The sequence below is a fragment of the Olea europaea genome, chromosome 10, assembly GCF_002742605.1.
Source record: "Olea europaea var. sylvestris chromosome 10, O_europaea_v1, whole genome shotgun sequence".
Classification (NCBI taxonomy): domain Eukaryota; kingdom Viridiplantae; phylum Streptophyta; class Magnoliopsida; order Lamiales; family Oleaceae; genus Olea; species Olea europaea.
Window position 1 is genome coordinate 35379441 of NC_036246.1, and position 71116 is coordinate 35450556.

Sequence of the window (71116 nt, forward strand, 5' to 3'; positions counted from 1 at the left end):
CTGTAATTAGTTTGCATGACCGTTGAAGAAAATAGCACTTAAGTTACTAAAAATAATTAGAAGGGCAAAACGATTATTTATTTTCATACATAATTATCGAATCTCGAATAGAGATAAAACACATGTATCGTAGGTCAAAGGAAATTATTACAAATTTATTAACTTTTATGATCTTATATATTCCAAAAGTTCAATTTTTTGCTTTTTATAAAAAAAGCAAAGACTAATAATTAAATTAGATGCTTTGGGATCGACTAGACAGGATCTAATTATTTGAGCTCCAATAATATATGTCCGATCAGGTTCTCATTGTAGATCTATAAAGTATTGAAGCTTAATTAAAGTAATTATAATAGTTTTGAGCTTAATTGTATTTAGTTGTAACTGCTATAAAAGTTATAAACTTAATTGTAATTGTAATTGAAATTTTAGAATTACACATGCAATTAAGTGTAAATTAATTGGATGTAGACCTTACGAGGGTGTTCTCAACTAAAATTTTAATAAATTTTAAAGGATTATAAATTCTAATGAATTTTATGGATTCCAATAGATTCTTACAAAATTCACAAGAATCTTATCAAATATGGTAAAATTTCAAAAGATTTGTTTCTATGTATTTTTAAGCTAGAAATTCATTCAAATCTTTTAAAATTCTCCTATTAGTGAAATATTTATAAATTCATTTCATTAAATTCTCAATTGGGGACACTTAAATTTTAAAGAATTTCATTAAAATCTCAATTAAAGACATTTAAATTTAGATTGGCTTTTAAAATCCATCACAATTTCAATTGAGAACGCCTTTATTAATTAAAACTTCTATTTGAATATGGAATTATTATTGTACATTGATTGAAATCAATATATCTCTATAAATAGAAACTATATAGAACCTAAAATTCGTACAACAATCATAATACATAATTTAATAGCATTCAAATTTGAAGAGAGAAAAATAAATTATTTTCTTGCTCTATTCAATTGTCTAGTTCAAGAATTAGTTTTTTATATTTAATTAAAAAAAGGCATTCACGCACCGATGTAATCTCGACTTTCAAGAATACCATGGATGATTTAGAGATTTGAAGTATCAAATTCATGGAATTAAAAAGTTGGAAATTCGAGATCCAATAGACTAGAAGTTCGTAATTAATAATTTACTCAAGAATTAACAATCATATTTAGGTTAAAATTTGAATCTTTTATCCGTGATATAATATATACGTGAATATTTATACAATCTTATTATTGAATTAAAGAATTTTTTTAATCTTTAGATAATTCGGTTTCCGCATTCCGATAATATAACAGTAGAATGTTCCTTAAAGCATGCATATATTGGGATTGGGACACAAGGCTGTCCAACACTTTTTACTGCGTTCACTACCCTACGCGGATGGCCTAATATATTCTGCAACATCAGCGGCCCAATCGAATACCCCCACGCAGATAATACACGTCGGTGACGGTCCGTCTACGACTTGCGGTTGACTGTCATCTTTTTTAAACTACCTTTTCACTACATATTTCGTACAAATTACGACAGGAATTCCTCTTAAAATTCTGTCTTTAATTGAAAATTTTAGAATCAAGAACTGGGATTGGTGGTGTTTTTCGGTTTTCAGAGACTTCTGGAAACTGAAATTTTCAAGGTTTGTCTTTATTTTTATTTTTTTTCCCTTTTTTTTTTTTACTGAATTTAACCGTTTGTCTTATTTCAAGTTTTTTTCTTGACTTTTACACCGTATCTCTTTGCGGGTTAATTCAATAAACAAATGAGGAATTCTTTTCAAATTCAATAAAAACAAGAAAAAGCCGCAGATTCGGTGGAGGCCAGCACAGAAACCCGTTACAATAGCGCATAGAGACAGGGCGGGTGGGGGCGGGGGGGTTAGACTCTTCTTTTATTATTTTATATGTATATATGCTTACGTTTATATATTGACAAAGAAGAAATAGATTAATATGAGTGTATAGGAATTATAAAATAGAAGTCGACTCGGCAAAGAAATAGCGGATGATCTGCTGAAAGTTAGGCTTTCCCAGTTTTAAGTTTTCCAGAACATTCAAAGACGTGTTTCTTGATACAAAATTTAGGTGATCTTTTTTGTTCTAGATTCAGATCGTCCTTCTTTCAGTTGAATTCTTTATAAGAATTCCGGGTTTATATAGATCTCGGCGTTGAACAGTCTTTTGGTCAATCGAATTTGATTTTCTTGATTCTGCTCTAGATTTTTCAGGTTAGTTTCTTGAAATTCGTAAAATTGACCTCGAATGATTGATTTTTGGTTGAAAATTGAATGGATTTGTGGTTTTTTGAATTGTGATGTATCGAAACATCTGTATCAGGTTTTATAGTAATACCATTTCTTATGTGTAAACTGTTCCTATTGTTCTTTACTTCCCTGCCAAAATAAATTTGCAAGTTTTTGCTTGTATATTGCCAATTATCTTAAAGTATAGAAGTGTTCTTTTTCTTGTTTTTTGGTTTAGGCTATTCCTGTCGTTTCCTCTCATTAGAGCTGTAGTCCTAGCATTGGATTGGATTGATGTGAAATGCAGAGATCACGCAGGGCTCTTCTGCAAAGAAGATCTTTGGAGAAGGCAATAGGTGGAAGGACTCACTTGTATAAAGTTTCTCTTTCTCTTGTTGTTGCTCTTTGGGGCCTTGTGTTTCTCTTGAATATATGGTTTGGCCATGGTGATCGTCACAAAGGTTAGATCATATTTATCTTGCAGTCTTAAATTTGTGTCGTATCAATTTTCATGAACCGCGATCCCGTGAGGGTGAGCTAACCCCGAAAACCCGTCCTCAGTTCGGATTGCAGGCTACAATTCGCCTACATGAAGCCGGAATCACGAGTAACCAAGCAATGTTATTTGATAGTAGTCACACTATTGGATCTATGGTGGCTAGCTCTTTGTTCAATTAGTTCTTTAATGAAATGCTTAGGTGTATAATGAGCCAGTGTGGGCTAAGAATTAGGGTGCTCAAGCTGGACTTGTTCTTGTATAAAGGTCCCAGAAATGTTCAAGCTTGGCTAGCTTAAAATATTGAAGCGTAGCTTGCATCAGCTTCTGATGTGTCAAATTCAAGCCAAGCTTGTGCAGTCCTCTTGGCCGAGCTTGCAAAGTTATGATTTTAAATAAGTTTCTAGTTTGCTTTGTTCTTGAGCTGACCTTGAACACGCTCTACACGAGCTTAATCACTATTTGCTTGAGCATGTATACATACCTAATAGGATGCTGGATCACAAGGTTGGACAATTGCTTTAACATTGGTGAGATTGCATCTGCATTTTTAGTCTTGTGGCTATTCTTAAAATTGTTCTTATCCAACATAATCTGCTCTTCATTGTTGAAATCACCTTCTGTATTGATTTTTTTTTTCACCCACCTGCTAAATTTTGAATGCTTTGATGGATGCAGATGAATCTCGTGAGTTCCCTTTTGGTACAAGAACGGGGGATGAAGATCAAATGGGGTCCGATAGGAGTCCCATATTAAAGGTGGATGAAAATCGTGTCGTGGGAATTCATCCAGAAGACTCTATTGTTAATTTGGGTGCAGAGGGTGAATCAAAAATCATGTCAGCAAGTGTGAAGTCTGAACCGGTCATTGCAGACCAGACTGAGGCCAACAGATTGGACTCGCTGGAGAATCCTAAGGACACTTCTAAAAGTGACAAGTTATCTCGTGCAGCCCTTCCAGGTCTCGATGAATTCAAGAACAAGGCATTAAATTCTAGAACTAGACATTTAAGTGGTGAGGCTGGAAACATTATTCACAGAGTGGAGCCTGGAGGGACAGAATATAACTATGCTTCTGCCTCAAAAGGAGCAAAGGTCTTGGCGTACAACAAGGAAGCAAAGGGTGCTTCTAATATCTTAAGTCGAGATAAGGACAAGTACCTTCGAAATCCTTGCTCTGCCGAGGAAAAGTTTGTTGTCATAGAACTTTCTGAAGAAACATTAGTGGATACAATTGAAATTGCAAATTTAGAACACTACTCATCTAATCCGAAAGATTTTGAGCTACTCGGAAGTCCTGTTTATCCAACTGATTCTTGGGTTAAACTTGGAAATTTCACTGCCGGTAATGTGAAACAAGCTAAAAGATTTGTTCTTACAGAGCCAAAATGGATGAGATATCTTAAACTGAATTTATTGAGTCATTATGGTTCAGAGTTCTACTGTACACTGAGTGTTCTAGAAGTGTATGGAGTGGATGCCATTGAGAAAATGCTTGAGGATCTGATCTCAGTTCAGGATAAGATAGCAGTATCCGAGGAACTGGTTAACGAACAGAAAACTACATCCAACCAGCACATGACTACTGAGAGTGATCATTGTCAAGATGCATTTGATGAACCTGTTAATGAACTTGGAAACTCTAATGGTAAACATGGAGCCACTGGAACCGATGTGCCGGACCCAGTTGAAGAAATTCGTCGTCAGCAGGTTAACAGGATGCCCGGGGATAGTGTTCTAAAAATTCTAATGAAAAAAGTTAGATCCTTGGATTTGAATTTGTTGGTTCTGGAGCGATACTTAGAGGAGTTAAATTCCAGATATGGTAACATTTTCAAAGAATTTGATAAAGAAATTGGAGAAAAAGATGTCATTTTGGAGAATATCAAGTCAGACATAAGGAGTTTCTCTGACAGCAAGGAGGTCATGGTATGCAAATATTTCACTGTGATTCTCGTTATATAGTTATTTTTCACTCGTCAATTGTTGGACTGTATTCTAATATTATTATTTTTGCAGAGTAAGGAGATCAGCGACCTTCTATCTTGGAAATCTCTTGTTTCCACACAACTAAATGATATATTCAGAGACAATGCTGTTCTCAGGTTTGTTCTTATTTCGTTAGTAATATGTGTTTTCTCACTTACGTCGTGGCAGTTCTTCTGCTGAACTTTGCTGGGTGCATTATTTCTTTTTGAGTAAATTTTTTTATTAACCGGTAACCTAAAATCCAGATAATTCTAAGATTAAGCTCTTCCCATTTGTCTGGCTGTCAGCTGGCCTACTACCTGCTGTCCTAATACTGAAAAGAGTCTGTTTAGGAATCGATTTATTATCAGGAGGTTTTATTGGGTGCGACTGAGGACATGTAGGTTGGGAAAGAATGGTTACATTTATGTAGATGAGATCATAAATCATTTTTGTTGTTGGCCTTCATTTGTCTGTATTTATAATCCAACAGTCAAGTAGACCACCATCCCCTTACGCCATATAGTGATTCCATAAGATTAGAAAACAAACTTAAGACTTGAATATAATAACAGACCTAAACAACACAATTTTCTGGTGTTCGGTTTTCTCATTTATCCAAATGGGTTTTGTCCTAGTCCTTATTGAAGAAAAACCCCACAAAATTTTGTTTCCTAAATGAAGTGGGATGAGCAATCCAAAAGAACAAAATTTTGGGTTCATTTACAAAATTATATGGTACAAATGGAATATGAATACAAATTTGTTGTTTCAATTCATTGCTTCTACTCGTTTATCTGATTATGCTGACAATCCGTTTGCTTTCCTACTTTGAATAGCTATAATGACAATGTTGTGTTTAATTTCAGATTGGAGGTCGAAAGGGTTCGGAAGAATCAGTTGCACATTGAGAATAAAGGAATTTTTATATTTCTGTTATGTATAGCTTTTGCATTCTTAGCTCTTTTAAGGATGCTGACAGAGTTGATTTTCAGTGTTTATGGGTCCCAAAAGTCCAGGAAATTTTGTTCAAATGGGTCTTCCTGGTTTTACCTATTACTGAGCAGTAGCATTACTTTGATCATCTTATCTTTGTAAACCTTCCAATTAATTAATTCTTTTACACATTATATAATATACTCTTTTTTTCATTACTTTATTGTTATCAACTTTCTACCGCGTTGCTTCACATTATTTTCGAGTGGCATTTGTAAATATCCCAGCAGAACACGGATTGTATTCATTCATTGTGTGCAATTTTCAACATCAAAACAAATTAGCAGTTTTAGCAACAATTCTTCTTCATTGCAAATTTACTCTGTAATCACCTGTTGAACCATTGTACCCACATTTCCTATTTGATTTCCGTGTTTATTGCCTCCTTAATTGTCATGCACAAAGATCCAATTTTACTCTGTATTCCTCTCCACAGCAACATTTAACAACATGCAAAATTTCCTGTAAAAACAGGAGCAATGAGCATTCCTTGTATTGAAGTGATGATAAAATTGTATGGTCAGGTAGCTTATCTGACTTTTTCATTAGTCACAACTTTTCTGTCTGTGATTGCCAAGAATACAGGAAATCAAATAGAGGTTATCAGAAAGTTTCTCAAGCTTACTCTTATGCTTAGCACATTCGTGATTTCATGCATGGATATGATATACTTTCAAACATCATGCTCGACCAATTATTTAACTTAAAAGAGTAAATATGATATACTTGTCAGCACAACAATCATGCTCTAAGTAACAACATGAGGCAAGAGTTTGAAAGATTTACCTTCAGTTTCATAATTTTGAGTTGCAGAGACTGCGTATACTCAGTTTCTCCAGCTTTGTCTGATAAGAGCGCTTGAAGCTCCTCTTCCAAGCTTTTCACATCCAACTCCCTAAGTTCTGGCTGAAACCATTCTCCACCCGTGGTGGAAGAACGTGAGAGGATAACTTCAACATTATTATTTTCATTTCTAAGAGATCAACAATTTAAAATCTGACTAATTTAAGTCAAAACAGTTTGCATTCAAGGAATATAATCAGCTTTTCATCATGTGTGTAGTAAATCCATTTTCTATAGAGCCAAAGACAGTGTATACAAATATCCAAAAGCAAGAGAATTCAATGGCCGCCTCATGCAGCGCCGTTGTTCAGCATATACTTTGTAGGAATTCGGATCAACAAAAAAATTTCTATGCACGCTTATACAAATAAAATAAAGAAGAGAAATAATGATGAATAGATAGCAATGTACCTGAAAGTCATTTACTTTACTCTTCACTAGCTCAACAGACTCCCTCAGCTGTGGCAGCAAAATAGCTAATTAATAATATCTTAAAGGTCAAATTTCAGAATGAAATTCACCAATTTCTGTCAAGACACTTCAGGGAAGAAAAGAAGGGTATGTTTTCTGCAATAATTCCACCGAGAAACAATAGCTTAAGATTTAAAGATCACAGATTCCATTGCTTTAAAGGTTTAAAATCAAAACCTAGAAGGGAACATAAAGGGCAAAGAGTATAGCAGATCTCTTCATTACATATATGCAAATCTGAACTTAAAACAGAATAGGTGCGCTGACAAGGAAAAAAATGTCCCACTAACCAGTGCTAGTGATGCACATTTATCTTTGCATGTGTGCATGCCTAGGGGAGGGGGAGGATAAGATTTTAACATGGTATTTGTTTCTTATGTATTTTAGTTCAACAAAATATGACGAAAATTTTAATTGCCGCATGCAGTTAGAGCATCCAGGTTGCAAATGGACCTTTCTATTCTCCCCAGCAAGATTGAATTTTAGTTGTGTAAGCTGGTCAAACTTAGCTTTAGCAGCATCCAAATTCACCATTATGCTTTCAGCCACATCATCCCGAGACTCTGAAGATTAGCAACAATTTGTTACTTACATCTGACATTTAATAACAAACAAAGATGTTAAAAGAACAGCTGTTACTAGTATTATCTTACTAAAGAGTACAAGTACCGTAAATTAGAATCATTAGTCTCCAATAAGATAAAATTTGGAAACAACACCCTTGCCCTGCTTATATGCATCAAAACTCCTTATTTTGTCATAGTTCTTCAAAATTCATCATTACTGTAGTGGCCACATCTTCCCTAAACTTCTCAGGATTAGAGATTGATTTCTATTTTACATTGAAATGTTTAATAACAAACAGTGAGCTGAAAAAAAAAAATAGTTATTACTAATGTTGCTCACTGAAAGCATATGAGAACCATAAATTAGGGACAGGGATCCTCTGATAAGTAAAATTTGGAAACTATATCCTGGCCTGCAAAATCATACTTTTGTGCCATTTTCCAAGAAGCTATATTTCTTGTGCTAAAGTAGTAAAATTATATGCCTCGGACAGAGGCACTTTAATACTTGCCGGTTATATACCACTTTATAAACGTATAAATGCTAATATTGTGACTTTCTAAGGCTTTGTTCAGTGTCCAAAAGATTGGAAATTGTATTCGCTATGGTGAAATTGCATGACTTAAAGCTGATGAAAGTCAATGGTTCTTCCAGATCTATATATATCATCCAGCAGGCAAATCTGGCCACAGGCTTTTTGAGTCCTCTATGTCTGGAAAATTTAATTCCAGCATTGCCACATTATCAGACTCAATTCCTACTTTTAGCTTGTAGCAAGTTGGCAGTTTGCTATTTGGTAATATGTTTCTCATAATTTATTGAGGGTATTTACTAACTATTCTCTTGTCGAATTAGATGGTCATTTCAGTGAAGGCAATATTCTGCTCATGACACACTCATCCATGAAATAGGACATTAAAAAGGTGAATGGAAAATATCATTTTTATTGCATAGCAGAATGTCAGGAATCTATTAGTTGTACCATTGGCGCCACCTGCTTTTTCCTTTACCTGCATCTGTCAGAAATTAGCAATCAAAATATCTCATCAAGAAATAGCACGATGTAAAAATAACAAGAGTGCTAAAAAAGTAGAAGTAGCTCAGATTTAGCATTTTACTCAGCAAACAATCAGCTTAAAAATTCGATGCAAGTGTAACTTGAGTCAACAAAATGCTTCAAAGAAAATTTTCATATGCATAATATATGTAGCTAGATGAGAATTATGCACCACAAACATTAAACACTATATTCCCTGTCAAATTATATTTGTCAGAGAAGAACCATTCAGGTAAGGATGCTAAGAATAAAAATGGACATATATCAGTGAAGGATCAAACAGGCAAATCAAATACCCAATTCCACATTATAAAGCTACTGGCGGAAAGAACAGTGTAGAGACCTTATAACTGGATTATGATTTAGTGCCAATGGATTTGAACCATCAAGCTTGAAGAAGATCAGGGGAACATAAAACAAGTAATGCATTTAACATTTAAGAACAGTCAATTTAGGTAATACTTGGACTATATTATGTGCCATCAAAGTCAAAATATGTAAAGGATAACAAGCTCGGGGAATTTACCATGTTTAACACATCTAAATTTTTGCCAGATTCTTCTGTCACTTCAATACAATTTTGATTTATTTAAAACCTGTTACACTCCTAGCTCGGTAAAATTATTTGGTTGATATCATTGTAAAACTCATACATGTGAATATGCAGTGTATTTTCCATAAATATGCATGTAAGTCATTAGTTAATAGTACATGATTTCACTGAAACAACGAAGTATTTCGAAAATTACCGAGCCACTCTCTCCAGTCGGTGAGCTAAATTTTTGAGCATTTGCCCACTCCTACGCAGTAAAATTATGACAAGATATCAGAATAACAAAGTGCGCTTGCATAATCTAGATAATGAGATAATGCAGCAGAAGAATTCAAACCTTCTGTTGTTTTAATTGCATAGCAATGTCCTCTTCAACCTTGATATAGTATGCGCTGTAATGATAATCAAATATGTCTACTGTTACATGATATTTCACAGCATCTTGTGATATGTGCTCTTCAAATTACCTTCTTTCAACATTTTTTGCTGCCAAGCTTAGTCTTTCTTGTTGCATAAGGTCCAATGTCTGCATGCCAAAGAAGCAAGATGAAAGTAATTCTAATTGGTTTGTGAGTTGGAGAAAGTTCTTTGTGGCCTACAACTAGGCTTAATCCTGTCTCAGCTGTGAAGTGTATCGGCAAGTCAGTTAAGTTGCATAAAATAATATGCACAGCAATGTGTCTTGACAAGAACTGCGACAAGATTTACTTCTAGAATTTCAGGTATAAGCACTTCCCCAGTTGTGTAAGAAAACAATGCCTGAGCACATAAAATTTGATTTTTTTTTCTATATCATGTTCCCCATTTTTCACTAGTCTATACTCCCTCATAAGTTTCAAGTATCAACTGGTTCTTTCTTCAAAAACCTACAGATAAATTGCTGTTCAACTTGATTAGCATGCAACCTAATACTTGTAATTAATGGCTTGATTTTTGAAAGGTGAATTATCTCAAGGACAAGTGAGGATGAAAAGTAATATGAGTGACTTCTGAACATACATTTAATGGATGAAATACTGTAAAACACTAGTTGTAAAGGTTCTCATTAATTTGCACTAGCAGGAAATACCCCCACTAAAAGAACAAAGCAATACGTAATATGATTAACCAACTGAAGTGACAACATAAGCAGGAATCAGAAGATGGCTAAAATTAGCGCAAATTTAATTTAAAGTTAAAAATGTGAAACCATAAATGTATATAAAATGTGTCTTTTTATGGAAGAAAGAGCCTAAAATCTGCACCCAACTTCATCCACTCAATTGATAGAACGAGGGGAAAGCACGAATACAATAGATGTACACCAAGGGATTCTACTTTTCGCATCATTATAACACCGGTAATTCTTGTTCTTTACAAATCATATAACATCCAACATATATGTTAGGCCCAAGGATGCGAATGAGAAATTGTGGCATGCAGATGTCTATGACAGCTTTGGCCAACCACTTTCTTTTATATTGATATCGTTTAGCAAGGTGAACAAGCCACCATCCAATGAACAAATGTTTTTTAATTCAAGTTTCTGTTGTGCGGTGGGGGGAGATGAAGAGGGAGAATATAGGTTTTGAAATACTTGACAATAAGTGTATCTCCATTGAAAGCTAAAAACTTGTACATATGTGAAAAAAAATAAATAAATAAATAATAAGAAACGGTACCTGAACAAGGGTGGAAGAATCACATTCCAAAGAAGCAATTTTCTTCTGCTTTTCCAGAATCTGCAAACAGATCTGTCCTTTAGCTTTTGCCATCTGGTCGTTTTCCTCTTTCCATAGCCTCTTTTCATTCTTTGCTGAATCATTTTAATGTCAATAACTTTACAACTTCAAACAACAGAAGCAATGCTTTTGGACTTAATAGACTAATGCATAACTATATTAAATGAAAAGGAATAACGTTAAGCTCAATTTAAAAAAAGTAAAGCTAATTCATTAACCTAAGTTATCTAAAGGGAAGAATCTAAGTAAATTCGAAAGGATAAATTTAAACGCCCATGACTTGAATCAAAATTGCAAAAACACTTCCGATAAACACACAGCTAGTCTTAAAGCTAAGTGAATCTCACTTGGATATTTGATCCATGGATTCACATTTCTATCAATAATGAGTAATTATTTTCCAAAACAGTCTCAAATTCAATATATAAAAAAATCAAAAGAAAAAAATAAGGAAAACTAGACGAAATAACCAGCAATTACATCATCATAAAAAAGTCTCTTTCATAATATTATTATTCGTTGATACTGCGAATTTTCTTTGATTAAAAAAGGTTAGATAATGTAAAATTAGATATTACATGGCACAACCTAACTCGAGATCTTTTTCCAGAGTTTGAATAGTGGTGCTGAACATTTGCTCTTCGACTGTAATTTTGGCCGCTTGATCCTCAACGTCTGCAATTCCTCGTATAATTATTAATCATTTCTATTTGATTTCGCATAAGAACACAATTAAACACGCTTAGCTTCGTGTCATTTAAATGTAACGTAAAATTAACCACAAAATATCAAACAAATTGAACAAATTAAACAACCGATAAGGAAGTCTTCTTACCGTTCATTTGGAAGCGGAGAGTCTTCATGTAGTGCAGGTACTCCTCCATTTTCACCGTGTTCGACAGATATTTGCACGCAATATCACACGTTATATAACTTTCGGATCAATTACTGGTAAAAGAAACTCGAAAAAATATCTATATGCACGTGTTCGAAATTTTACCGAATTTTGAAAAAGAAAAAATAAAGTGAGAAGAATGATGGATCAAATTAATGGAATCTGTATATGGTGCGGGAAAAACGAAGGTTTTAGTGGGAACGGAGATTTTGGAGTGTGATTTTGAGGGAAAATACAACTAAACCGCCTAAATAATAGGAAGGTTTTTGAAATTAATCTAAGAAATGAAAACATTTGAAAAATAGTATTCAAACAACTATCCTTCCAAAAATATCAAAGTCACTACAATGTATAAAAACCTTCAAATAGATCCTCAAGAAAATATAGATCATAAATCTTTAATAAATTTAAATTCAAATATAATACAAAATTTTATTGATCTAAAAAATACAACAGAAAGTGAATTAAACTATTTAGAAGAAGATCTGAAAGGATTTTTTACAGAATATTTAGATCCAAAATTAAAAAATAAAAACGTTTTTATAGATAATAATACAATCAAAACAGAAAATGATATATATAAACTAATTTTTAATCTGAGAAGAAGAATTAAAGAACTAAATAAAATTATTAAAGAAGGAATATTAATAAAAAATAGTGAATTTTATAAATTTTATTGTGATATTTTAAATACTTATGAAGATTTTAACCCCTCCGCTGCACACTCCGAAAAGATGGTATCAGAGCCAGATTACGAAGATGAATATAGTAGATGAAGAAAATATAATTGAATAATTCTTGAAAAAAATCGAAAAACATAAAAAACCTAGTTATCCTTATTTACCTAAAAATACCACAAATGAAAATTTTGGGGATATACATAAAAGATTAGAGAATCTAGAACATAATCTACAAATAGGAAATGCCCTATTAGATAAAAACCTTAGAGGAAAATATAGGATTATAATTAATCCACCTCAAGATTTTAGGATAACACAAAAAGAAAATAATAAAGAGAAAAAACATGAAAAAAACAATACATGATTACAGATGTAGAAGAAATAGAACAAAAATTCTTAGAATTTACAGGAGAAGAGTATGAAGAATATAAAAAACAGTTAGAAGAATTAACTGAGAAAATGGAAAATATAAAGATGAATACTAATCCATCTTCAAGTCATGATATAAAGGTAGAATTTAGTAATGATGAAGAACAAGATTATCCTTATGGTACCCCAATACCTGATAAGGCTGATATTAATCAATATAGAAAAACACAGAAAAAATACACTGGAAATGCAAGAAAACAATCCATAAAAGAAATAAATCCAATGAAATCTTATAATGAACCAATCCACACAACAGGAGTATGGTTAGATCTAGATTGTGTGGACAAAGATAAAGCCATTGAAACATGGATAAAAAGTACAGATTTAGCTATACAATTTAACAAATGGGAGACATATACAATTTTTGGATTTATAGAACATACATTCAGAGGAATTATTTTTGAATGGTGGAGAAAGTTACCAGAAATTATTAAAGAAAGAATAAAATATGGAACAAACAGAACTGAAGTATTAGATAATAGAAATACTTTAAATGAACAAAACATACAGGAAATATTAAAAAAATTTGAAAAGATCTTAAGAACAGAATTTCTAGGAGATAGGTATGCTTCTAATGAAGAAGAAAGAAAACAAGATGAATATAACCAAGGAATGATTTTAATGGAAAATTTAAAGATATGTGATATGTGTGAGTTAGAAAGATATACATGTAAATTTGAAGAATTATACTATATACTTAATCAAGGAGACTATCAGGAAAATAAACCTATTTTAAGGTCTTATTTTACCAAGTTACCATTTCCATGGGGAATCAATTTACTAAAAGAATATGAGAAATTACTACCTCTAGGAAAAGAGGAAGGAGTTGAAATAGATAGTCTTGGAAGTAGAATTGAATTTACAAGAAGAATGATAGGAATGTGGTGCAGAGAAGCACTAGAAAATAAGAAAGCTTATAAAATAAGAAAGAATTCATTATGTTGTTATAAAGATAATGGCCAAGTTGAACAATTTGGATGCCATAAAAAGAAATATAAATCATATAAGAAATATAAAAGGAAATTCAAAAAATATAAAAAATTCAATAAAAGGAATTTTAAACCATATAAAAAATATTTTAAGAAAAGAAATTGGAATAAGAAATTTAAACCAAGAAACATTAAAAAATGTAGATGTTTTATTTGTAATGAAGAAGGACACATCGCTCCTCAATGTTCTAAAAAGAAAGATAAACAAAACATAAAAACTCTTAAAATTTATGAAAAATTCCAAGAAGATAGTAATATAGAACCAATCGAATATTTTGAAAATTTAAATAGTGAATGCAGTAGTATTTATGAATTAGATACATCTTCATCAGAAGAAGATTATGAGGAGATAGTATATATGAATCAAGAGATACAACAATCAGAAATAGAAATAGAAACAACTGAAGAAGTTGAAGATTCTATAGAAGGTATTAATCAGGAAATAATTTTTGATATTAAAAAATATGCAGGAATCACTAAAAAGATATTAGACCTACAAGAAAAAGATGTATTCCATCAAAGATTCTTAGGAATATTACCAAGGGTAAATAAAACAATTGTAAGTATGAATTATAAAGAAATGTCTATCAACATAGAAGATACTATAGGAAAGGCAAGAATTCCTATAATCACAAAAGAATGGGTAAAACAAAAACTATCCAAAATCCCAGAAAATGTAAGAAACAAATTAAAATGTATTGAATTAGGAGGAGTCCAGATAATGGTAAAAAGATTCTTTAGAGAAGGAATGAATATACCAATAGAAATATACTGTATGGACAATAGAATCTTACAATATCCTATAGATGCCCTATTAGGAACAGTTGTAGGAAACTTAGTCTATCAAAAGATAATATTTACAGTAAAACCAAATTATGCAATATCATTAAGTGATGAAAATATTGACCAAAGTTTCAATCTATATTATAGAATTGGAAATTTAAAAATGTTAAGAAGAAGTAAGGCTATTAGTATAAGCATAAAATCAATTTTTGCTTTTAGTACTAGCCATCATAACAATCTAAGAAAAATAACTGATAACATTATCATACATAAAGACTTTGAGGAATTAGCACAATATATACCTCCTAGGAAATATCAAGAACATGAAGTAACGATACTAGAACAAATAATGCTTGATTTCCATAAACAGGCAAAAGAAATTAATTCTGAAGGAAAATTAATAAGAAGAAATAGTGTCAGCTTAGAAGGAGACAATCTTATTGCAAGATTTCCCTCTAGACAAGAATCTAGGATAAGCAGACTTAAGAATTTAAGTATTGCTGAACCATCAAGTTCACAATATTACATTAAGACAAGATATGTAAATCAAGAAGGATTTAAGAAAAATCTTCTTGTCGTTATAGATACTGGAGCAGATAAAAGTCATGTAAATGCCAAATTTGTTAATCAACTAATAGATTTTGAAATACCAGAACCACATATATTTAAGGATTATTTAGGAAATAATCTTGAAATAAGAAAATATGTTAAATTTCCCCTTATACTTGCAGGAGAGGATCAGAAAGAATATACTAAAGAAATAATTTTATATAAAGATGAATTATATGGAGTAGATCGTTCACCTATTCTACTAGGAATGAACTTTTTTGAGAAATTTAGTCCTTATAAAATCTGCCAAGGATATTTGAAAATAACAGTTGACGATAATCCAATTATCATTCCAAGAATAGATGAAAATATGAAATCATTGTTATCATGGAAAGAGTAATAAGTATTAATCCCATGAGCCCATATATTGAAATTACACTCAATATAAAATTATTGTAGAATTAAATTTCATGCTTACTTAGATACAGGAAGTACAATAAGTTTATGCTTACCAAATGTACTGTCATCTGAATACTGGAAATATAATTCAAAGAAGGTAGTAACTGCTACAACAGCAGGTGGAAATAAGGTAATATACAGCAAGTATGCTAATCAAGTACCTTTTCTAATCTCCTTTAAAGAAGTATTTGTTGATACAATATATATGTCAACCACAATTGGATGTGATATTTTATTAGGACAAAATTTCCTATTAAAATATGCGCCATTTACACAATATATTGATAAGTACATGTTCACAACACCTTGTGTACATAAAATATTTACACCAAAAATAAATAAAGCTGTTACAATTGCATATAGAGATATAAAATATCAGAGTTCTTCAACCCAGCGTGGTGGATGTTGGAGTACAGAAAAATTTAAACCAGTTACAGTCTTAAAAATTACAACAGAAAATAGGTTAGAAAAATTGAAAAAAGAAATCTCTGAAACATATTCTGAAAATCCATTAGAAAAATGGAATACAGATAAAGTAAAGGTAAATATAGAATTAACTAATCCAGATATTATAGTAAGGGTCAAACCTATGAAATATAGTGTTGATGATTAAAAAGAATTTAAAAACCAGATAAAAGAATTGCTAGAAGTCAGAGTGATTAGGCCAAGTAAAAGCCCACATAGCAGCCCAGCCTTTATGGTTAGAAAATATAGTGAGATAAAAAGAGGAAAAACCAGAATGGTAATAAACTACAAAAAATTAAATGAAGTTACCAAATTTGATGGATACTACTTGTCAAATAAGGATACCCTTATTAAACAAGTACAGAACAAAAAGATATTTTCAAAATTTGATTGTAAGTCAGGGTTTTGGCAAATCATGCTTACAGAAGAAAGTAAACCACTAACTGCATTTAGTACCCCTAATCCTTTAGGACAATACGAATGGAATGTAATGCCATTTGGGTTGAAAAATGCACCACAGATATTTCAGAGAAGAATGGATGAGGTAATCAAACCAATTACTCAGTTTTGTATTGCATACGTAGATGATTTACTTATTCATTCAAATAATATTGATGAACATATTGAGCATCTTGGAAAATTCTGTTATATTATGAAAAAACATGGTATTACACTTTCTCAAAAGAAAGTTGAGATAGCTAAAATAGAAATAGAATTATTAGGATTATTTATAAAAGAAGGAGAATTGCAATTGCAATCCCATATTGGAGAAAAGCTTCAAGAATTTCCTGAAAAAATCAAAGATAAAAAACAATTACAATGCTTCCTTGGTATATTAAATTATGCTGAAGGATTCATTGAAAATTGTGCCAAATTGAAAAATTATTTTCTTCCAAAATTAAGAAAAAATATAATGTGGTCTTGGGAAGAGCAAGATTGTGAAAATATAAGAAAGGTAAAAGAAGAATTAAAGGTATTACCCAAACTTGTAATACCCCAAGAAGAAGATTTTTTTATCCTGGAAACTGATGCTTCAGATTACTACTGGGGAGCAGTGTTAAAAGTTAAAAAGAATCATAAAGAATATAAATGTGAAAAAGATTGTTCTTGCCCTGAGATACTGGCAGGTTATACATCAGGGACATTCAAAGAAGTTGAAACAAGATATAAGACGAATAGAAAAGAACTCATTGCTGTAAAAAGAGGAGTTCAAAAATATGAATATTATTTATTACCAAAGAAGTTCTTGATTAGAACTGATAATACTCAAGTTAAAGCATTTTTGAAAAATAATGTTGATCCATCTGTGACTAATAGATACATAATTAGGATACAGATTTGGTTTTCATATTTCAAATTTGATATTGAATATATTAAAGGAAAAGCTAACTTTCTTCCTGATTATCTTAGCAGGGATGGAGCTAGAACAATTAAGGACGAAAGTCCAGATACTTGAGATAAAAGTTTCCTATTTGGAAACCCAAATTCAAAATATCCAAGATAGCCTTCGAGGCAAGAATTTAGCCAATGAGGCAGAAGTTACTTGTATCAAGACTAGTATCCCTTCGCAGGGACTTGTGAATACTAGCGCTCTCCCGAGGATAAAGGGAAAGAAAAGAAGGTAATAGGAACCCCTTCACAGGGAATACTTAAACCTATTACTGGTAATAGAGATATTCAAGTTATCAAAAAAGAAGGTAGCTCTTCACAGAGCCAAACTCAATCTAAAATTTCTATTGAAAGGATAGATCCCAAAGATATTGTCAAGATATGCCATGAAGCAAAAATGCCAAAAAAAGATAACCATGAAGAAGTAACACTCTTTATTGTTATTTTTAATATTTTATCAGATTGGTATCTGGAGATTGGAAAGTGGATGAAGACTCTCCACTATTCGAAATACAACAAGATAAACTTTTATCCAGGAGCACCAGCCAACTGGGTTCGAAATTGCTTTGAAATAGGAAATATACTTTGTATATATCCTAGTAAAGATCTCAAGGAGATAGCTCAGCTTTCAGCCAACATTGGGAAAGCTGTTAGAAGATATACTGAAATTGTTAAAACAACAAATATATATATCAGATTCCGTTCAGCAACAATGGAATGGGATCATGTCCTTGAATATATGCATCCATCGTTCCATGTGATCAAAATGGGAATTACAAATCAACATTTTTTACCAGCCAATCAAAAGGTTGTTAAAAATGGATATCAAGATATTCTTAATATGATGCCCTATAGAAGAGCAAAAGGGTATAAAGAGATATTTGAACATGAAACTCAGATAATTATTGAGAAAGAAAAAATATGGGTTTATCCATCTGAAGATCATATTATTTATTCCAATGTAAGGATGGATACCAAAGAGGAAGATATTTGTTATCTCGACCATCTATTATCAGTAATCATATCCAACCAAGTAAATGGATCGGAAGATATGGCTAAAGAATTATGTAAATTACTTTGGAATTACAGTGACCATCATTGTGAATACTGTGTTGTTGAAGATATGAGTCAAGCATCCCTTAATGATGAAGAATTCCCTTCAGAATTCTTTGATTCAAAAATGGAGAAGTGATGATGACTAAAGTAGCCCTTTATCACTACTTTAATAAAGAAATTTATTAAAGAAAAACTGTGGCTACTAGAAGACAGAAGATAATGCAAGAAAAGTCTCTATAATTGTGACTACTTCCTACCAATGGCCACAAGTGGCAGACAAAGATAAAAGATAAGGCATCCAATTTCAAGATAAGAGGTCCACCCAACAAAAAAGACAATGAAGAATTCGGTGGAGACAAGATGGCCCAACTACCCAACAAAGAAAGGTGGAAAACACCTGTCCAAGATAAGATTCCAAAATCATCTATAAAAGGAGGCATGAAGGAGGGAGGAAGATATCTCGAAATACCTTGAAATAACTTCTCTTAAACACATTTAAGAGAAATCTTTTGTAATCTGATTACACTACTTGTATTCAGAAAAATATTAGATAGCTTGAAGATAGGAAAGCGTGTAATAAGATAATCACTTATGGAGTTCTAAACTTCATAAGGTGAGTACCAAAGGTATGTAAATATAGTTTGTAAGCATGCACAATTTCAGTTCATGAATATTAAAGTAAAGTTTGTTATGTTCAACAAAGTTTACATAAAAGGATTTCGTTAAGTTTCTCATGATTCCTCGGCAGTACAGATAGAGATTTTAAAAGATTTTCAAAACTTTGATTTTGAATGAATGTTAGCTATGCCAAAGTACCCGTATTTGATGAATGGTTAGGGGGAAAAGGCAGTCTTCTAACAAAAATTTGTAGCACCTTGTGTGTGAGTTATCTTTTAAAATTTCGTTCCAAGTAGGAACTTGATTCTGAAAAGAGTCTGGATAGAGGTGAAAACAGAGATTCTGGATACCGTGAGATAGCGTCTGTGGAAACACGACTAGTTCTCTAGAATGAGAAATGCAACCTTAATTGAAAAGCCTTTTGCGGAAGCAGTTGTGGACCCAAATGATTTCAAAATATTTTAAACCTTTACTTGATTCAGAAGATTGATTAAGTACATGCAAAGCATCTATAAGAGCATACTGGAGGGAAAGCCTGTTTATTTCCACTTGATTACTGTAAGTTATTTACTTATTTTCACATGCTTATACTTTAATTATTTTCATGAACAATTCACAAGCATCCACTTCAACTATTAATGATGATAGTAATCTTATTTTAATTTTAGATGAAAAAGATGTTTCGTTCTTACTTAAACTAGATAAAAAATCTGATGATATATTTCCTGTTGGTAAAGAAAAAATAGAAGAAATATACAGAGATATAGATTATAATTGTAGAAATAATATAGGATTTGATCATGTAGGAACTAGCAGAGAAATAAGAAAAGTAGAAGATATTATAACTAAACATACGGATATACAAGAAGAAATTTCAGAAGGATTATTTAAAGGATATATAATCAAGAAAGGTCAACCTATAATCTTTAAAGAATTATTAAAATATAAATAATATTTAAAAGTGTTCAAAAAATTGAAAAATATAGATATAGGGCCTGATTGACAAATCCTTAAAGATATAAGATAGATCTTGTAAATAATTTCATTAAGGGCAATATAGTACTTTTAATAAGAAAGGCTATTGTGGAAAAAAGGGAGAATTTACCAGCCATTCTCAAAGTTGTCCCGATTTTGAGTTTGTTTGGTACCATTTAAAAGTCAATAAAATTAATTTTTTGATGGTTATTTCACTATTTTAATCGTCGTTTTTAAATTCTTCTCTTATAGATAGGACTCACTTTATTTCTAATAATAAAAAAATCAATTATCAAAATCTCTACCAAATAAGTACTTAGAAAGTGTAGATATGGCCCTCGTTTGGCCCGTGGAATAATTTGTTTTTATTTAAAAAAATTAATGGTTAAAAAAGAAGCAAAAGCTCTCGATTTACGTATAATATTATTATATGAAAAATTGTGTGGTTGAAAATAAGATAGAAAAAAATAAAATATAATGAAATGTAATTTAATGGGGACCAAACATGACATATTCAAGTTGGACATAGTCTAATGAGTGAAATTTTCGGATTTCTAATGAGTATCGAATTGAATTCAAATTTTTGGGTATTCAGAAAGTGCAATTTTCAAGTTCAAATGTAATTATAAAACTTTTCAGATTCGATTCCGTTCGATTCAGTTCAATTTCATGCAGTTCCCGAGTTCCGTACATTAATCATCGTTTTTAGTATTTTACAACAATGCTACATTAATTTAATTAAGGAAAAATTGCAGCAGAAACCCCAAACATTTGAAATATTAGCAAATTTTTCCCAAATCTTTAATTTGTTGCGACTGTCACCCCTAACCTTTCCAAATGTTACATAAAGGGCCATTTTGCCCCTCTAAAAATTGGGGGTGGGGTGGAGGTGGGTTGGGGGAAAAAGAAGAAGATCACTTTTATTTTTTGAATTTTGAGCTTCCAATTCCATTTTTCAAGAGCCGCTGAAATGGCACTGCAGTAAAATAAGAGATTTTAATAAAACTTAAGTTAATTTAATTAAGCTGAACTTGTGCTAGAAATTAGAAACAAGAAATCATATTTTAGGTTTTGGCTAAATCAAATAATTAGTAGATTTTTTTAGGAAAAAAAAATAATTGACTTATTTAAGATATAAAAAAATTAGGGAGATTTGATCAACCTATCGATTCTCGATATAGATATCCGTCCAGGGCACTTAACTTAAGAAGAAATGCTCGATTCGATTCAGTTTGGTTAAAGTCCGATTTTGTTTGTTTTGTCCAGCCTAGATATATTGTATATGAACAAATTACTAATAAACAATGGTGTTTGAAAACCGGACCCGCTATAGTAATGCTAGGCATGTTTTAGTGTTTTACACGATGTTCTAAAATGCATAATGCGTGACAATATATTTCGGATGAGCGTTAAGCTTTACAAGAATATGCTTGTATTTGAAAAAAGTATGCGTAATTATGCGTTTTCTAATTTTAAAAATTCTAAACTAATAAATAAATAATATAATGTTTTCTTTGAAATTTTACGTATGCTTCAAATTTTTAACAAAAATATAATGCTCAAGATCATAAATGGTATAATTAGTTTGTAATCAATTTCTATAATTGACTTAAAAAATAAAAAAAAAATAAAAAATCTCTAGACCTGTGTTTGACTCCCTTTTTTCAAAATTTTTTTTTTCAAAATTCATTTTCAACCATATATTCTCCCATAAAATAATTTTACACGCAAATTAATTTTTTTTTTTTTAAATCAAACATTCTTCAACGAATACCATTCCAAAATGTATTTTGACCAAAAAATGCAGCTGAGCCTTATATAGTGGCTAAATATTGTCTAATTCTTTATTCCAATTCAAACTCCTTTTCATCTAAGTCATATTTCGTATCATTCAACGTAAAATCATCTTAATAGGACTCCTTTACTTTAACTTAAGAATTTCTATTACCTCTGTTAGATTGTAAGATATCATTATTAATCTCCTCCTCATCATCAAAACCACCAACAATCCAAGATTGTCCATTACTGGCATCACTTACTAGAAAAATCAAAGAAGAAGAAGCTCGGGCTCGAGGTAGGTTGTTTGCAATCCTCCGAAGATTTGTTTTGATTTTTTATTTTTTTAAACATAAAAACTCCCTATAAATTTTTGTGCCTTGTTTGAGCTAGGTATGACAAATTGGCTCGCGTCCTCCGGCTGTTCGTGGCTCGGCCCGTAAAAAGCTCTTATCGACTCGGCTCAAGGCTCGGGCCGAGCCCCATCGTAGGGTGTCGGGATGAGCCCGAGCCGGCCCATGTGGCTTGAGGGCCTGCTAGAGAAAAATATAAAAAAATAATATATAAAACTCTATACATATAAAAAAAATCCACCGAATCTTGGGCTGTAGGTTAGTTGATTGAGTTATAAATTAGTTTCTTTTCCCTGTACTTTTAACCTTTTTAAACAATCTAATTCATGGTTAAGTTTGTCTTCTGGATATAATTATGACAAAATATTGACTTATCATTGCAAATCAATTGATAATTACAACACAAATATTCCTATTTAGAACATATATATGTACCTATTAATTAGGAATCATTAAATCATTTTGCTACGTCTAATCAGAATTAACATCAATAATTAAAACTTCATGTTTTGTTGCCTACATTTAATTATGTTTACACAAATGCAATTCACATTTGTTGCCTAGGTAGGATGAGCGGGTCATAAATGATATTAAAGTTTACTTAGGTCTTATTAAAATATGCGGGCTTAAGAAATCGGTTCACTTGTATAAAGGTTGAGGCATCTCTACAACAGGTTGCTGCCTTAATGGAAAAAAAATAAATAAATAAATAAAATCGAGCCAACTCGGCTCATTAAGGCTCGAGCCGAAAGCTTGGGTCAAGCCTCGATTTTTTGGCAAAACTTTTGCTCGGCTCAGCTCGAGCGAAAAAAAGCTCGAGCCGAGCCCAAGCCTCGATTTTTAGCTCGCGAGCGGCTCAACTCGTTGACAACCTTTGAGCCCAATTTTAAGGAAAATAATGCATTATTAAATAGTGATTGATGAAGAATGTGTGGTTAAAAATTAAGAAAAAATTTTGAATTTGCGTGTAATATTATTTTATAGAATACTATGTGATTGAAAATTAGTTTTGAAAAAATGAATTTTTAGAAGAGTGGAGCTCAATCAATGGCTATATATAATTCATGGGTTTAGGTGATATAAGATAATTTGATGTTTCGCTTTTTTTAGTTATAAAAATGGATTAGACATTTTAAACTAATTTTGCCACAATTTTTAACATAAAATGCATGTATTTTAGTGTTTAAGCGTGCATATGTGACAAGGGAAATGAATTAATCTCATTATAATGCCCATGCCTCATATACAAGATGTTTCGAAAACGCAACGAGCATATGAGCACATTTTAAAATACTGGTTTTACATATCGTTTTTGGTGTTTGAAAATCAGGCTAGCTACAGTAATGTTAGAAAACACGCTTAAAGTATTTTTTTGGTGTTTGAGAAACGGGACTACAATAATGTTAGGTTTGTTCAGCGTAGATATTTTTAGAATTGATTTTTTGAGAAAGATAAATTTTTTAAAGAATGTGTTGTTAAAAACATGAAAAAATGTTATATGTTGACGTGCAAATTTATTAAAATAGTGTGGAGTTAAAACAAATTTTAAAGAAACTATGTCAGCGAGGAGCTAGTTTTATCAATGTTATATGCACTCATTTACCCGCTTACGGTTTCGGATGGTAGGGACAGATTGAAAGGGATCCAAAAAACATAAATGGTTAGAATATAAAAAAGTAATTATATTCAGCTTTGACTAATCGTACTGCCTTTGAATCAGAATTACATTATAGTTTTTCAAAAGAACAATGCCCTGTATGCAAGGCACTGTTCTACAGGGGGTTTATAGGCTCTCTCATTGTAGCGCAGGTCGGTCCCATCGACCTGTATTAAAAAAATATATTTATTTGTGCGAGCCCTCGATCTTGTATCCGCCCTGGCCGAGCTCTGTAAAACGCTCCTTGTATGTGAAGCGCGGTCTTTTTCAAAATTTACTCATTATAATACATGCGTCTTTAATTTTTAATTTTTTTGGGTCAATTTTCTATCTTTAATTTTTCACTAATTAGTACATATGTCTTTGCTAATGGATACCGTCCAAAAAAAGCATGTTAAAAGAGCTAAAAATACTTATTGCACATCATTTTTGAAAAATAATAATTATAAAAGTATGAAAAAAAATTTGTCCTAATTTTAAAGATGCAAATTGAATATTTTGATAGAAATTATCATCAATAATAAGATATGCTAATTAATAAAAGTTCAAAGATAAAAATTCGAGAAAAAATTAGGAACATAATTGCTACAATATAAAAACCCCGAGAACCTTGAATGCAATTAAAATATAATGTAAAAAATAAAACTATAATGCTAATATTTTCGTCCAAGATTGAATTGGAGTTAAATCGAGCTTCATTATAAAAATTACTAAGGGTGTATTTGATTACATTTATTTTCCATGGAAAATATCAGTTTTTCATCCAAATTTTCACTTGGAGTGTTTGATTGCTATTTTTTTTCCATGGAAAACATTTTCCAACTTTTGAAAATATGCCTAATTTTCCTTGTTTTTAAGGAAAATATTTTTCTTAGGTAGAGGTGGTTTTTATTTTCCACAAAAGATGGAAAATATTTTCTTTTCTAGGTAATATTTTCCATGTTAATCAAACACACTCTAAATGTTTTAAAAAGAAGTTGATCGATTCTTAACTTGTTTATTTTTATGATTTTTTCACGATAATACAATCGTCTGGATTGGTTTTCGATTATTTCCCCTACGTGCACAATTTTCAAAGGTGTGTTATAAAGCACAAATGTTATATTGACCACTAATTGCACAATAACAATGAAACAAGGGGTCCTTTTTTTTTCCAATACTTCTTTGGAAGTAGTGGTACTTATGCGAGAAGTGAATAATAAGTCATACAAAAAGTATGGACAAAAATATATTTAAATATCTTAAATTAAATTTAAAGCTTAGTCAAACATACTCATATGATGATACGTAGTATTGTCCGTGCTTACCATCAGCAGAGATGATGGTGGATTCACAACCTAAATTGTCTATCAACTGTATTCCCTTTTGAAAAATGCTATGTGTACACCTCAATGCATTACACTACTTTTACATGGAGGGGGCCCGTGAATATTTTATTATATATGAATCCCTTTTCATGTGAGGGAGGTGTAATGCTATGTGTACACCATTGTGTAAACATCACATTTTCCTTTTTTTGTATATTAACTAATTGTATATAATGAACTCTATTGTCACTTAAAAGGTGATAAAAAGTGGTAGTGCTATTGAAACGTGTCCTAGTCACCCATGTGCGTGCGCACGTGTATAGATAGGAAAATAATCTAATGAGCACTGATACTTAGTTTATGTTAAGCACCGATAACATGTCATAACAATTAATTGGTGAATCATTAAATTAATTTGACCTACCATTAACTTATTTACCAATCAAATGGTGTGCTATGTCCCATTAGATCATTTTATATATATATATAAATTTTATTTTTATTATTATTTTTTTTTGTGACTTTGGTGTCGAATTAGCCTCTCTTTCCGCGACCACATACATGCATGTGATGTGGTCCAAGCTAAAACGTAGAAACTACAAAAAGAGATGATGTTATGCTCGCTAAGAGCTAATTCCTGTCTGTGGGGTTGTCTACTCCAAAAGGCCGACCCGATACCTTTTTTCACGTTAAAGAATCCTGGCCATCTAGGGAAATTTGCACTTGGCTCCCAAAACATTATTGTCATTGCAATTGGATTCCTCATTCTTAACTTTTTGGCGATCACATTGCCAAGCTTACTATTTTTGGATAGTTTCGTCCAATGTTCTATTGAATCATCGTCTGCATTTTGTAGGGCACACGACCTATATTTTTACTGATATTTTAGGTTACAAGTTAATATCTTAAAAATAATTAAAATAGAACAAGAAAATGTTTCTTTAGTATTCAACCTTCATTGCCTCCGTTGTCCCGTGCACCTCTACCTCCTTCTCTTTACCCCATTATTCGCCAAAACTAGGTGAAAATTTTCACCTCGTTATCACCCAATGAGGGAAGGTTCGCGAAAATCAAGCACAAAATCACGGTGACATCTTCCACTAATTGTATGATAGTCAGGTAAGATATTTTTAGAGAGTGTAGCAGGCTACATTGAAAGTGTTGATGGGATAGAAGACATTTGTGTGCTTTTTTGTTTATATTTCACTATTAATTTTTCTCTTCTTCTTTTTTTTCCCCACTCTTATCTTTTGGTTTTTCATTTTCTTTATTGTGTTTGAATAAATAAAGAAAAACACTTTCAAGGAATATATAGGCCATGTGCATGGTGACAGTTGGCCTTTTAACGGAAATTTTTGACGAAAACCATCTAGAAGGAGTTATATGCATCCATTTTGTAGGCTTACGAACATGATTGCCAAACAAATTAAGAATGGGAATCTAAGTGAAATGTTCGTAAATGCATGGGGACTGGAGGTGCAAATTTCCCTATAATGAAAACGGTGGCGCGGAAATGCTGGCACTTCACACTCCACCCAGATTCCAACTCTCTTGTCATTTTCCGCCCGCTTTACGTTACCTCACATAAACAAAATTTACCGGTAAAAGGATAATGTAATTACACTCATGAAACGACATTGTTGTCTCGTGGATGTTCTTCATAATCCTCGCTCTGTCAAATTCACTTTCAGAATCTGAATTTTTAGTTAACAATTCAACTCTCTGTCAGAATATGCAGACAGAAATAATTTCAAATTATCAAAAATTAATTAAATTTCAGCATTTTCAGTAGCGCATCAATCTGCGTGATCCATCTTGTCAACTGAATTAAATTAGCAAGCTCCCCAGAATAATTTAAACTGAAAAAGAGAAATCAAATCTAACCGAAAGATAAGTTCAATACTTGGAGAGATAGCGGACATGTTGAAAGGATTGTCGACCCGTTTCTCCAAATACATCGGATTCGGGTCAGGACAATGGGTCCAGAAAAGGATCGTCGACCCGTTTCTCCAAATACTTCGCAGGTGATTTTCGTTTATGTTTATGAAAGTTATTTTAAGGATTACAGTTATGATTTATTTAGTGGAAGTAGGGTCTGTCGATTGGATTTTACTGAATTATTTCATGAATTTGTTGTTTTTATTGAAAATATTAATAGGGGAGCGGAGCCGAAGCAATTGGCATTTTCAGGGGCTGTAGGGATCACTTTGGGCGTGTTCCCCATATGTGGTATTTTAATATTTCAGTTGAATTGTTATAGAAAACTAAATATATTGAGATTGGATGCAGAAATGAAAAAAGGGAAGCTTATTGAGTTCATTTCCACCGTAACCCAGTTGCTCAATAGCTCATTGACTGCTCGACAAAATTACTTCTCTGAAAATAGTGTCTGTTATATAAGATCTGCTGGAATAACTAAGGGTGTCCGTAACATAAGTAGCTGTATTTTCTAGCACGTAGAAAAGAATAGAGATGTAGGGAATGGTGATTTTAGTTGTGTAATATCAAGTGCAAATCGAAGTTGATCCAAAAGAGAGGCACGAGATATATCTTAATTTTTAGGGATAGAGCTGCATTAATGCCATGAAATTTATGGAATACAAGACTCGATTTCCTCGTACTTCTCCAACGAATACATAAAAAGATTTTCATGTATTTCTCCACCGTTTTCTAATAGTTTTTTTCTTCCGGTAATCAGAATGATGAATTGCACATCCAGTCAATTTGGTTTTTGTTTTTCACCTTTATCCATGCACCCGAAAGATTTCATCATTCTCAAAGTTCAAGTACTCTTAAGTTACACCATCGGGCTCTAACGCTGCCCCGGATATATTCTTCACTCTCCCAAGCAAGATTCATAAGTGCTGTATTTCTCATTGACATTTTATTTTTCATTGAGAAAAAAACGATGCATCTATTAGTTGATGCAACCTTTAAGTTATATGTTAATATTCTGAAAGTGTCTTTTTCTCATTGATTTGGTTCATGTTTAGAGTGATGTACTAATTGTTGACCTCAAAAAATGCAAGCCAACAAATCCTTGGCCACCTCTACAAAGCCTTTTCCGGCCACCGGAGCTCGAAGGAGTTTGGTGGTGACCACTGTCAAGTATGGCTTTAGGAGTTGGAGAGCATGAATTTGGCTAAGATTTCTAATAATTCCTCTTTTCCCTGTAAAACCACATTGTATTTATAGTTTTCCTAAGCTATGGGGCTTCTAGTTTTTTTTTTTTTTTGCATCATTTGGACATGTGTTGCTTTATTGTTGGTGAGCCTATAACAAATCTCAATTCTCAATAGCTCCATGACTAGTGTCATTTCTCTTACTCTCACTAGATTTCCTGAATCATCTTTACCATATGCTCTTACAACCATTTTTGCCATGTGACACCTCTCTTATGCTGCTATGTGATTAACAAGATGTTTATATGCTTTTCTTTAAGGAGGCACCCATTTACCTATAATGCTTTCGATTGCTCTGGGCTAGTAGATAGCTCAATCATCTTAAGTGTTAAGGTTCGATAATGAGGCTCCAACCTCAAAAGTTTGGTCTTGCCCAGATGGAACTTGAGACATTTTAGTAACAGAGCTTCGCTTATGCAAAGTGATTGTGAAATAAGCTTATTTTGAGCCTGCTCCACGATGACATCATTTTAATTTTACTTGTGCACTTCTTAAGTCCTTGTGGGATAGTTCTATGCCACTTAGATTCACAAAGTAACATTAATATTATTTTCTAATTCTTTTTTATCGATTTTAAATTTCTATTTTAGATAATTTACATGTTCCCTAAATAAGTTTTATTTTATGTTGGGTTATTTGTGGATTTAACTTTGATACAGTTGGGAGTTTTATAAAGAAGTTGTCTTGCCAAGTATATGGGGTTTCCATAGATAATTTGGATGACCACACCACCTTATGTTTGCGTTTAATCATCTTTGTTAGGGGTTACCGTGTTTCTCTGTGGGATGGCAATTGCAGTGCTGGGATCTCTTTGCCATGCTCCAACTGTGATGCTGACAAATTTTATTGCTACTCCAGTTGAATTGAGGTAACTTTTCGCTGAGCACGTCAACTCTCATGCTTTGAATTAAGACGACTTAATTATTGACATACAGTTTCATACAAAACGCTTCGTTATGAATATTTATCATGTTTTTTAATTCATTAGCTATGCAAGTCTAGTAGCCCATTAACTGTTCATCCTCTTGTGCACCACGTGCTGCTAGGATTTGTCCCTAGGAGTTTCTAGGATGCAGAGATCCTGGTCTGGATGATTGTTGTTCTTTTTGTCTGAGCTATAAAATTAATAGGTTAGTTACTGATATGACTGGTTGATTGGTCTAGCATTTATGGGCACGATTCCATATGTTTTGGAGACCTATGACAGAGAACATCAGTGGTCACAAGTTTTCCTTCTTTCTGCCCTTGTTCGGACAATGTTGTAAAAAAATGCAGTTTCTTTTCTTTTAGAAGTTTTTTGTTTCCTAATCCAACAATTAGATTGGGGTATGTATTGTCCCTGCTAACTGAGAGAAAACAGGATATATACTGGGGATAATTTGTTTGTGCGACTTCTGTTTGAAATAGTAGAATTAATGACTTCCTTTTGGTTCGGTTCTTCTTCAGCAGTGATTTTCCAGCTAACTTATCAGCTAATCCTTTGATTGTTTCTTGACAAATGTCTTTAAGTTTCTAATTCGTTTCTTTTTGCATTTTTATTATTTTATATTGTAGTCTAGTGGTTCCATTTTTACGCTTCAGTGAATTCATTACCGGTGGACCTCATTTTCCATTAACGTCTGATGCTTTCAAGAAGGTGTTGACTGGCCAAGCTTCACGAGAAGTCTTGCAGAGCATTGTCCATGCAGTACGTAACCAATTCGATCCCTCACATCCCCCCCCCCCCCCCCGGGGCATCTCGCTTCTTCATTTAATTGGGCTTGCATCTGCCAGGGAATATATTCATTGCTTTGTTTTATACCTGGCTAAGAATCGTGTTTGTGAATCATGAGGATTGGGGGGTTTTACCACTTTTATTTTCAAATGCAAATAGAGCAGCTTGTCCTCGACTAGAGCTTAAGTTAGCAGCTTACAGGCATGTGAGAATTAATAGGCACAATGAAACTCTTCCCATGCTTAGAAGAATATAAGGAAGATAATCATATTAATTAGTAGATTTAGCCTTAGTCAGATTGGCTTTCATAGGTAGTCCGTTTTCTTTACGTATATGAACTGCTGCTCAGGGTTCTAGGAATGCTATATTGCAGTAGCAGCCATACAGTCAGACAAAGAATACCTTAAACTGCTGCGTGTCTTAAGCTTGAGGGAAAAGCGTTGAGTAGCTTTCTATAATTTCTCACAAAATGGATATTAGCAATCTTTAGAGAGGCTAAAAGGTTTGATGAACAGATTCTCTTATCTCATTTTGGGTAAATATTAAGCTTTTAAGATGGCTATCTTTATAAATGTAGTGTTTTAACATAGTTGACACGGTTCTATTTTTTGTACTATTTTCTGCAAGTCGTATTCGAAATTTTGAACCTGATGTATACGCGTACTTTGTTATTCTCGATTCTCTTAATTTTCTCTGGCAATCTCCATTTATTTACTTTGGTCTATTTATTGGGTAATTTCTTAAAATATATGCAGCTGTTGGGATGGGTTGTTGCTGCGCCATTTATCATGGGCACACTCTACATACTATTATTGCCGTGTTTCAAGGTCTTGGTTCGTAAATTCAGCACCTTTCCTTCAAGCCCAAAGAAGCCACCGTACTCCCTTACAGAAGTTAGGCTAAAAGGCAGGGATGTATGAGCAATGAGTATTTTTCTTTACCATAAAATGGAACAACTCGGTTATTGGTAACACTGCTTGTACATAAAACTTTGATTTGTAGTATATCAGTGAGTATAAATATGAATTTTTGTATCCAAACCTTCTTCTGCATCTCTTCCGTCAAAATTTGGCATGATCCTTCTAGTCTTTATAGGCAGGACGAAACTGATCCTAAACTACGAGACTATCTCGAGCGCAATGGTATTAGTCTGCCTCGTTTGGTATTTTGAAAGGAAAATGCCAAACAACCCGCGAGGTCATTTCGAGCGCAATGGTATTAGTCTACTTCGTTTGGCTTTTTGAAAGGAAAATGCCAAACGAGACCGTGTACTCACATGTTCGGTGTGGGTCTCCCGTAAATAAAATAATCTTGACCTTCGTGTGTGTGTGGTGTGTCAACCTCGCGGTCATTCATGCGGGTATTGTAGCACGGCTGTTTTTGAAATTGAATGAGAAGGGTTGGTAGGTTTGGCGGAGTCCAATCATAAGTTGTCGAGATTTAAGATATTTATTAATTTATTGCCTATTAATAATCTTGAAATATAGTATACGAAAATGAAAGGTTCAATCATTGTGGAAAAATCATAAAATAAGGTGAAAATGACATTTAATCGATTGATATATTGCCATGGAAGTAGTATATAGTTTAAAGTTTCTGTCAGTGAAAATGACATTTAATCGATGGGTTCGCTGGAACCTTGTTGTGTCTACCCTTCTCAATCAAGAGTTAGTCTGACATAATATCCTTAAATATTTAAGGGGTGTTTGATATACATTTTTATGTAAAAATGTATTTTAAAATAGTAAATTAATGTGAAATGTACGGTTGAAAAATAAGGAAAAGTTTTTGATTTACGAGTAATATTATTTTAATAAAAAATGTGTGGTTGAAAAGAAAAGAGAGAAAAATGCATTTTGAAGAAAATGGCTACCAAACGGGCTCTTAAGATATTTAATTGAACGATTTTACCTATGAAGTCAATTGTTAGCTGTTGATTAGAAATATTTCGCTAAAATGATTCCCTTATGTGATGCGAAGTAAAGTGAAGAAAATACTCGATAGAACTAAAAACTCGTTGAAGATATAAATAATCAAAAGGATTAAAGTTTTATTATATATCAAAATGTCAAAAATTTGACGAGACGGATAAAATATCTCACTTTGTCACACTCAAAATAAATCCCATTCCATACTTCTAGTTTATAAAGTAAAAGAAGAGATAAATCTTCTTAAAGGTTTACTCTTGACAGTAGATGCTAATTCCAGACGTGGGAACTTATTATATATAATGACTTGGACGCTGCTTGATCCAGTTTTTTTGAATTTACAAGTTGATCAAACTCAAGTTTTGATCACACATTTTATTGAACATGTAATATTTATTCATTTTTTAACCAGTGACACCCAATTGAAGGCCAGTGGGTTCCTAATCCCTGAGAAAAAAATTCTCATATATGATTTTTTATATTTGTAATATTATTATATATTGACGTTTGAAAAAATTTCGTAATTAGGCTCTTGTTGAATTCAAGCCTTATATTTAGAGTGATGCTACTGATACATAATTATATGTACATAAAGGTGTCCCTTCTTTCACACGGGGGACTTTACTCGAATATTTTATTTATGTGGGGTCCCCCCTCTTGGGAGAGAGTGGACACTCTTATATAAAGGGAATTATGTATAATTAGCATTTTTCTTATGTTTATGACATTCACAACTTATAATCTAAAAAAAAAAAAAAAAAAAGTTACAAAACAGGGCTTAATAATCTAATTAGGGTATTAAAGTTTCAAGTGAGAGTGTTTGCTTGCTGAGAATCGCAAGTGTTTTGTTAACATATTACGAGGAAAGAGCTCATCTAATAATCGTAAGTTTTGTTGAGAATTGTAATTTGGACCCGTCGATATTCATAAAAGACAAAGGTTTGTGGAAAATTAAGCTCTGTTTGATGATCATTATGGTGTAAAAATAATGTTTTAAATAGTAATTTTTTGAAAAACGTGTGATTAAAAAGTTTAAAAAAAATTGATTTACGTGTAAAATATTTTATCGTGTAAACGTGTGGTTAAAATTGAGCATAAAAAATAAATTATTTTGTTTTAAAGGAAATCAAACAAGAACTAAATTTAGCCTCTATTTGCTGGAAAAATAAAATTTAGATTTTAATATAAGTAAAAGTCAATAATTAATTTTACCAAAATTTATTAAAACTTAATTTAATCCTTACAGGCTAAGTATAAACAACGGTGAGTGGTGTGCTGAACGATCAGAGTACGGATGCATTTCATGACTTGTATAGATCTTATATCTCAAAATTAAAATCCAGATTATTATTTTTTTTAATTCTGAAAAATAGCTTCTTGAATTACAGTTTTCATTCACTTCTTTTCTACCTGCATAATTTCAGGTTTTTTTTTTTTTTTGGCATCCCAAGAACCCCTCTAATCAAGCATGAAATCTAGTTTCGATTTGTTCTCATCTGGGCATTCAACAATCTATAAGTAAAGTTAACTCTAAAGTGTTCTAAATCTATTTTCCTTGAATAAATGTGATTTTTCTTGTTATTGACAAGTGGGATTTGAAGAAAGGGAAGCATTTTTTCTTTTTTCTTTTTTCTGTTGGTGATGTATCGTAATGTTAAAAACAGCATTCAAGGGCAAGAAACAACAGCTGGAATTCAAAATGGTACTACCAGTAATGGTGGTAATAATTGTTGCACAAAAGCAGCAGCTGAGTTAAAACTCTACCAAGCTTTCATATTTTCAGTTCCAATTTTCTTTACATTCATTCTTCTTCTCCTGTTTTACTTGTTCTATCTTCGCCGGAGGAGGGTTGACTGGTCTTCTTTAAGAATGAGGACAAGTAATTCCTTATCATCCTTTCAAAGTACTTCTGAAATCTCCAGGGTGAGCTCCATAAAGATCCTTTACTTACCAGAATCCGAAGCCTTTTTAGACATATGTGGCGGATCAATATAGCATTTGTTTGTATGTGTGACTGGTTTTGATTTTCTTATTGTTGTGTTGGCAGTGTGAAATGGGGTTGAAGAAGGAGGTGAGAGAGATGCTACCCATAATTATATTCAAGGAGAGCTTTTCTGTCAAAGAGACACAGTGAGTTATCTTCGTTTGCAGTTTTATTGTTAGATTTGATTTCCTTTAATGCATTTAATGTTATATATTTTTATCTTTTTGGTCCTCAATCTCTCTGTCTTCAAATTGCCTGTAGCTCGTCAAAAAATAAAATAGAAAAACAAAAGCCTGTAGCTTCAAATGGATATCTGAGTTTCCAAGACCTGATGTTAAGATCGGTGATGTAATGTCCAGTGACTGAAAAGCTTTGTTTTTGTAAAATGATTTTTTCTCCCATGGTTCTATTTGAAATATTCGAATTTCCAAAAAACTTGTCTGGAGACTACTAATTTTGCACATAATCAGCTTATCTTTTGCAAATGTGCTATTAGTTTGAAACACACACAAATACTGGTTTGTAGCTTTACTATGACACAATGAGAACTTTCAGGGCTGATTGAACTTTTGATCCGCCTGAATTTTGAAACTCGCAAAGAGCTGAATCCTATCACATTTTGCAACATCCATTTGGTTCATAATGGCCTTTGGCAAGGAAATTATGAAGTATCTTGTGCATGACAGTTGTGATTTTTGCAAATGGAGGGGTGATTGAGTGAACTCTATGTGATACTTAGCAGGAGCAGCAGGTCTTTGATTGATCTAGGTTTTGGTTTAGAATGATTCCAGGGTTAAAATTGTTTGAAGTTTTGGTGCTTAATCAAGAAAGCGACTAGTTTCAGTAAAAAAGAAAAAGAAAAGGATCAGTAGACATGACTCCTGCAAAACTTGCCTATAGTGACATGACAACTATTACATGAACTAGATCAGACGTAACCCAATAAATATTAGGGTCGGCTACATAAATCCTCTTTTTCCACTTCAATTGATACCAGCATTATATCTGTTAAAATGTCCAACGAATTCGGAATCTGGGGATAAACCTAATCGATCCTGTCCAGATCTACATTTATGCCATAAAAAGGTTATTTTCTTTTCCCATTCTTTTGAGAGAATGAATTGAGCTTAGGACAGTGCAGAGCATGAAAGATATAAGCGGAGAAGTTTGGATAAGATACTATATGTGCATCGTTCTCAAAAGTGAGTAAATGCAATTTTGAAATATATTAATGTGCATGTTTCTTGAGTAATGGCTGCTGCTTAGTGGGGGATCTTTAATCATTTCTGTAGAGGAAAGGTTATTGCTTTTTCCTTTTTTTGGAGGATGGAGCTTAAGACAGCAATACAGCCCAACCTAAAGGATGTAAGGTAGGAAGTTCGAACGTGATATCTACGTTGGAAGATGATGTAGAGTATTGCTACCGCTTTGTCCAAAAGCTAAGCAGAATCAAGCCCAAGAATTCACTCCAAACCAAGTCCGTCGGGGCCCACTCTCGTTTTCAAGCATGCTCTTGCATTATCCACCCTGTCTATGAGAATGCTCTAGCACAATTCAAATACGAGACCTCTAGTTCTGATACCAACTGTTAGAGGGTATTGCCACCACTTTGTCTAAAAAATATAGTTCATAACACCACTACAATCAACGAATCTAAAATATATTTGAGTTTGCGTAAATTTTGCTTTGATAATTTAGTATTCTTCGGAATCAACTAATCTATGGATGGTGTTCGTATGCAAATCAAGGAGTCTTGATTGTCAATTCTCGGTATTCTACGTGAATCAACATGTTATGATTGTGTTCTTTGATTGTTTCTCAGTATTGAATTTGAATCGATGAGTTTCGATCTTCATTCATTAATATTAACGCTTGCGTCTATGTTAGAAGATAAATGTATTTGACATTCTCTAAAGTGAGTAAAAATAGCAATTTGGAAGATCAACTAATTTATATAAGCTATTAAGTAAGAGACCAATGCTTAGCAATAATTAACTTTCGAGATAGGAGATACGGCAGAAGATAATAAGGGAGGATAGACTTTGTCTTACTGTAAGAAAACTTTACTGGATTAAGCCATCATAAAATCACATAATATGGTCATAAAGCACTCCAGTTTTTTCTTACACGAAAGTTAATTGGATTATTTATTTATTTATTTTGGTTTGGTGGGGGGGTGGAGGAATCAAAGGATTCACCCCTGTCCCCGCTAATTGAATTTAAAAACATGTCAACCACTACTCTTCAATTAAGTTTCATTTCTTGACATACTTTGAGTCTACGACAAATGAAGGGGGTGATTTTTGACTTCCGTTTTCATGAGAAGCAGATTGTGATGATTTTCATGGTCTTCTGTTTTCATGAGAAGCAAACTGTGATGATTATTGTGGTTAAGAAATGTGTTCAATACAATTTTCCTGCAGCAATTGTGTGGAACTGGTTTATCATGAGGCTATAAGAACTTGGAATTTAAATCAATTTAGTCAGCAGGGAAGTTACTTGTTGCTTATTACTATCTCAACCTTCTATTACAATCACAATGTCATGAAATGCTAGTACATTTGATTTGCTTCTAGCAATTCCATGCATGAGAAAGGAAATAGCGTAAATATGGACTATCTTGAACTGCTATACAGTTTAAATTGTGGGATTTTCTTTTCATTGAAACTGTTATGGACTTCTTATTTTTTTGGTTTGACATGTTTGGTTTTGGCCTGCTGTAACCCTCTCTTTTATGCAGACTCATTTATTTTCACAAATATGTCATTTAAGTTCATGAATTTTGCCATGTCAATGACATTCAGTGTCGCTTTTGTTTTTTTATTTTCCTAGGACTGAATTTAGAGAACTGTTCGCGAAATTATTTCCTTCGATTTAAAACTACTGCAAGTGTATGGTTCGTTAACAAGTAATAAAGTGGATTAAATGAGTTCGAATATCGTTCCACAGAGATTGATTAGTTCAATTTTATCTATCGTCGCCTTAACCGAAACAATAGAAATTCTTGATATTTTTGCTAACTAAATTATGATTTAATAAACTACTTATAAATATAAAGCCTAAATTAACTAAATTAAATGCGTGATTATAACTAAATGCAAGTTTTATAAAAATATGATAACGAAATGCGTACTAGGATCCCGAATCACCTTATATCAATCCTCTTTAATCCGAATTTTATAAAATTGACAACACGATTCAATTATGAAGACCAATATTCCTAATTTGTTTAACAATCTCTTTTGAGTAGAATTAAACCTATTTTCACATGTTATACAAAGTATGAATATAATTACCATATTTATAAATTTACATAATCAATTTCATAAATTGTCTCATCATTTTTATAAATTAATTATTTAAAATAATTTTTAGAACAAAAAACCTCTCAATTTCTCATCAAGTAATTTTATTTACACCATAATTTTTTATTCATTACACTACATTTTCATTGCATTTATGAACCATAAATTTTGCTCATCATAACACTTATATCCCTAACATTTTAGTCTTATTTTTATCTTTAACCTTTTAGCACGTTTTTGTCTTAGGTAATGGTGCTTGTCAGAATATTATGTTTGTATGCTTTGAAATGTGAGAAAAATATTTTTTTCACACTTTAGTATTTATTATTATTATTATGATTAAAAAATAATTCGTTTTACGCTTTTCAATGAGATTTTTGGACAAAAATTGTTATCGAATATGAAATGTGCTAATTAATGAAAAATTGAGGATAAGAATGAGTCGAAAAAAGTTAAGAGCATAAGTGATACAATGAGCAGAGCAACGATATATTGCTTTTAAGTATAATTAAATAGTGGTTCAACTAATAAAAAATGTGGTGAGAATATAATTACTGTTTTCCGAATATTGTTTTTACTTTTCCACGTCTATTTTATGTTAATTGTATTGGAGGTCACTGCTTTAACTAGGGCTGTAAGCAAAAACCTCAAAATTGAAAAATCTATCCGAAATCACATTTTAGAAACCGTCGATTTGGTGCCACGTGGATTCGGTCAACGAAATAATTTTGAACCAAGCCAAACTGGTCGAAATGGTTTGGTTTAGATTTGAAAATTTTAATTACGGTTTAAAACCAAACCAGACCTGTGAAAAAATATATAAAAATAGAAAAATGAAAAAATAAAATTTTTTGAAATTTCATCTAAATATGTAAAATTCAATAGTTTTGTCATTTGTAGGCATTTTTGTCAATTTCCAATTTTCTAATATAGATATATTATTATTATCCAATATTCCTAATTTATATCTAATAATCTCAAAACTAATACAATCTATCAAAAACCATTTTCCTCTTCTGAATTTAGATGAACTCCAATGACACCCAATATAGTCTTGAACTATCGGCACCACACACTTCTTTTCAAAATTTTCACGCCTCTTCAAAGTTGAATTAAAGTCCATTATACCAAATTGGAGACAAAGAGATGCTAGATCTTCGGTGATAATATTTGCTACGAATAAAATTTCAAATCAATAAATTTTTTTTTGAGCAAACTAAGGTAAAAATCTGAAATTAAATGCGTTTCGTAATATCGTACAAACGTAAATTCGTGTAATTGTTATATTTAGATATTATAAACAATTACTTTATTATTGTGGTTGGTTATTCTCTTTGTCTAATCAGTATCATTTTTTTCAGATATAATAATAACGAGGTCTTGCTGGACATTATTATGTTTTTGGGGCCTTATATCTAATTTAGTAGACTTGTATTGTAGCGTTATTGTATCATCATTAGCTAAAAAATTGTGAACAAAAAAGAAAAAAAAATTATATTTTAGTTTATTTTGATTTCTCTTTGATTTAGTTGGTAATTGAATTTATAGTAGATATATTTAGCCCTTGTTTGAGCCATATTTTTCATATCATCATAATGAGAAAATTGATCGTTGGAGAGGGGGTTGGGTCCTACACATGAAACAGCTAGTCAATAAAGGCGGCTGGACCTGTGGGATAACGGTCTAAATTTTCATTTTTTTGTCCAAAAAATTTAGTTCAAACAGGGGATTAGTTTGTTTTAGATTTATTGCTAGTAAGATATAAATATACATTGAATTCAATAAATTAATGACATAAAAGTAGACGGGCAAAAAAATATATGACGAAATCGATGGTTTAAAATCGGACCAAACCGTTATGTTTCGGTTTGAGTTTTTTTCAAACCATTCAAAATGATTTTTTTAGGTTTGGATTTTTCTCAAATCGATTTAAAAGGTTTAATTTGAAAATTTGTCAAAAATCGATAAAATCGGACCGCTTATACCCCTAACTTTACCTACAAATATATCATTGGAGTTCAATTGCTAGCAATTGAGTCACCAAACTTTAATTTAACAACAATAAAATCACTTTAGACCGCTAGGATACATAACACACGTTGATGACGTGAACGTCAAAGCTAATGGTAGATGATGTTGAGTTCCACATGGACTATTCAAATACTTTTCACATCCACGGAAAACTAAATTAAAAACACCCCATCCCCAGTTGAAACCTCAAAATAGCGTTCTATTACCAGGAAAAATAAAAATTCTTTTAAGGCTTTTCATCAATCACTCATTTCCCTCGTCAATTTACTAATTTGCAATGGACTTTTAATCGATCTTGAAATCAATTAATTGGCTTGCTATGCTCTTGTAAAAAGGTACTAGACCATCTTGTATGGTCTATCTTTAGAACCCAACGATCCTTGCTATCAGATCAAACCTAGTCTCAATCCTTAATGTATAAAAGCATGGATTTAAAATTCATGTGGACAAGGCATTTGTATTTCGCAAAAATGAAAATAAAAGAAGAGAATAATTGGGTCAAACATCATATTTATTGACAAAATCCACCTGCTATGACGTGATTACGACTACACTTGTTTCATTGATATTCAAGTCCTCGTTCTCTCTAGTTTGAATGCAGTTCCTATTCTTCAATTCAATCGATCAAACAATTAGACTTGAAAACCTTAAAAAATTTCCCCTTTTTCCCATGCTGAAAAAATGATTTATATTAAAGTAAAAGATATAGTTCTTTGAATTTTTAATTAATTTGGCGAGAAGTGACAATTAATTCCATGTGGTAGTCTGCATCATTCTCCCCATAGCTTTAACGTTCAAGTCATCAACTTCTATCTTATATTCTTGCTACTCGTACATCAAGGCCTCCCTCACAAGAAAGGGGCTCGCGATTTTTTATAGGATGCGAACCCCCTCCTTTGTGAGGATGCTATACACGGCGTACAACCATTAAATTCCTATAAGCTCGGTGTAAAATCATCATATTCCTATATTCTAACGTCCCATTGACGTGGTGACTTTTAATTGCCGTTAAACCAAAGTTGAGTGACCCAAGAGCCGGAAATTAAAGTTCAGTAATCTACTTGCAGGTAGGATGAAGTTCAGTGACCTCGGTTACAATTAATCCGTTTTATTTACCCCTAAAAATCAAAATTCGCCCTTGACCTCGATAAATAATACCGACTTTCGGCGAGTCTGCGTGTCGTTTCAGGGACTAATCGGAGAGTAATTTAGCGAATATGAAATCGCACTCAGCATGGGGTACATCCAAGAACCTCGTCAAGTTCAGAATGTAAGTGAATCTATTAATTAGTAGTAATTTGATTTCTTTTCTTCTGTCTATGTTTTGTTTTGTCATATAATGATTTTCGGAGTTGTAATTCCTATGCAGTCCGACTTCGGACAACCTAGTTCCTATACGTCTGGATATTGAAATCGATGGCCAGAGATTTAGAGATGCGTTCACCTGGAACCCTTCTGGTAGCTACTCATGCTATACTTTCTTCAACTGTATATTCTGCACTTCTATTGATTATTGATTATTATTATTATTTTATGCTTAGTCATGACTCATGAGCCTGGGTGCCAAACGTTTTTCTGTGAAAAACGAAACTGATAAAATGATATGTCAGCTGTGAAGAGATGTGTAGCGGTAGTAAAGATTCAACACTGCGAGAAATAACTATGATAGTCAGGAAATAGAGTGGTCAGTTGTCTTAATTCCTGTTCGGTACGGACTGAAACATTTTTTTCCCCCACTTATGGCATGCTTTTCTAGGTTCGAGGTAGGATCCTAGCATCTAGGGGGTGAAAGTTCTAGCATCCCACCAGAACTAGGAACGTGAGTCATAAACAGTTTGATATTATAGTAATCTCAACCTTAATTTAGATCATAGAGTGGAGAGTATTATTCCCTTTGTCCTTTTCACTTTGGTCTTCATCCCCCAACTACACCCTAAGACCAACTAGTGGGGTATATGTCTTAACCCGAGTTGATTTTATGGTATGTGCAAGAGGGGATGTTCGATTCGCCTAAATGGTTTACCCGTAACTGATATTACATTTTCCTCACTTGAACTATGTAAGTACTGGATGATCTGTACTAGTAATTTATTCGCATACTATCTCTCATTACTTGTGCATTTTGCAAAGCCATGAACTAAGTTTATGTTTTTCTTACTGTAGATCCTGATTCTGAAGTTGTGGTATTTGCAAAAAGAACAGTGAAAGACTTGAAGCTTCCGCCTGCTTTTGTCACACAGATTGCTCAATCCATCCAAGTATAATATAACAATCCATTTCTTAAGTTGCTTTTTTGTCCTTGTATTGGCGCACCATTTTCTGTTATGCTCTATATTTCAATAAAAATTGGGTATAGAAAGCCCCTGTTTTATTCTCTCAAAAATATACTATCGAATTAACTCCAAAAAGTCCAATGCTACCATTTATGATTCTTGATGTTCAAATCACACTTGTTGCAGACACAGCTAACAGAATTTCGGTCATATGAAGGACAGGATATGTACATTGGAGAGAGAGTTGTCCCCATCAAGGTTTTGACAAGACTAACTTGTTATTCCAGTTAGCCCGCCCTTGAGGCTAAAATGTGTTATTTTATTGTATTTATTTGTAACTATTCTGCATTTTCTTTTGGCTAATCAATGAACTAAAAGTAGTGGTGGTAATTTTTTGTTCCTTTCTTTATGTATTGTGAACCAGCTAGACCTTCGAGTTAACCATACTATCATCAAGGACCATTTTTTGTGGGTAAGTACACCCACGTGCTTTTATTTATTTTTTGAACAGCCCCATGAGAATTTTGTAGATCTTGTGAAATAAGTAGTGGTTTTGATATGTGCTGCTTTAGTCATTTGACAAGAATATATAAAAAATGAATTTCAGGAGTTGAACAATTTTGAGAGTGATCCTGAAGAATTTGCTAGAATTTTTTGCAAAGATATGGGCATTGAAGACCCAGAAGTTGGAGTAAGTACTTGCAATGTTTTCGCATTTTCAATATTTGGTATGCTAAGAAAAAGCGGTAAAACTGAAAATAATTAAGTCAGGAAAACCAAGTGATTCTAACTAGACATGTTTTGTTCTTTTGGTTTTTAAAACTTATACCAACTTATATCAGAGATAAATAAACCACTCAACCTCCACCGACGGCCATAAAGCACTACTTGCTGTTGATAATCACCAATTGAATGCCAATGACCAGTTAGTGAACACCTGTCAGTCACTGATTACTGCCATATAGTTGCTGAAGACTACCTGATGATAATCGAGGACCATCAAGCAATTGATGATGACCATCAGTTGGTTGCCAGAGATTATTAGCTGGTCCAGACAACCTCGGGTGTGTTGCTAAGGACTACCGGGTTGTCGTTGGAGACCAGTTACTGATCTCTAATGATTTGAAGACTCATTAGTGACAACTAGTCAGCCATCAGTGCACGCATGCTAGTGGTTGGCAATTACAGAAAAAAGGTTTGCCAAACATAGAATAATGTCTTCTAACAAGAATGATTTTCAAATGAAAAAGTTTATCGAGTGTGAACAAATGAAGCCTTAGTAGTTCGTAAATTGTACTATTTTTGGTGATCAGTATGTATTCACGAACATAGCAAAGCTGCCTGTCCTGTCTAGGATATTTGTGTGGTTTTCCTTTTAAATTTCTTTTCCATACTGAGAATTTGTACATGAATCGAACTTATATAGGCTATCTTGTGTAGACTATCAGCTTCAAATTGAAACAGGCTCAAATTTCCCCATATGCCGATGTAATCCTTGGGTCACATGATGCCTTGAAAATATGAATTTAAATTATATAAAAATGTACCCATTTGACCTGCAGGGAGCCCGTACCTTGGTTTGCCATGCCATCCTCTGAGATTATTTTTATACCTAAATCACCATCTAAAGGCTTACAGATTCTTACCAGTTGATTCTTCCTAACGTGTTCTTCAACAGAGAGCCAGATCACAAAAATTGTCTTAAGCTTCGATGTTATGAATTACTTCTTCTGGCAAAGGGAACATTAATAAACAGGATACAATATTCTCATTGTAGCTGGCCTGCATCGCTTAATTTTTATTTGATCAGCTCCAAGTTCTTCAGAAAATTATAGCCTCCCTGCTTAGGATAATTTTTATTTGCTTAGTTCCAAGTTCTTCAGACAATTATAGCCTTTGTGCATAGGATAATTTTTATTTGCTTAGCTCCATGTTCTTTTGACCTCCGATGCTTGGACTCTTCGAAATAGTTGGAGTTCCCGTGTCGGACATGACACGACACGGGTATGGTTATGGAATATGTGTCGGATCTTCCAAGTTTCAATCGGACACTCCTTCGTTTTTGCTTCTTCTCCTTCTTTCTTTTCATTTTCTTTCCCTTTTTTTCTTTCTCATTTCTACTCTCTCTAAATTTGGTGTCGCTGTCGAGAGGGTGGAGAAAGGCAGTGGAGCTAAGTTTTGTTTTCTTTTCCTCCTTTCTTTTTTTTTTTCCATTTTCTTCTCTTTTTTTCCCTTCTTTCCCTCTTTGTATCTATGGTTTAGTTTTATACAAATAAAATGAAAATGGTTTCATATAATGCTACTTAGTTCTCCACTAAGATCAAATCACAATCAAGTTCCTTATTTTCTATTTTATATAATATGTTGTAATTCTCGTAATTAAAAACTAAAGCTCAAAATTCTATTTTATTCGTATTAACCCCTTATTCAATACCCATTTTTCTTCTTCGTGAATAATTGATTTTGATCTATTTAAAACAATAGCTTGAATTAGTAAAAAAAATTGAAGTTTGAAAGACATATCCAGTACACGTGTTCGAAATTTGGACTTTTTCTATTCATATCACTATATCCAATATTTTAGAAAATATAAGATCTGACACTCAGATACATATCCATACATGATACCCGTAACCGAGTCCGAGCAACATAGCTTTCGACGACAATTATAACCTCCTTGCATAAGATAAGTTTTAGGGAAAATTGCAGCCGAGGTACCAAATCTTTCATTTATTAGCAGACTTTGCCCAAACCTTTCATTTGTGCCACTGAAGGTACCAAACCTTTCAAAAATTCTCACCCGAAGTTCAAATGGATGGAAATCGTTAGTAAATCCGTTAGTTGACCTAGAGTCAACATTTTGACCAAATTTTGATTGCATTTAAAGGGTAAAAATGTAACATTAGGTTTTTATATTAAAGAATTAAAATAATTAAATTAAAAACTCAAAAATAAAATAAAAAGAAAAGAATTTCAAAAACTTTTCTTCTTCCCTACGCAGCCAACCCTGCCCCGCCCCACAAAAATCAACCAATGTCCACCCACCCGAATCGCGCCGACCACTGCTATTCACCGCTCCTAAATCAGTCGACGACCTATGGTAGATGATGGAAATGAGATGGGAGACCGACCCCGGAGACCTCTGATAAAATCTGTGGAGAGCCATCACTACCTTCTTCCTCACCGCCTCTTTCTGATGCTCCAAGAGCTCCACCACCTGCGGGAACATAGCAAGTATTGTTTCCTCATAAATCAATCTACACACAGCATTAAGAGCGGCACAAACCACCAGATAATTATCGCTCTTCAAATCCTTCTATATCGTATTCACAATCAAAATTATCAAAGCGTGATCCTCATTTAGAAACAAAGTCACCACCAAATAACCAGTCCTCTTCAACGACAAACTCTCATCATGGGTCAATTTAACAGCATGAATATAACCAAACAAGGCGTCGTGGCCCAGCATCTCAACATAAATAAGACTCATTAGATACGCCTTGAGTTTGAATTTCTAGGTATTGGGACTAGATAATCGGGCTTTGAGGGTATCTATTTCGCGCAAAACAATGCGGTCCTCCTTGGCCTTGGATCGAGTCTCGCCGATGGACTTGATGAGGTCAAGAAACTCTTTTGACTGCCCGAAACTGCCTTGGGAGCTCATTGCGAGCTCTTGGCTGATTGTCTTCAGCTGCTCCATCTTTAATTAAATTATTGCGACCACTGCCTGAAACCGCCTTGGGAGCTCATTTGGGTATGGTGGATGATGGTCGTCGATCGATTCAGGAGCGGTGAATGGCAGTGGTTGGCGCAATTGGGGTGGGTGGACGTTGGTTGATTTTTGTGGTGTGGTGTGGGGTGGGGTGGGACGGGGTCAGCCGTGTAGGGAAGAAGAAGAAGAAGAAGAAAAGTTTTTGAAATTCTTTTCTTTTTATTTTATTTTTGGGTTTTTAATTTAATTATTTTAATTCTTTAATATAAAAGCCTAATGTTACATTTTTACCCTTAAAAATGCAGTCAAAATGTTGACTTTAGGTCAACTAACGGATTTACTAATAGTTTCCATCCATTTGAACTTCGGGTGAGAATTTTTGAAAGATTTGGTACCTTTAGTGGCACAAATAAAAGGTTTGGGCAAAGTCTGCTAATAAACGAAAGGTTTGATACCTCGGCTGCAATTTTCCCTAATTTTTATTTGCTTAGCTCCAAGTTCTTCCAACGACAATTATAACCTCCCTGCATAGGATATTTTTATTTGCTTAGCTCCAAGTTCGTCCGACGACAATTATAGCCTTCCTGCATGCAATAGTTTTTATTTGCTCAGCTCCAAGCCCACAAACTATCAATGATTTCTTCTTAACTAGTTGATATGAGGTTACTTGTGAAGCATGGACATTCCTCCTAGGGTTGAGGATTAATGTCTAACAGCATTAATGTCCAACACTGGTATTGAATGCTGATATGCCTTGGACATTCCGGAACACTTCTCTGATACGCAGCGTGTCCTATTTTATGTGTGTGTTTATTTAAATTTCTGATAAACGAGGAACAGAATCTTTAGCGTGTTCAGGCAACTAGTACTCTCTCTCTCTTTGTATGCGTGTGGGGATGCATGCATGTTGTTGCTTTTGTGGTGCTGTTCTTGTTGTCCTCCGTTACATCATCTATGATGTCTCCAATATGTTTGCTGATTTGTGTTGCATTGGGCAGTACTGTTGTATTTCTAATGCCTTTTTGAAAAACTATTCTTGTATGAAGCGTCTTACTTCTGGGAACCTATTCTCTTTGACACGTGTATTGACATTGTTAATTTTACCTTCACTTCTGCTATGGTAAGTGTCTGCTTCAGGAAAACTGATTGCCTATTTGATTTGCAGCCTGCCATTGCTATTGCAATCAGGGAGCAACTTTACGAGGTTAGAATTCAATTCAATACTCATAATAGCCTATCATTTTACCCATTTGCAATCAGAATCATCTCCATTTACAACTTTTGTCTTCTAATGATTAGATCGCTGTACAAAGTGTGACTTCTGCAAAGGAAAGCAGACTAAGCAAGAAAGGGCGACGAGCGGGTGAAATTTTCTCTGCCAGGTATTTTAATATTGGTTTCAAGTTACTTTGCTATCCTTTTCACCTTGGAAACAAAAAGAACGAGCATCCTTGGAACAGATGAAATTATATTGTGCAACTGTCAAGTTATACTGATAAAATAATGCTTCTCTATTTCCTCCCTTCATCACTGTCAGCAAGACAGGTGGAAATGCTGTGGACTTGGTCAAGCTGTTTGGTAACAAATCGAGTGTCATTCGGTACGTTAGTATTCTGTACTAAATCCTAGATTGGAAACTTCAAAAGTATTTGATGCACGGAAAAATGCTAATATTCTAGAGTAAAATGATAAATGTGTCCTCGTCTTTTCAAGGATCCATTATGATTCAATTCTTATTGTGCTATTGTTTGAACCAAAGCGAGTGCATCAATTGGTTTGTGCTTCCCAAAAAGGCCAAAAACCATTGGACAAATCTTGTAGTGCAGATTTTTTCGGTTTTTATTGAAATGAATTATTTTTTATGCTTCAAGTTCATCGGGAAGCCATTCCTTGCAGGAAGAGAAAGGAGTGGGACGTGTACGAACCATTTGTCGATCTCCTATCAAATGAGGAGGTGGAAGCTCTTAAGGCAAGGGAAGAAAGGAATATTCGATGACAAAGTTGTAATCACTTGGGGGATTTGACTTTGACCCTTTCCTATCTTGTATATATTTATTTTAAGGCGGCATCACTTGAGCATTCTGCGTCAGAAAATATGTAGTTTGTTAATCTATTAATTATTTTCTTCCCTTCAATACCCAGTTTCCTTTCTGAAATGAATTTAGTATTTGTAGTTGAATTGTGTGCTTAATCAAGAAACATGGCTTATTTTAGAAATAAAGATCAAGAAACACGAATCATTCATATTTTAACCCATAGAGACAAAACTACTACAAGAACAAGCCGAGCCATGTTCGAAATAAGAGTTGAGATCGGCTGTCTCTATTTTTATTTGTTCACGCTATTTTATACAATTATCTTAACGTCTTTATTTCTGATACGTAGATATCGTGCAATTAGTTCTCAACATGTCATTGTTGAGCTTTAACACTTTACTATGGCTCGTGTTTATAAATTATTTATAAACACTCAAGTTACTTTATTTACATATTTTAAGAGATTCATAGGTATTATTTACGTGTTCATTACGCTTTATTTAATTATAATTTAAACAGTTTATAGATACTTTTCAAAAAAAATTTAAAATACCTAATGATTAAAGGAGAGCATTCCTCCTACCTATCACCAATCTCCCGTGTTGTTAAATTAAAACAAGTTTGAAGAAATCAATTATAAGAAAGCAGTTTCGTAAGATCAATAATTAATTTTTATTTGTTTATGCATATTCTGTACAATCTTTTAACATTGAAAAACGCAAGCAAATGAAAATGTTTTAAAATGTCAAATAAGTGACGTCATGGTTACACCTGTCTTTTCTTCATCCCATTACTTTTCACTAGTTTTGCGGCAATTATTTCAAAAAAAAAAAAAAAAAGCATCTCTGATCCCAATTTTTAAAAAGACTAAGTCGGTCTCCAACATTTCATTATAATTGCACCATTTATATCATGCAATCCTCTTAAAAACATGTGTCACTCTGAACGGAAAGATAAATTCAAAAGCAAAAACTAACTTCATAAAATTGAACATACGAGATTTAAGTAATGATCTAAGATGCCAACCAGATTGATCAACAAGTGATACAGTACAAAGTCGGGTTTGTTCGACTAATTAGCAATACTCTTTTTTTTTTTTTTTTTTTTTTGATAACCCAGGAACCCGCAGCCGCTACTGGCGGAGCCCCGACCACTCTTAGAGCGGAGGCCCGACCACCAGTGTGCACTAGGTAAACCTAGGAGCTGGCACAAGACCCGTAACCACACCAGCCGGTTAAATCTTCTTCAAGGAGAAGGCGGATGTCTCAAGCGTGGGTTGAACTCTCGTCGAAGCCAACCCAGTTTCCCAGGCCATGCCTTTTTGCCAACTTGACCAAACGCTCTTGACGACTAATTAGCAATACTTGAACCTACCTAATAAAGATGTATTTGAGATTTTTATTGTTGAGAACTGATTATATGTTCGGTCGCCGGTCGAAGACTAACTAACTTCTTTTTTAAAGTTGGAACTAACTTGAAAGTAAGATAATTGGTTGGGAGCCAATTGAGCAATTTTCCTTATATTGACGTTAACAAAAGAAAAAGTCAAGGGTAAAATTATGACCTCGAACTTTGTCAACCATCAAACGCCAATCACCGGTACAGTATCAAGTCATCGTCACTGGATCCTGTTGTTTCAGTCCAAAGATCACCGCCCAAATAGCCCATATCTCTATCTCTGAGTTTAGTCGCTGTGGTGGGGAAGTCCCAGGTTGTAGAAATCTGCAATCAACTAAATCTCGAATTCCAGGTAAGCTACAAATCTTGCTTTTCTGCTTTTTCGTTGACCACACACTACTCTTATTTCTCATCACTTGATATTTCAACTTTCTGACTTCTGGGTTTTTTGAATTTGATGTGGATTTGCTGAAAGATAACACGTGAATGAAGGGCACGGTTCTTGAGTTCCAATTTATTGATAATATTTTATCCCTTCGCTTGGTGTTTGCCTCGTTAATTAAAGAATTTTTCTACTTAATTTTTCCAAAATTGATTCCATAGGTTCGTTAATTACTGAAATGGTTGGTAGCGATTTGATTGGTTCTTATTTGGCAGGAGCTGTATTCAATCTGTGAATATTGAGATTGGTTTTGGCCTTTTTTCATATGGATTCAACTCAAAATATTGTATATTATTGCTGTGTACTGAAGGGGGATCGAGTTTTGTACGCCTATAATGATGCAGACCATGAAATTGAGAACTTGGCTGCATTGTGCTTAGAGATGACTCCTCCCTATCACAGATGGTATTTTCAGACAATGAATAAGAAAACATTTGGGTTCCTGATGGAGGATGGCTGTGTGTATTTCGCTATAGTGAATGAGAGTCTTGGCAACCCGGGATTTCTTCGGTTTTTAGAAAATTTGAAGGATGAATTTAGAAAGGTGGCCAAAAGAAGTTCAAACAGGAGTATGTCTAATCTGAATTCTGTGTGTCTACAAGAACAATTGGTTCCGGCCATAAAAAGTATGGTTGCCTCATTGGAGCAACTCTCAGTTACGGGTTCTGAGTGGCAGGCTGAGACTAGTGAGCTCTCTCCTTCGCCAGGTAACAATGCCAATGGTCCGATAGAGACCCGTGCATCTTCTACAAAAGCCCCTTTATTGGGAAAGCTGAGCAAGCAAGAGAAAAAGCAAATGAAGGAACATGTAATTGTTATGAAACATATTGAATTGGAGGAACATCGGAAATCTACAGATAGAGTAATGGTTGATTCAGGAGCTATAGATTCTAACGACCAAGGTCCATCAGTTTCTCCAGTCTCGTTGCATAAGGATATTGGATCGATGAGAAGGTCGAGCTCTCAAAACTTCCAAAAAAAATGGTGTCGCCATGTGCGGATTGTTCTTGCCATTGATGCTTTAGTGTGTCTTGTGTTATTCTTAGTTTGGTTAGGTATATGCCATGGTGTGAAGTGCATTCGTTAGAGTTCCCTTTTGTTCGTCCCTGACTTTGAGCCTTATCACCATCTTGAACGGAAGCCAGAGTTTCCAATTCAAGATTACCAAGGCTTTGTTATGCAAATTTCAAAGCCTACCCGGGTACACAGGTGGACATATTGTGATGCATCAAGTGCTTTGTGTGTCTTAAAAGGTATAACCTTCAAATTTCGCGTTGTGGCTTCATAATTCATCTTTTACAGTTATTATCTTTTTACTACGCAGTACATTAGTTTCAATTAAGAGTTCGGAGAGGCGGTGATTGGCCGTACACATAGCATGCTGTACTTACATGTCGATTTTCTTGGTCATTATATCCTGACATTTTATTAGCAATCCATGGATCAACAATCCTACATGATGTATGCTTGTACAGTATTTATGCAATTTGTATCGTCATCTCACTCTTCTCTAACTTTGCTGAGATAAAATGACATGCTTCATTACTCCCCTTGCTGGGATGATGGGACTTGCGGCACTAGCGGAACCAGAATGAGAAGTGAGCTTGGACGGCCATCAAGCGATTGTCCAACATAGGGGGAAAAAGAGATTGCTGACAGAGCCGGGATGGTTGGTCGTCAGTGCTCACTCGGTGCTGGTTTAGCAAATAGTTTGTTGTTTAATGGCCTGAGTTAAATGTGTATTTTTTATGCACTGTAGCTGTATGAGAAAGAAGATTGGTTTGCTACGAGCGCTGTAGGGTCATAATTATATAAGTTATACCTCGATTTGCTCCGCGAAGAAAACAGCCTTCAAGCATGCATTGTGTAACCAAAACCCACAACATACTTGAGAGACCACCACCATAGGAATCATCCCCCATTCAAGGATACATCAAGCATTTTGGACAAAAGTTTTTTGAGCATTTTCAAAATCAAGGATAATCACATAAACTAAAAGACTATTGCCCTTTTTGCCGCCAGAACAGCAAGGTCGTTAATTAGTTGAAGAAACAGCATGGTTATCGCGAGGAAGACACATACAGAACTTCATCTATTCCACTCAGTCGCCATAAATTCCGAAGCAAGCCTCGGTGGATTCTCATCTATGCTTTTGGGAGGCTGATTAGTATACCGGTCCCAACCCATGATGTGAGGCAATGCAAACTGCAGCAATAACATGGAAAAAATTGATGCACAAACAGAAAATGAGATGACCAGAAGGAAAATAAATAAAACCGGGATTAAACCAATCAAGCAAAATCAAAAGTACAATTAAATATAGCATTGCCATGTTTATTGTCATGTTCACCCGCTCAAAGCATCTAGCAGCCAGTCATAATTTGAATCGTGGAAAATGAAAATATTCGGTATTTTCAAATTCTCATTGTCAATCACAACATGGATGGCACTTTTTGGGCAGGTTATTTCCCTTTAGATAGAGAAATTAATAGTTTCCATCCTATTTAATTGAGTTCTCGGATTAACAGAAATTTATCTGTAGGTCTCTCTAGTCCACTAGGAAACAATGCTAAACAATGCATGGCACTTTCTGTGCCGGTTATTGTGTGCTCAACCTTTCTTTTGGTATATTTTGTTGTCTCCTATCACTGAAAGACTCAAAACATTTCATGGAGGACAAACTAAACAATTCTATACTCAAACCGAGTCCATTATCTAGTAAAAATATGATTTTGCTCAAGCACAAATGTATTCTCTTTCTCAAACTACGAATTATTGTAATTATCAAGAAACGCAAACAAATGATGTTAGCTTTTCATCCTCAACCTTAAGATATTCACAAACAGCACAGTTTCAAGAAGTACTCACTACCAGAATAAATACGGAAAGACAGAAACATAAAAGATACAGTGCCATACGTTGAAAGCTGTTCGCATGACTGCAAATTCAGCAGTAGTAACAGGGACAACAAACCGATCATTAGTTTTGAGGATATTGTTGACAACATCTGCATATAGAATACGTGTAAGATAGCAAGAATTCATCAGGTGCTGCATAAGACACTTACCAAATTCCTCGATGACTAGAGAACACAGGTCAAAATCACTTAAAATTCAAAATTTCAGCCTCGTATTTGTATCTGCATAATAACGCCCTGCTATTTCATGCACATGGATAATAATATCCACTCTATACTCGATATTCATTTTTGATGGACATGATTATTCAATTAAACATCTCGATCAAGAAGCGGAATATTAGCATATGAAAAAAAATAAAAGATTTACTCAGAGAAATGAAGTAGCCTCCAGCATTGTCATGTGCCTTAATTGATAAGCTCTTTCTAACTTGTCCTGCATTGCTGTAAAATAGAACTCAGTTGAAAGCCAGTAACTGAAATCAATCCTAGTACAAAAAATCAAAATAAACAAAAGAAAGATTGAAAGATCGTGAACAGCAGATAATGGAAAAAGTTTTCGGAGTAGAAAATAAACCTTGACAGCATTGATGGGTCGTGGAAGAATTCACAGGAATCTTTTGGACCCAAACTAATTAGGGATCCAACCTCCGTGGCCGACAAAGCAAAAGTCTATAATATATTAGTATAACAGTCAGTCAAGCCACAGAATGCGTGAAGACGCATGCATGCCTACATGTGTGTGAGGTGTTCTTGAACATTTCAATGAGAGAGGATTTTAATCTTTTGCAAGTACATTTTCAAGACAACTGCTAAGAGTTGACGACGAGCAAGCAAAAGTTACAAATGTCCTTGAGATTGCCACATCCTTCCAGGAAAATCCAAGGAAGAGTGAATTGTTTCAATCTTTAAAGGGTCATTCAGGATCAATAATTATAAATTTTTGAGCTAAGACTTGATATTTAGCCAAGGAGACGAGTTGATTACCTGTTTCTTATCCCAATCATACTTGCGCTCACCAATAGCAGGCCAGAAAGTCAAGAATATGACACCGCGGCGATCAACTCTGATACCTCCAGACTAAAAAAAATGAAGAAAGCATATATTCAGTATTCAAATCTGTATAACTAAAGATATTCTTGGGGAGAAAAGATTTCAGAAAAGGTATTGAACATTGTACTTCCAATTTACTAAATGTTGGAAGAATAGGGGAGGCAGAAAGTGCAGCTTTCCCCTTGTAAATTGAATAGGGTGCAAATATTTTAGCTGCAGATCTCCCTGAATGCATCAAAAGTAGAGCAAGATGATTAGTGATGACTTCACCTCCCTTGTGAAGAGAAAACGAATAATCCTTGCCAAAATAATTTGATACCGTCAGGCAAAAAATTTTGTCCAGCAGTTGACAGGCTAGCCTTGGTACTCATACCACGCAACCACTGATGATTCACAGCTTCCACAAATAACCTTTTCTGGGACAATTGATTCCTATTTTCAGTCAACAAAAACTGACATGAGTACAATTAATTCCATGAAGCTGAGAAGATTAAACAAACACGATCTTTACTGAAATATAAAAATAATTCAACTATTCCAGTTTGCTTCTTGACAAACTAAAAATGTTATAAAACAGCATGATACCAACTGATAAGATATATACTTGTGTAAATGATGGAAGGTAGCTAGGACTAGGGACTTGATGGGCACAACAATTTTATTTAACCTTCTAAGATCAATTCAGATAGCTGCACATAGAATTCACGTGAAACATAACGAGGAAAATGAATTATCACTTTAACACCTCTGATTGGACGCTGTATTTGTGTCTTTTCAAAATCCGACAGTCTAAACAAGATAGCCTATAATGGACCATAATGAGCAAGTTTCTACGATGCCAAGCTACGGTTCTCCAATGTTCTTGATTGGTAGTGTTTAATACTGACCCAAATTCCAAACGCTTCATTCAGGTTTAAGATGTGCTTTTTAAGTCTGCACACGACCTTCCAGCTATAAACATTTTTACAACGTTGTGGGTGTGGAACATGGTTTGAATAAGAATACTATATGAATAAACTATTTCTCCATAGTTTACCTCTCTCTTTTCCCACATATGCACGTACCATAATTTTAAGTTTAAGATTGAAATAGTTTCCCCTTTTTAACAATTGTGGCTTATCCTTTAACATTTAGACTTTAGCAAATTGACTCCCTTTCTTTCAAAGTACAATAATTGTGGCTTGCAACCACGTCTCCAAAATTTTCCTACTTAATTGATATCATGAATTCCAACTCAGTTATTAGTGGATTACTATATCTATCGAAACCCTAGATCAGCCCAGACAACTCAGGTCCATCTCAAAAGAACATTGTATGACAGGTGACCAGAACGGTCTGTGACAACAGGCTAAACGAAAGACTGAACCAATAAAGTCATGCACCCGAAAGCCTGACCAAGTGGAGCAATGTTGTACCAGGTGAGATCAGTAACCAAAAGGTACCCTCAACCAGCACTAACCAAGAACAGCTGCTCAGAACTAACCAAGAACAGCTCACCTTCCCAACCTCATAAAACCTACCCAGCAATAACCAAAATCTTCAATTTCCATCCCTATTCTTACAACCACTCCAACATAAATTAACCGCACATTTTTGCGTTTTCAATAGGAAATAAATTTTAACCTCAAAGAAAACCTTCGTTCTGTTATCGTATACCCAGGAAAAAATAAATAAATAAATAAAGAAACCTGGAAACTAGACCATCAACACAATGTTTTTCAACGACCCAGTTAAAAAATTAGGCAAAAACATAATTGTAGAAATACCCTAATCTTCTTTTCCAACTTTTACTAGAATTTTTTTTTTTTTTTTTAAATCAAATGATATAGGCTTATTCTTTTTGTTTTCAAGAAAATAGTGAAACCCCAGCCAAAGGAAAAAATAATTAACAGAAGACAAAAAAGAGCTTAAGAAGTATACCTAGAGTGAGAAAGCAGCTTCGATAGCTTCAACATGGGGCGAGAACAAGAGAATTCCTTAAGGCCGTCGACTCAGTACTGGCACTGTCGCGCACACTAAACTAATCTGAATTTTCCGAAAACGGGAAAAGCGGAGTCCCCTTATTATAAGGCATTTGTTTTTTCGGTCTGAGATCGGTTCGACCGTTCTTTGGGTGGGTTGTTTGATATGCATTTTTATGTAAAAATATATTTTAAAATAGTAAATTGATGTGAAATGTGTGGTTAAGAAATAAGTAAAAGTTTTTGAGTTATGTATAATATTATTTTAATAAAAAATATGTAGTTGAAAAAAAGAAAGAAAAAAATGAATTTAAAAAAAAATGCTACCAAACGGGACCTTAATTTCTATTTCTTTTTAGTGCTTTTGGTTCTTTTAGCCCCTTTTTTACGGTCATTTTTGGCGAAGAATAATTTTTAAATAGTGTTATGGAAAGAGAGAGGAAAAAAAATAAATAAAAAGAAGTTAATAGATTTGTATATATTTTATTAAAAATCAAAAACCTATGTTTATAGAGCAGAATTCAACGATAATAATTTCTAAGTTTGTAGGGGTACAATTGTCATTCATTTATAAGCCTTAATAAACTTACCAATTACTATACTCTTTTTGAATGATACATTATAAAATATTTGCTTCATTAAAATCTTGTTTTAAAAAAACCAATTGGACAAAAAAATCGAAAAAAAGAAAAAGAGTATTTTGAAATATTAAAATAAATGCTACCTTATTAAAACCATGTTAGAAAAATTCAGTAGGATAAAACCTAAGTAAAGGAAAAATAGTACAGCTACTCTCCCTGATATTAATCAGTGAAAATCTTTGAATCCACACATTTTAATCTTATGAACTAATTTTTTAAATATATATGTTGTAGTGTTTTTGTGAATAAATTAACTACATTGTGTCATTGTCATTTGAGCGAAATTTGTTGAATATCGATATCGTCTTTCTTTTGAAACTCATGTGTATGAAAGAATTTTAAAGAAATATGCTTCATCATATCACCTTTGATATATTTTTTTTAAGTTGTGCAATACAAGTTGCATTATTTTCATACAAAATTGTAGGACTATCTTTTGTTAAAATTAACCCACATGATGTTTAGATATGATGGGTTATGTTCCTCAACCGTACACATTCTTGGTCTGGTTCATGAATTGTAATAATTTTAGAATGATTTAATAATATTGTTGTCAATGATTGCTTTACAGATTTCCATAATATAGTTGTTCCTCTACGTGTAAACATGCATCCTGCTTATAATTTAGCTTTATGTAGGTCGGAGAGATAACATGCATCTGTATATCCCACTAAAGTATATCCCGATTCTTGAGAATAAAATAATCTCAAATCAATAGTGCTCTTTTGGTAATGAAAAATATGTTTAACATTATTTCAATGTCTTTGAGTTGATGTAGAGCTATATCTTGTAAGGAAATTTACAAAAAAACCTATGTCGAATCGAATACAATTGACAAGATATGTTAATAATCCAATTGCATTAAGATATGGTACTTCAGGTCCAAGAACCATTTCTCCATCTTCAAGTTGACGAAATGGATCATTCTTCATGTCATATGATCGAACAATTATAGGCGATGCCAATGGATGTACATTTTCATATTTTTAAAACTTTTTCTGTATATGTAAATTGATGAACAAATAGTCATTTTAGAAAATGTTCAATCTACAACCCAAGATAAAATTTGATTTTTTCCAAATTTGTCATCTTAAATTCATTTTTCAAATAAATCAACATTTTTGTTATCTCTTCAAGAGTTCCAATTAAATTTAAATCATTAACATAAATTGCTACAATTACAAATCCAATATTTATTTTTTTATGAAAACAAATGAATAGACATCGTAATTTTTGTAACACTTCTTAGCAAAAATTCATTAAGGCGATTATACCACATGCGTCCAGATGTTTCAATCTATATAATGATCTTTGCAATTTAATTGAGAACATGATTATCGGGCATGTATCATTTGCTCCTGTTACTTAAAGTCCTTCGGGGACTTTCATATATATTTCATTATCAACTGAATCGTCCAAATATACAGTTACTACATCCATAAGGCGTATATCAAGCATTTATGACACAATCAAACTAATTAAAAATTTAAAAGTAATGGTGTTCATTACGACAGAATATGTATCATCATAATCAATTCCTGGTCTTTGTGAAAAATTTTGAGCTACAAGTCTGGCTTTTTATTTTGTAATTTCATTATTTTCATTTTTCGTATAAAAACCTATTTGTATTCAACATTAATTACATTTTCAAGTGTTTGAACCACTTGTCTTAACACTTTTCGTTTCTATAAAGAATTTAATTCCGTCTGTATGACTTCTTTTTATTTTGACCAATCATTTCTATTTTGACAGGCTTTAATTGTACGTGGTTCAAGATTCTCATTTTACATAATATCAAGAGGCACATTAAAAGTGAAAATGTTATATATAATAAAATTATTTCGTTCCCATAATTTATGAAATAACGTATAATTTATTAAAATCTCATTATTTTTGAACATTTGTCTTTAGTAACCATATTTTCAATATTTGATTGATCAATCTTTTCCAATGTTACTTCTCCCAAAGTTTTTGGTTGATTTTTCTTTTTTCTTTTTCGAAGTACAGTCTTTTGAACCAACTGTCGATCACGCTTCTAATGTATATGAGATCCATTTTTTGTAGTAGATTGTCTTACATGGATATCAATTTTTTGTTGGACTATATAATTTTGTCACTTTTCTTGCGTCAACAAATACATTAAGTAATTGATTTACAACTCTTTGCAAATGAATGATTTTTTCAACTCTCTTGTTCATATTGATTGCTGCAGGGATCAAAATGAGATGGAGTTGTGTCATTCCAAGAAATTTTAATTTGTTTTTCAGGATGTAGTTTTTCTCCTCATAGAGTTAGGAAAAGTTATTTAATCAAAATGAAATTTTACAAAACGCGTGGTAAATAAATCATCCGTTAAAAGTTCAAAATAATTAATAATGGATGGTGAATCAAAATTCATATAAATTCAAAGTTTTCGTTGGGGACTCATTTTAGTATACTGTGGGGGTGAAATAGGGACTTGAACAGGACAACTAAAAACCCATATATGAGAAATATCATGTTCATGACCAAATACAAGTTACACATGTGAATATTAATAATAAACAGTTGATCTAATACGAATCAATGACACAACATGTAATTTTGCATGACTCCAAACAGAAGTTAGGTGTTTTGTTTTCATAAGTAATGGTTTAACAATAATAATGGTTTAACAATAAGTTGTAGACGTTTAATAAACGACTCTCCTAAATTTATTTGTGTATGGACATACAATAATCATCAAATGCTTGTTATTTAAATTCACTAGCATTATCAAGAAGAATAGTCGTGATTGAGTAATTGGAGAATTATGCTCGTAATTTTATGATTTGAGTAAGCAGTCTAGCAAATGCTACATCCTAGTAAAAAGTAGGCAAACATGTGACCATCTAATAGAAAAATAAATTACTATCATAAAATAATGAAAATGGTTCACATAGTGGGCGTATTGGCCCACATATATCTCCATAAATTCTTTTCAAGAAAGTTGGATATTCAATATTGATTTTCGTAGTCGAAAGTTTAATGACTAATTTGCCTAACGAACAAGTTACATATGGACAATCATTAGGTAAAAAAATCTTTTGATTCATTAAAGGATGTCTATATGAGTTGTTTAATATTCGACGCATCATTTTAAGTCCTGGGTGTCCAAATCGATTATGCCAAAGTATGAAACTTTTTGTATCAACGAACTTCAAGTTCGTGACAATATGTGATTCAATTATTTTTATAAATGTATAATACATGTCAGATGGAAGTGCATGAAATTTTTCTTTTATCCGCTTCTGAATAGATACAAAAAAAGTTATACAAAGATATTCAACATTATATTCTTGCATTGTCTCAATATATTATCTATTGCAGCGGATATCTTTAAAACTAAACAAATTTCTTCTGAATTTGTTAGGATAAAATGTATCTTCAATATATAATTTTGTATTATTTAGTAAAATAATACAAACTCTTCCGGAGCCTTTAACGATGTTCGATACACCTCATATCATATTAAAATTATTTTTCTGCTAATGTTAAGCTTAAAAAAATATTTTTTTTATTTTGAAGAATGATATGTGTAGTTGCACCATCAATCAAGTAGGTATCTTGACAATTCATCATGAATCTATCAATATAACAAAATAGATATATTTAAAAAAAACTTAAATTTAAATTTAAAAGTGTAAACATACGGAGCTTAATAAAGTTTCAAATTTTGCGAAAAGTAAAAATATATTTCAAACTAAATTTTCTGAATAAAGGGAAATATTAGAGATATAGAAAAGAAGCTAACCCATATCTTCCATTACACCCACCCACAATAATTTCATTTGGATCAGCAAAGAAATCGGAGACATCTAAATGAGTTACATCAATTGGGCCATCATAATTAGCAAAATTTGTTTCCACCTTTTCTTTTTCCTGGTAAAGATCCACAAAATATTTTCTCACATTACAGGTACGTGTCAAATGCCATTTCATTCCACATCTAGCCCCACTTCTTTCCCTTTTTTAGTAAGAATGCATTTTGAAGTTGTTAATTGATGAAGAATGGGTGGTTAAGAAATATTAAAAAGTTTTAGTTTTACGTGTAATATTGTTTTATTAAAGAATGTATGGCTGAAAAGAAGACAGAGAAAAATATATTTTGAGAAAAAATGGGTATCGAACAAGGGCCTAAAGTAACATTCTTCATGTTCATTTTTGGATTGCTACTTTTATTTACCTTGCGTCTTTTGAAATTGTTGCTTTGTCACTGATAGTTTTTTTGATTATTTTGTCCATAGTTTATTCCACGTGCACGTCTTCATCATTGTCTTGATATTGCATTTACTTTAGGCAATGCAGTACCATTTGTTTTAGGCAATTGTACAGAATCAGTTGGACGTAATCTATGATTTTTATCAACAGTTCATTATTTTGTTCAGTTGCAAGCAGGTAAGATATGGGTTCTGAATATTTTTTGAAACCATGCTTACGATATTGCTGTTGCAAGAGCACATTCGAGGCGTGAAAATTGGGGAAAACTTTTTTACATAGCTTCATCAGTGATTTTTTCTCCACATAAGGTTAATTCCAACATATTTTGAACAGTTTAGAATTGTACCCAATAACAGTTTGAAAGTCTTGCAAACGAAGGTGATCAAATCTCTCAATTAATTTTTTCTGAAAAACTTATGGATTTTTCTCAGTGAGATATTTAATTTTCAATCCATCGTGAAAATGATGGAGAAGAAAGATGAGTGATTTTGCTGGAATTCTTTATTTTCTTCTTTTATTGTCTCTCGCAAACCTTTTGAGATAAGATAGATATCAATATCGAGTACCCACGACGAATAGTTTTTGTCAAATATGTCAAGTGTGACAAACTCAAGTTTTGTGATATTTACCATTTGATTAACTACATGATAAAGTAAAAGAAAATATGATTACTTTCAAAGAATATGATTATATATCACATAATAGTTAATCAAATATTAATATTGACATGACATAAGTTACGTGTTTTCCTTGGGAATAAACATTAAAATAATGTGTTCTTCGAAATATGTGCTATTTCGGAAGTACGTTGTATTTTACTATTATTTCTTCAAGAGCAATATATCAATATTCTTCTAAAATATTGAAAATTATAATTTATGCTTTTCAGAAACAAGTAATATTCTTCAAAAATATTAATTATAATATTGTGCTACTTTAGGAGTATCGACAAACTATTTATAATATACAAATCTACCACTAATTTTGTTTTGAAATATTAATCATAAAGTGTGCTATTTCAGGAGCAATAATATGATAGAGATCAATTTAAAATTTATAATAGAATATCTAAAGTTATTTAATCAGATTAAAAGTATTAATTACCATACAAACATGAATATAAATTACCAAATATGCACTAGGAAAGAAATCTTCATATATAAAATTTAACAAAATTAACTAAATCTTATTGGTGACATCTGTTACCAACATGTATTAGTAAAAAAGAGAGATACTAAAAATGCACGTGAATTTCATAAAGAACTGTTTAACATTAGTACATGAATTGGCTGGTGTTAACGAAACAAGAATTAATTGCAATCAGGATCGTGAAATAATTACAATCTTGTTAGTGCATTAGTACGTGAATTCGATGCAAACAGGAACATGGAATAAATGCAATAAATTCATTAGTTCATTGGTGTAGCACATGAAAAAATGAATTGCATGAATTGTAGTAATTGGTAGGCAAAAATTGTGGTCATGTATTCCGGCATAAATAATATGATTTCGACATATGCATATGTAAAATTCATGTGCTGTCAAATTAATTTTGGTACACATGATAGATGATTATGCTTTAAAAAATTACCATCTTCTCTAAACTTTGAAGATTTAAGTTTTCGTGTCGATAACGTGTTATGAAAAGGGAGAAAATGGGAGAAAATAAAGAGAACTCAATAGATTTGTGTGTATTTTATTAAGATTCAAAATCCTATATTTATAGGACAGAATTAGGAATACAACGGTAATAATTTATAGCACTGCCGGTGTATAATTGTCATTCACTTGTATATCCTAATAAACTTACCATTTACAACAAATAATAAATTTTTGGAGAATGTCTAATAAAAAAATAAGATAACGTTTAAAATTTTTGTGAAAAATATTTTATTATTATAATGTGTGGTTGAAAATAGTATGAGATTTTTTTTTTTTTTTGAAAGTGTTATGAAATAAAAGTAATAGAACAAAATGAGAAGAAAATATAAAAGTCAAAACTCAAGTGTATATTTTATTGAGAATCAACACCCATAATTATAGAGTTCAAAATGAGAGTTACAATTGGAATGAAATAAACTTTCTAAAGTAAATAAGATTTATCTATGCATGATAATAAGACTACATAATCATCAATATTTATCTTATAGTTTTGATACGCTCCTTCTTTGATGATTATTTAAACAATAACTATCTCATTGAAATCTTGTTTGGTAAAAAATTGATGAGATAAAAATATCAACAAATGAAAAAAAAGTACAAATAATTTTGAGTAATAAAATGCTGCATCGTTAAAACTTTGTCAAGAAAATTCAGTAGGATAAAACTTGAACGAAGGAAAAAAATATAGTTACTTCTCCTAATTTTAATTCTTGTATCAATTGACCGGTGTCTTGTATGTAAATGTTTTCAATATTACAATTTCTTGTGAAATATGTATCATGTTGTCTTATATATTCTTCAAATAATATTGTCTTTATACGATATATTTATCAATTTTTTATTAACAATAGTAACATGATGATTCAAAAAATAACTCTTGTTGATCTCTTAAGGAATCTCATACATATTACAAGTATTATTTTAAGGATAAATGTATTTTATGAACTAAATATTCATTACATAAAGAATATACCTCGTTAAAACTTTATTATGAAAAATTATGTGAGAAAAATCCTAATGAAGGAAGAATAGTATATTATATTTTGGAATACACAACAAAAGTTGCCTCATTAAAAATATCGTCAAGAAAATCTAATAAGACAAAACCTTGGCCAAGGAAAATAATTACAATGCGTATTCTCTCCCTCATGATAATAGCACTTGAATTATATGCTTCAAGCATAAAATCTTTCAAGGATAGTATTAAAATAATAAAAGATACATTAGCTATAATCACATTTATTACATGCATATCAAAAAAAGGTTGAACCCCAACCTTTAGGGCCCTATCGCCCCGTCCCTAGAGTATTGTGAGGGAAGTAAATCGGGGGATGTGCCCCACCAGGTTAGAGAACAAAAGTTTACCCGTATACTGATGCCCACAAAAAATCTAATTTCATATTTCAGGAATTGAACTTTAACACTGTAGCTGCCAGTAAGGCTGAGACTACCTCACTCATGTCCTTTGCAACACTGGTTTATGCCCCGGAAGGCACATGCATATCAAATTTCATACATTGTCAGATTAGTAAAACAGAAACTTGTGATTACATCCATCACATATTAATTTGTTTATTTATAAAAGTTTTCACAAATTTCATTATGTAAATAGTCGCACATTTATATTATGACTTTACTTTTCTATTTTCATTTTGCATAAATATACCCCTTTAGGCAATTGGACCGTAGATCCATAAACTTCGTGTCTCTGTAATAAATTTAATTTGTTAAGATTGCATCCATTATTTTGGCTAATTATTGCTTTGATCGATATGTTTTGATAAATTTACTTTTGATTTCTCGCTATTCATAATATGATGCATTACATCATGTACAAATGTGTTGTTGACAATCTTTTATTTTCGATTCTATTTCTTTCGTCATAATGACACAACTTATTGAGATATCTCAATTTTCAATATATTGGGTACATGAACCTCTCCTCGGATTTTACATTCCGATATGTCTATGTACTTTTCAAAATTATTCGCCTCCTAAATAGGATCATCTTTTCTAATTACTTAATTAATTTTAGAATCAAATATCATCACGCTTTAAGCGTGCCATAAATTTATCAAATATAATATGAACTTATTATTCACTAGGATGTTAATTAAAATTGGAGCATTTAAAGCTGGTGTTTAAGATATCATTGATTTCTTTAGTCAGTAAATACATTTAAATAAATTATTTTTCGAACTTTTAGTTCAAATTATATTTTGCACGGATTTCAATAATGTTGCATTTGTACATTATTTTCAATTTCTTAATTCTTCCTAGTGCTGAGAGAGTTGTCATCAATTGACAATCAACAAATTACATTATTATATATCACCCCCTTTGAGATAAGGGTTCAAATTTACACATTTTTTTATCAACATTCTTTACTTTTCATCCCCATTACAATATGCTTAATTAATTGAAAATAAGCTATGACTGTAAGCTAATTATAATAAGGAGAACTTAATATTGACATGATGCATAATAACATTCCTTAAACATAAATTGAAAGTACTTTGTTTTCAATTAAATTAATTGGAGATCTTTAACATATAATATTATTAAACCATTTATCAATATCTAAACTAACATTTACTAAAATGTTGTGATTTAGGATGATTAGCATTAACGAAACATACCGTCTTAATTGTATAATATAAAATTATGCTCAAAATTCTAGACTTAAGCATAGTTTAGCGAACTTCAGGTTGCGTACATCGTGCAATTATCTAGTATATGTATCAAATTTATTATATATAAATAATATCTAGATGATCAACGTGGAAGATAATGGACCCCATTTATCACCCTGATTAATTTTCAAAAATATAAATTCCTATTTTAGCTAGTGATGATCAATTCCCAATAAAAGAAAACAAATAACATATATGAATTAATTGAATTGAATAATCTTCTGGTTCTTCATTGAGCCCCTGTTTTTCACTCATTATTTTACATTTCACCACATTATTTTTTCTACAATACTTATTTTTAGTTACACATTCTTCATTAAAATAATGTTACATGCAACAAAAAATATTTTTTTAACCACAGTTAAAAACAGGGGAGTAAAGAGACAGATTGATGTGTCAAAAAATAATCTAATGATTTGTTTTAATTTTTCAAACTGTCCAATCATGCATTGACACGTGTCCTACCTGAATTTGAGCCTAAATGTATAGCATGATTTAATATAATATTATTTAGAGTAATAAATAACGGAAGAATTTACTCTTCAGACGTAAAAACATAATTTACATAGATCTTACATTATTATGCTCTTCGAGAGTAAGTAAAATTTAACTAGAATATTAATGAAAATTGCAACGTGCTACTTGAGTTCACATTATATTTTATTATTGTTTTTTTAAGAGCACATTATATTTTGCTATTATTTCTTCGAGAATAATAGATTAATATTCCTCCGAAAATATTGAAAATTATAGTTCCATGCCCTTCACAAACAATCAATATTCTTTTAAAATATTAATAATATTGTACCACTTCAGGAATGTCAACAAACTATTATTTAGAAATATTAACTCTTCAGGAGCATGTAATCTAGCAAAATATAAATATTTGCATAATTATGCTTCTAATTATGAATTTTAAGTTTATAAAAGAACATTAAAAATATTTAATCACATCATGATTCTTTGGGAACGATAACAAATTATACATATCAATACCATAAATAATATTTATTCAATATATACAATAACATACTCTCTTTTTTTCATGCAAAGATAGTAATCTACATAATCAGTTCCATCAAATAATCATACGATAATGTTCATTTTAATTTAATATGCAATTAAAACTACTATAAAACATTAATTTTAACAATTGATGTGCATAATGAAATGTAAAGAAATTCAATGGAATATGAATCTTAACACTTGCAGATTAACTTTTCTACACAACTCCTTGTTACTAAATTTTAGTGGAGGAAAACAATGATTATGTTACAAGATATACATCCAAATTTCGTCATATTATTAAAGTAAGGCATAGGGGATTTTCAGAATTGGGTGCACGACATGGAATATTCTAACAGAGAGCAGAATTAGGAATTTGGGTGCAGAGATGCAAAAATTTGAATTTGGGTACAAACTTTGGTGCAGAGAGTTCGATCACTAATAATTTTTTTTCCTAATGAAAAAATAGCAATTAAATAAAAAGCGTTCATGCTGATAAAGTGTTATAAAATTAAAGAAATAAAAGAGAAACATAGAGAATAAATAGGGGGAGAAGTAGATAGTCAAAATTCAAGTGTTTTTTATTTTTATTTTTATTGAGAATCAACACCAATATTTGTAAGGTTCAGAATAGAATTGCAATTAAAATAAAATAAACTCTCTAAATTAGAAAAGACTTATCTATATATGATAATAAGATTTCATAATCATCAATATTTATCTTATAGTTTTGCAACAAAAAGAATGGTTGTCAAACATCCTTCCCCTCCAAAGGGCGATTTTAGTAAATAACCATATATAATACTTGGACTACTGGTTTAATTAAAAAAAAAATAAGAGTTCTTTTTAAATTTTGGAAAAATAATTTCTTTAAAACTTTTGAAATTTGAAACAAGAAAATACATGTTGAATATTATTTTGTTCAATAGAATTCGATTTACAAAATCTAATACGCGGCCATTGATAACCCTCTTTCTAATTTTCCTTAATAGTCAAGAATGTATGTTATTGCATCCACTTTTAATGGATTATCTTAACGAATAAAGTCAAGAGCTTTTTTGTTTTTCCCCACAATACTCAACCAAGTTCAAGTAATGAAAAATGTCACTTCACCCCTTGTACGGAAAATAAAAAGAAAATTATACCTTCTATACCTCATAAGTTGATTTTTATTTTCTCTATCCACATATTAACAAACACTTTAATGATCTTAAGGTTATCATGATCTTTAGTGCATTCAATATTTGAAGGAACTTGTACTTGCAAATCTCATATTAGATTAACTAGAACGAGAATATATTCAAAGAAACTCAAATGGAGAGACAAACTGATTGCATAATTCGAGTGAAAGTATAGGTGAAATAACCTATATTTCTTCTATTTGGAATCAATAGCAATTGCTTTAACAAGTGTGCCCGGTATGCAAAAGGCAGATGCAATGACATTTCGTCGCTCGTTTTGGCCTGAAGGCTTCATCTTTACCCTAAAGATATGTGATGGTGTGGCAATAAGATGGAAAACACTTAGGCCCCATTTGATTGCAAATGTTGAAAATGCAAACTAATTGCATATAAGTTGTAAAAGAAAAATCCACAAAATCATATGAATGCATTTTCCACTCTATTGGCGAAAAACATGTGTTTGTACCTTGAAATTCGAACTTTATTTTCACTTTCGTATCAAACGGTCAAAGTAGAAAACGAATTCATCGAAGGTGACATTTTCAAAGAATTGAAGCCAATCAAATAGACCCTTACAAGATTTGTGTAAGATGGGGAATTTGCCTTTTAAGGGCATCTCCAAAATCATCATTGGGTGCAATTTTTTAAGTTTTTCGTATCTTCGTCTTTGTCCTTCATTCTAGATTACAACAAAATTAATTTCTATTATATCATTTTATTATTTGTTAATTGGATCGTTATTTTTATTAATATTTACAAAAAGCCGTAATTAAATAATAAATAAAAACTATCGATTGTATTAAAATAAAATTACTTATTAAAATCCAGAAGTTATAAATTTGATAATTAGAAATTAAGAAGAAATTAGCACTACTACAAAATAAATATTGAGAACTAAAATTTAAAATTAATCATTTGCTAGATAAATATACTAATTCCAAGAATTAAATGACAAAACTATTTTTTCTTTACGTTCAAAGTTTAAGTGTTTTTTTTTTTTTAAATGTAATCTTTTTTATTATGGTATTAAGTGTAATGTTTTTTAAAATTTATTGATAAATTCAATATTTTAATTAATTAAATGCAAATTTTAATATTGTAATTTTATTAGTAATAGAATTTGTAATTAAATAAATTTTGAGGATAATAAAATAAGTAAATAAAAAAAAACATTGGTCATTTATAGTGATATTTGATATAATGAGTTGGAAGTGATTTTGCAAAATGGTATAAAAGTTGCATCAATTTGGTGTTAAAAAATCTATCCAGATATGTGTTAGCTTTGAAGAACTTCAATTTTCTTGAAGGATTAAAAACCAGGCCAGGTTGCCTGCTTCAATTTGGTGCTCTCAGTTCTTGGAACCTCAATTTATTCAAGTTTCTTAGCTTTTTGGGACTACTTCCACCAGTTTCTGTATACGCAAGTTTTGTTCATTGTAGTTCCAGCTTGGTCTCGCGGTTGGTCATCCAAGATTCTGCAGATTTTTGGTGATTTAATCCGTTCAGCTTGTGTTGGTCTGATGCATTTTCGAACTGGACAGATTCAGTGGTGGGTTCGGCCAAATTCAGGTTAATATTGGCTCGATCAGATTAGTCGTGCAGTTCCTGGTTGGATTTGGTGCTGTTTTCTGGGTTTCAGCTTTGTGTTTTGGTCCTGCTGGGTTATTGTCCTTGGGATTCTAGTTGGCCGTATTGTTCTAAGGTTGAAGGTGGTGGCTCATTCCAGTTCAGCTGCTTGATGTTCTGGGTTAATCAGCTTCAAAGTTTGAACATTATTCTTCAAAGTTATAGTTCGGTGCATTCAGGGGTACTTTTAAGTTTGACCGAGTCAAAGGAGCAAAATTTCACTTTGACTTCCAAAATCATGAATATTATGACATTGGCCTCTTGTATGGTAAAAGACAAAGATGCCCTTAAATGTTTTGTACAATTACAAAACAATATATTGTTGAAAGGACTATACTACCATTTTAGTTAATAATTGAAAACCAAACATTTCCCCACTTATAAAAACTTCAAAACGAGCTTCCAACACAGAAAAAACTCTCATCTTTTCATCTGCTTGAATCTCAAAATCTAGAAGAACTTTAGAACGTTGAAGTTGGAAAATTTTTTCACATCAATTACTTCAAATCGGTAAGTACGTTTACGCATGTTTAATTTTGTTTTAAGTAAATTAGTATACGTTTAAATAGAGAAATTTTATGTCGACATATATTTTTTTTAACAGAACCTATCAAAAAAAATTAAACGGATGTATAACTTACGTTAAATTACGCATGCTTAATTTCGTTTTTAGAACGGTATTCTCCTACGCCAAACTGGGTAAAGCTTAACAAACAGTCGGAAACAGTCTGGCTGTTCGGCTGTTAAACAGCCAATTGGCTGCAGCTGATTTTTAATGTCTTTTTCTTTCTTATAATTAATATTTGAAGTTGATTAAAACCATTTCCTCATGCAGATATGATAATCCTCGTGTGTTATTTCGGTGATTTCGAATTGAATGAAAATAATCGGTGGGAATGGAGATGGACGAGTGACATACGTGGTTGTATTGCAATTCCCGTAACAGAGAGTACACCATACTTAGAAATGTACCACGATTTGCAAAATAAGCTGAATGTCGATCAATCTCAATACGATATGCAATTGAGATATCTATTCAACGGTTATGGGGATTCATCCATTCCGATGCCACCGGTATTCGTTACTAATGATGCTGAATTGAATTATCTATTAGAATTGAATAAAATGCATCGGACTCCGACTGTTCTTGGTGTGACTTTAATTACGAAGGATGTTATCGAAGGTGAACGCGAAGATTCGGATAGGGCGGATAACAATGATCGAGGTTTTTGGGAGACAGTGGAGATAGTTCCTACGGATGATGTGGGTATTCCTGAGACAGTTGCTTCTGATCGTGATGTCGCTGTTACGCGCAGAATTTCGTCAACAGTTGAAGACAATGAGAACATAAACGAGTTTACAAATGAGAATTTGATTGCTTTATCCCGACAGAGACACGAGCCTGGTGGCAGCTCACAGGTTGGAACAAGTGGACCGTCCTCGAATTCTTCCCGTATGGCTCCCGATGATGAGGACTTGCAGGTCGAGCAACTGTTTGAAACCAAGAAAGATTTGCAGGAAGCTGTGAACCGGCTGGCATTAAAATATAACTTTGAGTTCAAGGTAAAGAAATCAAACAAATCATTGTTGACAGTTGCTTGCGTCGAAGACAGTTGCAATTGGCGCCTGAGAGCAACTAAGATGGACACGAATGAGTGCTTCGTAATTCGCAAGTATTTACGGGAACATACTTGCGAAGTGGGAATTCTTCGAAACGATCACAGGCAAGCTCGAGCATGGTTTATTGGTCGACAGATAATGCACAAGTATCAAGATCCACGGACGATCTACAGACCTTCGGACATCATTAACGACGTCCGTCGAGAGTACGGAGTGGTCATGAGCTATCAAAAAGCGTGGAAGGCCAAAGAATGTGCATTGGAGGATTTAATGGGATCGGCTGAAGAGAGCTATGCTAAATTGACTAGGTATTGCCATAACATGGGGACAACTAATCCTGGCACGACATTTTTTATTGAGATGGGGGGTGATAATTGTTTTAAGTGTTTTTTCATGACTCTTGGACAATGTATTCGGGGTTTTCGAAATGCAATGCGACCCGTAATTCTAGTTGATGGTACGACTCTGAAAGCTAAATATCAAGGCAAATTAATTATTGCTACATGTCAAGATGCCAACATCCAAATTTACCCTATTGCATTCGGCATAATCGACAGCGAGAATGATTTGTCCATGCGTTGGTTCTTTTCTAAACTGAGGGAAGTGATCGGGGAAGTCGAAGACCTTGCCTTTGTAACCGATCGAGGACAGTCTATAATAAACGGTACCGCTGAAATTTTTCCCGAGGCACATCACGGGTATTGCATGTACCATATACAAGGTAATTTGAAGACTAGGTATCGGGGCACAGGCATCGTTTCATTGTTCAGGAGAGCAGCCGAAGCTTACAGTGCTAAATAGTGTAATAAGTTCATGCTCGAGATAGGAAGTAAATCATTACCGGCGTTGGAGTATCTGACGAAGATGGGGATCGAACATTGGGCGCGGTCATACTTTCCAGGACGTTGATACAAAATGATGACGTCGAATAACGCGGAGTCTCCCAATGCATTGTTTAAGAAGGATCGAGAGTTATCAATTCTCGTAATGATTGAGAACATTCGTAACAAGCTACACCAGTGGTTTCATGACCGACGTGCGGCATCAGAGAGTTGCACTAGCGTGTTGGCCCCAGCTCAAGAGGAGAAACTGTTTAAGGCGGCAGATGTTGCGAGGAAGTTGAATGTGGAAGCACTAGATGAGTTTCGCTTCTCCGTGCAATGTGCACGTAATACAGCATATATGGTGGACTTGACTGATAACA

The 71116-nt window shown here is 32.8% G+C and overlaps 7 protein-coding genes across 15 annotated transcripts; 5 read left to right on the top strand and 2 right to left on the bottom strand.

Moving 5' to 3' along the window:
• The first annotated feature begins 1351 nt into the window (after window positions 1–1351).
• LOC111401996 (SUN domain-containing protein 4-like) lies at window positions 1352–5875 on the top strand. Of its 5 annotated transcripts, none has more exons than XM_023030005.1 (5): window positions 1352–1655; window positions 2497–2719; window positions 3433–4682; window positions 4773–4858; window positions 5591–5875. In XM_023030005.1, exons 2-5 carry the CDS (start codon window positions 2560–2562, stop codon window positions 5817–5819), a joined length of 1725 nt encoding a protein of 574 aa, XP_022885773.1. In that variant the 5' UTR covers window positions 1352–1655; window positions 2497–2559; the 3' UTR covers window positions 5820–5875. The 5 variants fall into 5 exon arrangements, with proteins under 5 accessions (XP_022885773.1, XP_022885774.1, XP_022885772.1 ...); XM_023030006.1 differs by lacking the exon at window positions 1352–1655 and adding an exon at window positions 1902–2100; XM_023030003.1 differs by lacking the exon at window positions 1352–1655 and adding an exon at window positions 1903–2243.
• Window positions 5876–5938: 63 nt separating this feature from the next.
• On the bottom strand, window positions 5939–12041 carry LOC111401997. Of its 4 annotated transcripts, none has more exons than XR_002704152.1 (11): window positions 11765–12041; window positions 11518–11604; window positions 10870–11003; window positions 9676–9734; window positions 9546–9600; window positions 9405–9455; window positions 8581–8614; window positions 7485–7594; window positions 6972–7019; window positions 6504–6667; window positions 5939–6179 (listed from the first exon to the last, which is right to left on the bottom strand). XR_002704152.1 is itself a non-coding variant. In XM_023030010.1 (11 exons), exons 1-11 carry the CDS (start codon window positions 11811–11813, stop codon window positions 6111–6113), a joined length of 810 nt encoding a protein of 269 aa, XP_022885778.1. In that variant the 5' UTR covers window positions 11814–12041; the 3' UTR covers window positions 5939–6110. The 4 variants fall into 4 exon arrangements, 3 of the variants coding, with proteins under 3 accessions (XP_022885778.1, XP_022885777.1, XP_022885779.1); XM_023030010.1 differs by having other exon boundaries at window positions 6504–6623; window positions 8581–8608; XM_023030009.1 differs by having other exon boundaries at window positions 6504–6623.
• A 14797-nt stretch (window positions 12042–26838) lies between these two features.
• LOC111401998 lies at window positions 26839–31257 on the top strand. Its single transcript, XM_023030012.1, has 5 exons — window positions 26839–27333; window positions 27468–27538; window positions 29254–29359; window positions 30046–30178; window positions 30961–31257. Exons 1-5 carry the CDS (start codon window positions 27230–27232, stop codon window positions 31123–31125), a joined length of 579 nt encoding a protein of 192 aa, XP_022885780.1. The 5' UTR covers window positions 26839–27229; the 3' UTR covers window positions 31126–31257.
• A 2137-nt stretch (window positions 31258–33394) lies between these two features.
• LOC111401999 (RING-H2 finger protein ATL58-like) lies at window positions 33395–36989 on the top strand. The gene is made up of 3 exons (XM_023030013.1): window positions 33395–34056; window positions 34181–34263; window positions 35410–36989. The coding sequence occupies exons 1-3, from the start codon at window positions 33775–33777 to the stop codon at window positions 35489–35491; spliced, it is 447 nt and encodes a 148-aa protein (XP_022885781.1). The 5' UTR covers window positions 33395–33774; the 3' UTR covers window positions 35492–36989.
• Window positions 36990–40608: 3619 nt separating this feature from the next.
• On the top strand, window positions 40609–47690 carry LOC111402000 (chromatin structure-remodeling complex protein BSH). 2 transcript variants are annotated; one of them, XM_023030014.1, is made up of 10 exons: window positions 40609–40723; window positions 40823–40911; window positions 41617–41711; window positions 41913–41984; window positions 42151–42198; window positions 42334–42417; window positions 46604–46642; window positions 46738–46820; window positions 46976–47038; window positions 47335–47690. In XM_023030014.1, the coding sequence occupies exons 1-10, from the start codon at window positions 40671–40673 to the stop codon at window positions 47432–47434; spliced, it is 726 nt and encodes a 241-aa protein (XP_022885782.1). In that variant the 5' UTR covers window positions 40609–40670; the 3' UTR covers window positions 47435–47690. The 2 variants fall into 2 exon arrangements, with proteins under 2 accessions (XP_022885782.1, XP_022885783.1); XM_023030015.1 differs by having other exon boundaries at window positions 47310–47617.
• A 1329-nt stretch (window positions 47691–49019) lies between these two features.
• LOC111402002 (phytolongin Phyl1.1-like) lies at window positions 49020–50630 on the top strand. The gene is made up of 2 exons (XM_023030016.1): window positions 49020–49224; window positions 49530–50630. Exon 2 carries the CDS (start codon window positions 49580–49582, stop codon window positions 50399–50401), a length of 822 nt encoding a protein of 273 aa, XP_022885784.1. The 5' UTR covers window positions 49020–49224; window positions 49530–49579; the 3' UTR covers window positions 50402–50630.
• A 521-nt stretch (window positions 50631–51151) lies between these two features.
• Window positions 51152–55346, bottom strand: LOC111402003 (single-stranded DNA-binding protein WHY2, mitochondrial-like). Its single transcript, XM_023030017.1, has 8 exons — window positions 55205–55346; window positions 53604–53716; window positions 53412–53509; window positions 53219–53311; window positions 52809–52903; window positions 52602–52675; window positions 52233–52321; window positions 51152–51519 (listed from the first exon to the last, which is right to left on the bottom strand). Exons 1-8 carry the CDS (start codon window positions 55237–55239, stop codon window positions 51403–51405), a joined length of 714 nt encoding a protein of 237 aa, XP_022885785.1. The 5' UTR covers window positions 55240–55346; the 3' UTR covers window positions 51152–51402.
• Window positions 55347–71116: the final 15770 nt, after the last annotated feature.

Excerpts from the sequence above, each read along its gene's own strand:
- LOC111402002 (XM_023030016.1), top strand. The coding sequence starts at position 49,580 with ATGGATTCAACTCAAAATATTGTATATTATTGCTGTGTACTGAAGGGG.
- LOC111401998 (XM_023030012.1), top strand. The coding sequence starts at position 27,230 with ATGTTGAAAGGATTGTCGACCCGTTTCTCCAAATACATCGGATTCGGG. Across the intron at positions 27,539-29,253 it reads GGGCGTGTTCCCCATATGTG|GGGTTACCGTGTTTCTCTGT; the intron begins GTATTTTAATAT and ends CATCTTTGTTAG. Across the intron at positions 29,360-30,045 it reads GCTACTCCAGTTGAATTGAG|TCTAGTGGTTCCATTTTTAC; the intron begins GTAACTTTTCGC and ends TTTATATTGTAG.
- LOC111401999 (XM_023030013.1), top strand. The coding sequence starts at position 33,775 with ATGTATCGTAATGTTAAAAACAGCATTCAAGGGCAAGAAACAACAGCT. Across the intron at positions 34,057-34,180 it reads GTACTTCTGAAATCTCCAGG|TGTGAAATGGGGTTGAAGAA; the intron begins GTGAGCTCCATA and ends TTGTGTTGGCAG. Across the intron at positions 34,264-35,409 it reads TTTTCTGTCAAAGAGACACA|AGGAAAGGTTATTGCTTTTT; the intron begins GTGAGTTATCTT and ends TCATTTCTGTAG.
- LOC111402003 (XM_023030017.1), bottom strand. The coding sequence starts at position 55,239 with ATGTTGAAGCTATCGAAGCTGCTTTCTCACTCTAG. Across the intron at positions 52,322-52,601 it reads AGGCTACTTCATTTCTCTGA|ATGTTGTCAACAATATCCTC; the intron begins GTAAATCTTTTA and ends TTCTATATGCAG. Across the intron at positions 51,520-52,232 it reads TCATGCGAACAGCTTTCAAC|TTTGCATTGCCTCACATCAT; the intron begins GTATGGCACTGT and ends TTATTGCTGCAG.
- LOC111401996 (XM_023030005.1), top strand. The coding sequence starts at position 2,560 with ATGCAGAGATCACGCAGGGCTCTTCTGCAAAGAAGATCTTTGGAGAAG. Across the intron at positions 4,683-4,772 it reads CTGACAGCAAGGAGGTCATG|AGTAAGGAGATCAGCGACCT; the intron begins GTATGCAAATAT and ends TTATTTTTGCAG. Across the intron at positions 4,859-5,590 it reads AGAGACAATGCTGTTCTCAG|ATTGGAGGTCGAAAGGGTTC; the intron begins GTTTGTTCTTAT and ends GTTTAATTTCAG.
- LOC111402000 (XM_023030014.1), top strand. The coding sequence starts at position 40,671 with ATGAAATCGCACTCAGCATGGGGTACATCCAAGAACCTCGTCAAGTTC. Across the intron at positions 40,912-41,616 it reads GTTCACCTGGAACCCTTCTG|ATCCTGATTCTGAAGTTGTG; the intron begins GTAGCTACTCAT and ends TTCTTACTGTAG. Across the intron at positions 42,199-42,333 it reads TCAAGGACCATTTTTTGTGG|GAGTTGAACAATTTTGAGAG; the intron begins GTAAGTACACCC and ends AATGAATTTCAG.
- LOC111401997 (XM_023030009.1), bottom strand. The coding sequence starts at position 11,813 with ATGGAGGAGTACCTGCACTACATGAAGACTCTCCGCTTCCAAATGAAC. Across the intron at positions 9,456-9,545 it reads TGCAATTAAAACAACAGAAG|GAGTGGGCAAATGCTCAAAA; the intron begins GTTTGAATTCTT and ends TTTACTGCGTAG. Across the intron at positions 6,624-6,971 it reads GTAAAGTAAATGACTTTCAG|CCAGAACTTAGGGAGTTGGA; the intron begins GTACATTGCTAT and ends GAATGGTTTCAG.